Source organism: Saccoglossus kowalevskii, chromosome 7 (genome assembly GCF_978046115.1).
Source record: "Saccoglossus kowalevskii chromosome 7, keSacKowa6.1, whole genome shotgun sequence".
Lineage (NCBI taxonomy): Eukaryota > Metazoa > Hemichordata > Enteropneusta > Harrimaniidae > Saccoglossus > Saccoglossus kowalevskii.
The window spans coordinates 28,807,868-28,879,956 of NC_140647.1; the positions used below are offsets into that span (position 1 = coordinate 28,807,868).

The following is a 72,089-nucleotide window of genomic DNA, read 5'->3' on the forward strand; positions in this document are numbered from 1 at the left end:
TTGTTGGACACTTGCAAACGACTGGTGGCCATTTTCTTTAATGAATGCGGCCCCAGGGCATACCTCTGACATGTTTTGAAATTCGCATATTACAGAACACGTTTTGATAGCTTATATTATGATAAACTCACCATCGTACTAATCACGCAAATTGATTTTGAAAAAAAAAAATTCTTGCAGTTAGATATTGCACATGACAAGTGATAACTCCGTAACGATTGATTTTATTACGATAGTTTAAGTTTAAGTACACTAATTGTATATACTCCATATGTGAATTGTGAACGGATTTATTGTACACCAAAGAAAATAAAACTCCGGAAATTACCGGACAACAATACTACAATGTACAGTGATCTTAAACGAAGTTCATTTTTTTAACGCAAAGTTATGTACGTGTACAAACGCACTGATGCCCCATTCTCCATGTTTAATGATATACATATCAATAGGATTTTAATAAAATACAACAATTCTTACAAATCAAAGAATATGTATATGTATATGTATATACTTTATAATTATTATTATTATTTCAATTATTATAGTATAGAATTAAGTACTATGTACAGGAAAATGCCTAGTAAATATTTTAACTTATAAATTGTATTTTAAAATATACTTTTTTGTGGGAAATTACATTATATTACTCAGTGCGATGGTTACATGTCGGCTTAATAGAAAACGTTTACTGTACAGCACACACGAAATCATATATAATACAGATAACTGGCAAGTCAATTAAGGTTGCAACGGGAAAAATGTATTCTGAAGTAACATATGTCTGTGGTGCTTAGTTAAGGTCAGTTACTAAGCATATGAATGTGTGCACGTGTCAAATAACATGATGAGAAAATAATGGCTAACATATTTACAATTCTTCTGCATTTGTTCAAAAATCGGCAATTCAACAGGAGATCTCTATTCAATTCAAGAGATAGCTAAAATCGCACCCTATTCTAAATATTACTTTTGTGTACGTGTATTCTGTATGTTTTCACGTGTTTCACCCAGATACACTTATTGATTTCTGTGACGATTCATACCTTCTCACGCTGATATATATATATAAAACATATGAGTAATATATTCTGTCATATATATATATATATATATATATATATATATATGACAGAATATATATATACAGAATATATATATATGACAGAATATATTACTCATATGTTTTTTCTGCTGAAACAGGATGGAACTTGACCATGGAATTAACATCAACATTTGTAGACGGGAAAGTAAAATAATTTTGTGAAGTCGTATAATTCAAAAGTGAATCAATCAAATGCATTTACGTGTTTAATAATTGGAGACAGACACAACTATAGCAGTGCATATGTCCATTAAGTCGCGTGCCAGATAGCGACGCAGCGATTCATGAAAATATCGTCGTTCACTGCTTTTGATTTGCAGTTTCTCGTCAATACATATTTTACTATATAAACGACGGATAACTACACATCCGATTAAATCAAGAGACAGTATTTGTAAATATCTCTATTTTCTTATAATAATTATAATTCATAGGAGGTGAATGCAGAAATTACTATATGGTCACATTTCATCATGGATTTAAGTGTGTTCCAACACGTAGACGTGTGCGTGCTGATTTACAAATGCTACGTGCCCAGTGAGGTGTAATAAGTACGTCACAACACATGATATATGTGGCGCCATGCTCACCCAATACAGTAGTTTTTTGGAGTGTCTAATGAATATAATTTAGTTCGTCCCTAAGTGAAAGTGTCGAGGTACTATTAAAATAAAAATATGATCATAAGATAAAATAATCGTTCAAATTTTTTGGGCGTTGGGCGTTCATTATTCCCTTTACTTTTCAATTCAGGCACGTGAAACGTACATGTCCCAAGAATATCTTACAGGTGCAGTGAAATTTGCAATGCTTGATAGAAAAATGATTATGAAACAGGATATCCTCTTCAAACTCATACGGACGGTACATCATTGTTATTTTCTTAGCTGTCACCGAAGACATAATCGTCCCCACATTTTATTGTCAATTGACACTCGTGAATATATCGTGTTAGCGATACGAGATGTTACGAGCTACATGCCGACCCAATGCCGGTAGTCAAATACAAATACTATCAATATTACTGAGACATCTGTCTATTATCGGACATGCTATGCAGACATCTTTATCTTTGTCATCCTGGCCCTCCAAATGCATGTCAAACAGACTTCAAGCACGATTATGCGCGAACTTAAAGTCGTTTGACACACGAAGGGGCTGGCCGCAATCAACTGATGTTCTATTGGAGGCATGGCTACTATCAACACCATTGCGTCCTGTATTCACCTGGAAAAATACACCGTAAAACACACGTGTCAGAGTGTAACAGTACTGTAATCATACGATTATCCCAAAAATACTATAAATATACACATATCGCTACTAGATTCCTATTCTATTAGTCTACTATGTGTGAAAACAAATCATGCATATTGGTATTTATGAGTAAATAGGGTTGACAGAGTTTATCTATGTTTGGAAGATGCATTGACGGTGAGATGAGGTAATGTGATTCGGTTGGGTTGGGATACGGTTGCATGTATGTATGTTACAGAGGTGGCGTTACATGCGCATGTCAAAAGCGGAAAACAAAATATCAATGATCTACTTGAAACAATAAAAAAAATGAACACAATTCACTCAGCGCCAGTGCATCTCCTATGCAACAAAATGAACTGATTAAAAATACATGGTAAAAAAATGTTTTAATCATATTTCAGGCACATTGAGTAGTGTGCATCATAACATGGCGAATAAAGCGATATGTGCAGTGATATTCGAACGTTTAACGTATCCAGGTTAACTGAGAATTTCTCTAAGAATATCACATGACTTTAGAATTTCCAATGGAAGCATTCAACATGATTCATTGTCAAAGGGCACATGGCTCAGGGTGTCCGTTTCTTAAATGGTGGATTGTTTTCATTTCTATATCATTGTTTCTAGAGTGTTTTACTTTGTTCTTGCATCTCGGGGAAGGTGACGGCGTTTTATTCGCTGCCGAGGCAGAGTACGCTCTTCTGCGAAACATTGAAAGAAATACCTCGGTTGATGACGTCATTAGATACGTAGATGTCTTGGAAAATCGTCGCCTGTCTCGTCTGTTCTTTTCACGGCGAAATCGACTGAACTTGCGCCGAATGGTTGAACGGACCTGAGAGACAAAGACATATTACATTGTATTTTTGTTTGAGCTGTTGTTAGTCAGTTTCCTTAAATTGAGGTGTGTCATCATAAAAACACTGATTTAGTCAATGTCTTTTGCGGTACCTTACGGGGTATTTTCATCCTCCATAAGGAAATGCGAATTCCAAATATGGAATGATAACGCGCGTAAGCGTCCTCTGTATTAAAAACAAACATGTGTGCCACCAGAGTTTGACCGGACTCCACACAAAGAAGTTCGCTGATTCTGTTCTAAACATTTTGGATTTCGGCATTCCCATGATGTATCCTTGGAAGAAAACTATGTATGATAATAAGGTTATTACGAGAATACCTCAAAGTATGCATTCAGACAGTACGCCGTCGCATCGACCACCGCTGCGCGTTGATCGATACTCCCGCTGTACTGTCTTCGTGCATACTTTGAGGTATCCTCGTAATGACCTCGTAATCACTGCCCTGGGTTTCATATTTCCGAGTAAACATTTTAAAATGACTCATCATTTTGTCCCGAATGATCAATAAATATATTGGAGCCGTCAGTTCTGCCTTCTTCGTAACACTATGTCTTAGTAGTTGTGCTTGTCACTTATTGACGACATAGAACGGGTGTAGCGCCACCCAGCGTTAATATGTAATCCCAGTATGTGCATAGAGGGCGGTGTGCAAACAATATTTGTTTTTACCAGTTTGTAATACAGTAATTAAGATAACACTGCACCATACTAAACTAGTTCCGAAGATTGCCACTAAAGTAACGTTTTGTCCGAAGTTCGTGTCAGTTGTTTTGTCAGACGTTTTAGTGCTTACATTGTATTTGAAGTAGAAGCATACCCAACATTTTTGTAAAACGCCCTTAACGATATTGAATGTTTGAATTAGTATACAGGTGTTCATTCGTGTATCGGGTAACAGTGAATACAATTGTTTTGTGTGATACAAGTAATGTTTTGTGAAAAAATGGGACAAAAGTTATGAAAAAACATTATGCTACTTTGAGGATAGAACATTATGATTTACAAAAATAATTCAATACATCAATCACGATATACCCCGTATAAGCAAGGTTGTACCATATTGGTATGTCTTTGTCGTTCCAAATTTGAATACCGCATTTCCATAAGTAAATATTTTTACATTCGACACTGTCAGTCAGTGAAGCACATCCGTACAAAAGAGACTTACCTCTTTGTTCAGGAAACAATACAGAATTGCAACCAGAATGCCCTGTGAACGAGGAACGCATGACGCAATATATTATAAAATAGACGTATCCACATGCGAAATTCGTATTTACCAATCATCGAACTAATTATATTGATAGATAACGTGTGGGCCACTGCAAAAATCGATTAGACAGATGTTTATCATATGACGCAGAACATTCATGAATATGTCTCCAGGCATTTTAATCCGGTTTACGAAGCACTAAAACGCCTCTGCTATAAATCACCGACAACCTTCTCATAGCGATGTTGAAGTAACATCTTTCGCGGTTGACAAACAACCATCCAACCTACCTGGGTGGAATTCAAGAGGGCTTGGATGATGCCGTAGATGGCGCCTTTCATCTTCAATCGATCTCCACTGTTTTCAAACATAAATAGAATGTTCGTCACACCCAGCAAAGGCAGCAGCACAGCTGTAGCCTTAGCGGCTTTTCTGAAAATAAATTAATGTTAAATAACCTCATCAATCGACGGCCATCCATCTCAGTGTTACGTGCATGGTCTTTTTTTTACATATCAATAAATGTCGTCAATAAAAGTAGCGTACAATTTAGTTTATAATGGATACCGCCACCAGCCTCTTAGGCATGCGAATGCTTCTTACCTGATTTGAGCCGTTTCCTCCTCATGACTTGCACGAAGTTTTGTCACAAGTATGAACACTATCATGGTAAGAAAAATAAAGTTGGCCTATGATAACAAGAAGAATTATTGTTGGTCAAAGCGAGAATATAATTGTAGTAATCATGACATGTAGCGTGTTAATAATTCTGTAATCTGTAAAATTATTTAATTAGATATTGATTGTTGTCATAGTAACAAACTACATAGTCAAAACTCATTCCCCCAAACGCTCGGGAAGCATGCCTTTAAATGGTTCAATGTACCTAATCTCGAGTCCATTTAACTTCATCAACATTGAGGTAACTTTATTTACTGTAAATAAAACTTATAAAAAAACCCAGATAAATTGAACCAGTCAGCAAAACATCTTATTGTTCCGTGAATTGAATTGAATATGAGTTTTGTACGGAGTGGTATCTTGAAGTAACTTTCCAGTAGGGCTAGTTAATATTGAATCATATATACCCATATTGACAATACATCAATCAGACTAAGGGAGTATATATTGCACTGTTTATCTGACAAGGAGCTAACAAGCAAACATATCTCGAGGTTATTGCATTTTAGCAATAATGGGTATAGCTTTTGTTCATGTATTTGCCGGGCTTCTGTCAGCCCTAAGCAGATCACGTGCATTCGATGTATTAGTGCTTAATAAAACTGCCAGCTTGAATCAAGTTGCGAAATTAACCACAATTATGCAAATTAGTCATTCAGTTGTTTTTTTTGACATTGAACTCAAGTTCATAGAAATAATAAGGAACTTAACTACTAGCTTCATAGCCTTGAAATTGAATCCTATCTTTTTAATATTTTAAACATCACAGATTTTGTAATAAGGAAACACAAATTAACAAACTAACATTTCTAAGTTTGCAATATAACAAGAGTCGCTTCTGCTTATTGACAAATTAGATGTTCAGTTTCACTAGCATATCGGACATAGCTTTGAAATATGCACAGATCAATGAATAAATAAATAATGCTAAAATAAAAATACATTTGAGGTAAATTAAACTGTACTGAACGCATTCTGGATTCCTAAATGACACAGTAATCGCCCACTCACTGGATATTACTCGCAATCATTTATTTAATCAAAGGTAAACTGTCAAGTCTCGAGGGCATGAATGCATATGAACACGTAGTGGGCGAATCTATCAGCATGCAAAGAGCGGATTTGGAAAACATTTTTACAGATACCATACTGATGTAATGTCTGAAAAATATTGACAGTGAGAGATTTTTAATTGGGTGGGGAATCTCAAATTCCAAAATACGTGATTGTTTATGTGCAGCCAGTTGATATGATAACCGCTATTTAATATCGTCGAAATATATGACATACAAACACGCTACATGTAGATTGCATCATCAATACTTGTAGTTTGAATATGTATCATTTCTTCTCATGGACGCATGTATCAACTGGCAATACACGCAGTCAATATTATATTTTGTCCATGTGAATTGGACTACGTTGGAAGTAAATTAATTTTGAGTAAATTGATCACCTACAAAATGTACAAGGTATTGAGCATACACAGTCATACCCTGTGAATGCCGCAAATGTACATACATTGTAATGCATCAAAAACAGTAAATGGCAGTACATTTGCAACATTTGGTTGTTCGAATTTCGCGCCTGCGTACTAAATACAAAACATTTTGAAAGTGGTATGTGGACATCCCCCAACCAAGTAGTTTATTGCACATTGAACTTTTATTCATAGTAATCGCATTATTAACTTACAAATAAGAATGCGCACATCGGTGCGTATAAGATCCAGAAGTATTTCCAATTGCCTTCAGTGTCCCAACACGGGTTGGCATCTTCAAAATGCAACACTGTGGCCCAGACAGCAACAAATGGAATGGGACAAACTATAAACAAAAAGATCATTTTAGACTATTGGTATTCTGTTATGAGCGTATGCGACTAAATTGGATCACTATTTAAAAAAACAAAACATTTCAATAATAAAACATTACGTTACTAATATACACACTATGAGGTGTGCACTTTTATAAGCGAGCGTTTCAACTGAGATCAGGTATCATCAACTCTTACTTACTCCAGCCAATGATGTAAAAGACGATGAAGTTCGGTTCTTTGCTGAACACGCTGACAGTTATCCGTGATAATAAAAATAAACCTTCCAGAAACATCCATGATAAATTGGCGAATAAAGAATAATAATAGAATGATAATACAGGTCGGCAATACTCGGGCTGCATAATTAAAAAAAAAGAGCAAAGTCTTTGAATATACCAGAAACATCGGTTTATGTGTCAAGCTCAATGTATTTTTTTTAAATGAATAAGACCTGTAAATGTTCGAGGTTCATATGTTATCATTCTGTTGTATCTGAATATTATTGTTGTGTTAAAGCGGGGAGTCGTCACCTGCGCATGCGTCAGATCGCCATAGTGTGTCATTGTTTACAAACAAGCGTCTACCTATATGAACTTTTGCGTTTTTAGCGTGTGTTATTATCGTCTCTTGGGACTAAATTCCCGCTCGTGCGCAGGTGACGACCCTCCCTCTTTAACGCAGAGCAATACATATTATGTAATAGCAATTTCAGAATCTGATTCGCTCGCTAAAACTAACAATGTCCCATGGAGGATAGTTAGAAGTTATAATTATTATTATTATTATTATTTATGTTAAATTCTAAAATATATGTTATACGTGATGATTACACGTATATTACTGTCATTCATGTCTTAAGGGTCATAAGATTGCGTAAAGAGTAAGCATTTAATTGGCTTACAAATCAGTGATTATGTTACCAATTTACCAATATTAATGGTTAATAGTATAATCATAGTCTTAAATTTCATGACGGTAAACTGATTGTGTACATGAACGGTGATCACATATGGAATCGAAATCTCTACGCCATCTTGAACATAGAACCACAGATTACGATTCTCGTGTAATTTTTGTTTGTGTTTCAATGTTCGAAAAAGAATAAATCGGATAACATCTGTGTACTGATTATTTCTATAAATATACGCGAATCGTTACCCGGAATAGATAAATTGTTTCCTTGTTCATGCTGTTCTCCAACGGGTTGCTCCACACATATACACCAAAATGAAGATGTAGAATCTGAATAACGGACTTCACAATAAAGGACACGACCAGATTCTTGTGAATGGAAATCCTGGTACTCGCAAGGCACCTACAAAATAAAATAACAATGTTTCAGGTTGGTTATGTTCTGCACACTTTAGTTCATGTATTGACAAAACAGAAAAATACAGATATAATACAATGACCAAATACTTGATAATTGATAATTTTCGTTCATTTGTTTAAGTGGTTTAATAGAGATTGTCGATTATATGTACACTTAACCACAAGAACGATTACAAATCATAAAACTATCACTGTAAGAATATATAGTGTTTGCAGTTCGCGTTGATGCAACCTATTTTGTAAGGTATATGTGTGTAAAATAAACTTACTGTATTCATACCATATGGTGTGAATAATATATTATATGGGGGTTGAATTGAATGACGCATCCAAAAAACCGTGTACAAGCGAGGCTCTCATGAGCTATTTAGTTCAAAATTGCAAGCATGTGAAAATGTTGTCGAATATACCTTTGCACTTACTTTAGGTAGCAGAATATGAAAAGAGCCACTGACAATAGTATAATACCGATGGAATTTCCAATGATATAAATCAGACTGGAAACTGCGTTAATATAGAAAGTAGTCTGAAAAAAACAAAAAAAACAAACAAAACAAAACACAAGTTAACATTAATCATTAGATTAATAATTTTCTGAGGAGAGTGTGTATTGACTTAATGTGTGATGCTTTATATTGAGAAGGTTATATAGAGACTTACCGTGTGCCAGTAAGCAATTTCGTCATTATTATCAACAGCAGTAACGTTGCCATGTGGTTCACATTCACCGAGTGCGATGCACCACTGGCACATTAAAAAATAGAATCCATCTGGTACCCATGTACCATTCGGTCCACACGTTAGCTCGGCATAGTAGTCTGTAAAGCAACATGTTCATAGTTACATAAAGTGTGGCGTGGCGTGGCGTGGCGTGGCGTGTATTGTAGTGTAGTGTAGTGTAGTGTAGTGTAGTGTAGTGTAGTGTAGTGTAGTGTAGTGTAGTGTTTTAGTGTAGTGTGGTGTGTTTTAGTGTAGTGTAGTGTAGTGTAGTGTAGTGTAGTGTAGTGTAGTGTAGTTCAGTTTCAAGTCATATTCAAGATGGCTGCCAGTTGTCTGTGAATGTACAGTGCCGTGGTACGCAGTGTTGTACTGTGTAATGCTGTGTTAGTTGCATATTGTACTGTAGCATGAAATATCATTTTAAATAGTGTGAAACTAAGAACACGCATCGTATATAACACCGCCCTCATATGATCAACACGAAGACGTTCCCGCTAATTCTCTGATAGCAATTCCAGATACTGGGGACATCTTTGTTATTAGCACTCACGTTGTCCGTTGTAGCAAATACGACTAGAATCGTTGAAATTGAAGACGAACAATTTTGTGTCCTATGGCAAAGTGCCAACATTTTTGTATTTCAATGAAACGTATGTACCGCACGTATATATATTCCCGGCCAACTGCAGGGTCCACGTGTTATCGCGACACGATAACGGGCACCTGGGGACAACCTTTCAACTTCGATGGTGTAGTCTACTGTCAATTAATTTAAAACTGTTTCTATTTACATGCCGACATCCAAAATAATGAAAGATAAAATGAGTTTCACACAGGAAATAATTTGCCATAAATACGATCACACTATTTTATCTGCTCAATAAAATGGTATAGATACGATTGATCACAGATGCTGGTAACGACATTAGTCAAGGGAACACTCGCACTATCACGCATTCAATCGCTACTTTTCCGCAACGTGGAGCCTAATTATATAGTTTTATCTCTATTCGCCATCAGTTATGTGTGTTGATGAAACAAGAATTACTGGGAATTTACACGCTATCAAACTGAATAAAATTCCCCCGACTCAGCGCCCGAAGGCTGTATTTGGCTAGTTGGTCATTCCACATGATGTTCAAGTGCGTGCGTGTAATCATCTAGAGATCATGCCCTGCAGGTTGTTCAGCCTACCAGCTTCATTTAGATGGTATAATGAGACCAAACCCAACAAGAGCCCTAACTTAAAGCTCGTAAAATATACTGGGGATGTTAAATTGGCCACATTCAACTCCATGTGCTTCGGCGACACCAGTCAACTGTTTATTGTAATTCCCTGCCAGCACCTTTCTCTAAAAGAGGGGCACATGTGGTACAAAACAACATATGAGGCGGTGTAATTCCTTGCATGATAGGCGAATAAAAGCCAAGCTGCATGCATTTTGCGCGCCGCTTCCCTCTGACAGCTAAACTTTTAATGTGAGCCGTGAGTGGTTGAATTTACCCATGTGATCTAACTTGCGTTTCTTAACATAATCTGTGTAAACATTTGGTACTATAAAAATATAGTTGATACAGCATATTTAGCGAATCCATGTGGGTCTGCAGATGGGGATGAATCGTAGCGGATAGGGCCCTCGTTATTGTATTGAACGAAAGGTTAAATACGAGCAGTGAGGGAAAACACAAGTGGGGACAAGGAGCGACTTTCTTTTTTACTCAGATATTCTCGCAATAGTGATTGAAAACTGGCAAGTGTACTTCGTGGAATCCAATTATGTTTTTTATCGAATAGAAACCTTAGATATACATTGGTGGCGACGGAGCCTGCTCGCACGACTAAATCACTCAACCATACACCGTTCATAATCCCATTTGAGAAAGAAATAAGGCAATAACGTTACAATAATAACGTGTACATGAACAGTACAAATGCACAGGGTGGTGGTGTCACGACTGTTTGACGTCGTACTAGGCATCTTACACATGCGAATGAGAAGTGCGCAGTCGCGACGACCACAGTTAAATCACTGAATCGCCAGCGGGTCTCGCTAAAATGACAGCTTCTTCGCAACGAAGTAAGCAAATTATATTCGGATTTTCTCGAGTCAGGTTGAATTCGTTGACAAGATAGTGATTAAAGGTCGGTGGTCGTCGCGCCGCGTCCTGTTCGATATGGGACTCATAGCGACGTATACAACGCGTGTAAAATATATTGTTTATTTACATGAAATTCGAACACGCGCTGCGCGACGACTACCGCCCTTTAATATTTTGCGAACGTATAATAACTTTGCTAAAGATATCATTACATTGCAGTCAACAAACTCAGGCGAGTTTTTAATTATCCATAAACCTGAATGAAGGGTGATGTCTCTCTAGGAAATCCAGTCTCTTTTGAAAGTGACTGACTTCAAATCAAATCAGTTGGGTTTATAGATATTTATGTATATATTTATAAATATTGCCATTGGTTTGCTGACGTCACTGTAAACAGTAAAATGAAAAGTATCGTCACGTGATGCAGTATCACGTCAGGTTAACCGCACACTTTAACTGCCGCACATTTTTTTTGGAACGCTTCAAAACCTTTTCCAAGAGAAATTTTATAAATCTACGCGTCTTCGAGTAGTGGCCTTAATGTTTACTCGATTTGCCACAGTACGCCTATTTGCGATGAAAGCGTCGCCCTATTCCATTAGAGAGCCACTTCAAGTATAGACTAGTTTCCGTGCGAACCGTGTACGGTCTTAGACAGAGCGCCAGTACTCCACTAACGTCTGGGTATATTATATCCTTTGTCGCTTAGGAGGAATGCAACGAGACTTTCATTACTATTCCAGGGACAATGCTGAATACACGTGTAATATGATTGGGTTACAGGAATTAATGAGTACGATAATGCACTGATATAACGTGTCAATCTACGTATGCTTTCACCTAATGCGATTTGATTTGAAATAAAACAATATTTGCTCTCGTAAAAAATAAATCAAAAGCAAAACTAAAGGTATTTGAGAGTATCGTGTCATGCCTTTCAGGGCATTATTTCGTGTAGGATTTTAACGCTTCAGCAATCGGCAACCCAACTTGACACTCAATATATTATATTTTTATACAAGCATGCATACAAGTGAACTTTGTAATGTTAGCGACTAAAGGCGTAATCTAAAAGTAAATGCACGGCATTTCTTCGAGGTACTTTAGCTGACTGTGTCAGCTTTAATAACTCAACGTCGGGAGCGTCACGTGACTTCATACTTTATATATTTGTTTAGGAAATTTTAATATATTATTAGTCATACTTAGTTATGAGAAGTATATATACACGCATATTGAAAGGAGCGGCGACATTTATTTTACTATGTCCATTTTTAATTAAATATATTTATTGAACATTATGAATGAATTAAATATCCGTAAAACTTGCAACATGTCAATATATACATTTTGTCTTACTTTCAAATTAATCGTTTCAATTGAATTTAATTGTTGTATGTATTATTGGCGATTTCAAGTAAAAACAAAAGTTAATTATATAACTTGTCTTATTCAACTTGAACAATAACATTATGCTTAATTTCTACGGGCTATAATTATCGTCGATGATTATTTTGATCACACTATAGTGTTGATTTCGAACATCATATTTAAATATCCAAATAAATAATTACTATTGTTAGAAATATGTATTGAACACAAATAAACGCGTAGCTGCAAAAATGGAATCCTAAAACTCGGACAAACTCAAACATGTGTTCCCCACCGACTTGTCTTCTTCGAGAATATATAACATCGAGAATATACAGCAAGGAAAACACACATAACTAATTATACGACTTATTTTCAGGATATGTGGTCGCATTACGACGGATTGGTTCTGATTTGGCTTATCTAATCAATCATCTATTTTTTTCACGTTTTTTTTTTCCAAATTAAATATAACCATAACTGCTCATCTGGATTTTGATAGAATGTTTGGAAATTAGATCTTGTGCAATATGTTTGGTAATCATTGTTAGCGGATGATTGATTAGTACGGCCATATACCATAATTTACAGAATAGAGAGATCGTTTTTGTACGTGCGGCGCGGACAGTGGAAATCCTTGTTATTCCCGCACACCAAGGGTCTGTGTTTTTGTGATTTATTCGCTATAGTAATTTCATAGTTTTACATGTATTTGTATGGCAAACTAACACAACGCTGATAGTGTCAGCCATTTGAATTTACTTTACGAACATGAAGGTGAACACATCTCACACTAACATATTTGTAAATTTGTGACACATTTATGCAATGGGCGTTTAGCGCGGTCATTTTGAATATCCTTTCCTGAATCCTCGGGGGGGGGGTGTATAAAAGTCTGTGCGCGTTGTACGCTTTCACTGTTCTTGTCTTCGTAATAAAGGTATTCCGAGTTCGAATATAACCTTATATATTCGAAGCAGTTTACCCTCGGTCATTTGAATCATGTGCGAACTCTATTTCTGTTCTATTTCTAGACCATGTTTGTTTGTTGCCCCTTTTCGAACTGTATATATTAATTAATGAAAAAATGATCATTTTGATTTGTCACCAATCAAACATACAGCCTGACCAACATCTTTACGATACACGCGTTAAGTAGTATAATCAACTCGTGATTGAACTGGTAATGTGAATCTGTTTGAATTAGTTCGTATCAGTTTTTTTATATTTTCTTTAACAAATTGCATATTCAGGTTAGCTTTCTTCTGTTCTAACAAATCATTCTCAAATCTGATTTTGTAAATAATATTTAACTATCCCATTTATGAGTTGTAGGAATTGAGACGTGTTGTTAATGTGGACGTGGTGTTTTAAAGATGAATGAAAAGTATGAAGTCGGATCTTGCTCATATCTTTCAACCCCAATAGATATTCGTACTTTTGTGTTTATAGTAGTTTGCTTTGATAATAATAAAGTGAAAATAAATCTAAATGCAACAAATATAGCATCATCATCGTCATAAAACAGATCAATAAATAACAAAACACAAATAAAACTGGTGTAATACAGTCGTCTTCAAAATTTACAATGCACATGTATTGGACATGCTTTTCTATCGGGAAAAAGGAAAGTAGTTTTTGAAATAACTAGACTGTTGCCATCAATTTTATCGAAATAAGAACGCAGCATGGACATTCCTCTCAGGTGATATTTTGATAAAACATCAAAGTTTTAATCAGTCTCAATTGACCCAATCTATTTCCACGTGTGTGTGGGTGGGGTTGGGGGTGTTGTTGAGGGAGGGGGTTGGCATACATTAATCGGTTTGTTAATAACATTAACTGTTCATATTGGGGTGGGGTTGGAGGTGTTGTTGAGGGAGGGGGTTGGCATACATTAATCGGTTTGTTAATAACATTAACTTTCATATTGAAGGTTAACAATATTGTATCGAATTTTCACTAGCGATTTCCATGACAATAGAGTCAGCTTGTATGTGACTGTACGTCCATATGCCGATATCATTCAACGGATTTCAGTTGAATCCATCATCGCCACGCCCTTGCCGACGAAGACAGCGACAGAGAATGCTCGTTGACAGGGAGGTTCCTACTCACCTGGTCTCGCATTAGGACACGTCAGTCTGACAGTTGTATTAGCTGGGGTAGTCGGCCAACAAAGATCACCATCGAAAAACCAGTGACAGTATGCATTACCTGTAATGAGTAAAGAGATGACGATGTATATTGTTGTTGCAGTTAGTGTCTTGTATACTATTTGATACATCGTTCGTGCACGTGTTTTGAATTTTGCATTACTTACATAACCTATAGAGAAAGGTAAAATCCCACATGTCTTGTAACAAAGAGTGTCGAGTGCTGCCGATATTAAATTATTTTTGGTTATTTTTTTTCCTCGCCATCCCATTAAATGCATGAATGCGGAGAGAGAATAATTTGAATTGGCGAAAATGAAATTCACTGAAGCCGTCTGAAGAAAAATGAATGTCAAGTTCAGCACATAGACTTAAATTACATTACGGTGGAACAGGTGGTAAACCTTTTCAGTTGAAATCACCAAAGCATGAGTGCACATATAACTAACCACCGCGATTTGCCGTGAATGTTCCTACCCCCGATATAACAACAGATCATTACAACGCGTTTCATATTCAAATGCACGCTAACATTTAACACTTTGACATTGACGTACCCTTTAGTAATTGCAGAAATAAGACTAACCCAGCGTGGAATTAATGCCCTGCGTCATTTAGTTTCTAATACCATATGTCAATGTTGAAATGACAATCAGGCTGATTATGAGTGTAACACCGGATCAACGGTGAACGCCAAGCACTGTAGGAGATTCTCACTCCTATGCCGTTTACAGTGCGTGCTACGTAACTATCAGATTATATGCAAACAGACACGACACGTACATATAAACAAAACGCGCTAGCAGCTGAGAGCCTGTTCTGAGTTTATTTGGGTCAAAATACACGTTGAATTTCAAATGAATACACATATTGGGAGAATATATTAACGATCAGCTCGCCGTCAGTAGTTGATTTATGTTCAGTATATTACCTGACTTCCTTGAAATAATACTCTTGAGATCACACCCGAGTCGATCGAAAGCATTTTAGTATAAGATCATGGATCACCCAGAATAAATCACATCCTTATCGCGACAGTTTAATATATATATTCATGACCACGTTAATGCGAACTGAGTTCACGTTCACCGTTACTAAAACCTTGTTCAAATCATTTTAATTTGACAACTCGGTGTGGTAGAACTTACATGACTTATATGTAACAAAGAATGACAAATGTTTGATTGTTCAAATTTGCAAATTGCCGTTGGATCTTTCATTTACCGAATTAACAACACAAAACATTCGGCTTCGATGGCTAGATATTTCTCCCATAATCGAAATGTTGCACACTTTGAAAAAAAATACGAGCATAGTTTTTATTAGCAACAATGTTTACAGTGTGCTCGGCTAGTAATAAGTGATATAATACACCTCGGCATTGGTGGTACACACAATTGGATTTAGAGCGAACAAACTAATTTAATATTTGTATGAGATTTAAAATAACGAGCGTTCAAATTAGACAAAAACTAACGTCACATCTGATTTTCTTGTTTTCTTAACATCAGCAGTGTATCACCCAATATGTGTCACATGACCAAATATTTAATGTCCATCTATCGCCAGTTGGTTATAATTCAGGAGAATTGTGACTATCTAGAATTTATTTTCCGTGAAATGCGATACTTCATGTGGTTCGTTTGATCACCTATGCAAGTTACAGCATTGTAAAACAAGGCATATATTCACCAACCCGCAAGTATTTAATTCAGGGAATTACTTCGCGGCTTTCCCGTCAATCGCTGAATGTGTAATGTGATGGTTAGTCTAACTGTGTTAATTTCAACGTTGATTGTATACAGCGGTGATTACGCCTTTCACACTGCCCGTGTAATAGCATTATAAAATCACATTCATTAAAAATTGAAAAGATTTATAACTGATATTGTTGTCGGTGTTTTTGATTACGTCAGAAATGCCATTACTCAAATTGATATCCGCCTTTTTGCCTACCAATATACGCATGCGTAAATACACCGCTATGACATGCGTAAGAATGTTCTACACACGAACGAGAAATCTTTTCCCACGCCTTTGGTGTGTGGTGTTCCTTTTCCCACGTTATTAAACAGAGAAATCTAGCTTGATGTGTTGCAAGCCGGTTCAAATTAGCGGATGTATTGCCCCGTATCACAAAACTTTTTATCATCCGCTGAATACTGCCAAACAGCCGAGAAATTAGATAATAATGTGGGGTTTAATCTCACTGCATACGTCTGTACAAGTATATATTTACTCGGCTGACAAAAGCAAAGTCACAGACGTTCCATGCACAGACGTGATGATGTCTATGTTATGAATTTCACTGCCGGACGGTTTACGCCTTCTGCAGACAAAATTATGATTCTTCCAAGAGGTTCTACATTCGGCAACAATGTTACTAAGAAGAGTGCGTTCTTCTAAGCATGCCATTGTCATTACTGAAGCTGTGTTTTTATTAACGTAACAGACGGAGCCTATTCACTTTGTAGTTCCAGCTCGTGTACGCATAGCGCCATTAAACAGTAATCTGGGCGTTGCTGCCGATAACCAGAGTGGGGGACCGATTTGCCCGCACAATGATGATCAGACATTTCAAGCGGCCAGAGATGTGGATTTGAGAAAAGCATCATTTAAATTAAATATATGCTCTCTATTTGTAGTATTTCAATATGAAAACAAAAATTCGTCAGAAATTTAGTTTATACGAATTAACGGCTGTAAAACCAGCACGTGTACATATGTACAAAACAAAAAGAGCTCGTATCGTGTTCACCAAGGACGATCGGGAAATTACATAGAATAAATTTCACATCAATAAAATCTTTATATGTTTCCATGGCTATATGGTTTGCATAATAATGAAACAATTTAATATGAGACACATTTTGCAATCATATACTAAATCCAAGCGAGTACCCCCCCTCGGGGTGATCACCTCCTCTCCCGACAAACGTCACGATGTGTAAGAATCTTTTGCCTATGCACTCAGTCTAAACGTTCACCCCCAGATTATATATCTACACAGAAGTAGATGGTCTATAAACAGCGACTTGACGGAAACGTAAAGTGTGTGAACGTAACAGAAGTTGTGAGCAAACTACTAAAACCTCAATATAGGTTGTTATCCTTCATGTTACATGCGTCATTACAGAACAACAATTTCCTGTGCTTGCAATTCACATTTCCGGTGAAGCGAGTGATATATATATATATATACTCCGAGATGAACCTTTAAGTATGATATATTTGATGAATAAGAAACCTATAAACATAAACTGTTATATATTCATGATAGCATTCAGAGTATCTCAATGTAGTCCAAATGAAACGTCCACCACGAGACAACGTTCTCAGTCACTATGGTGTTAAATTGCCTTAAACGATTTGAAACGAACATACTGCACTGTACCTGACTTTACAAGCGAGTGATACTGAGACACCAACAGAAAATACACTTAATCCGCGAAGTATGCTCCTCCAATCAATGAAGTGCACACTTGGCGGTGTTCACATTCAACCGACGGGAAAATCACCACCTGTTTAAAAATGAGCAGAGTACTGTATTTTAAATAATTGTTTCAAGTTGAAGATTGAGTCGCGCGATAACGATATTTACATGTAAATATTGAACAGGTGGACAAAGTACGCCGTACTACGAAAGATCTGCTCCCGTATATGATGTCGTATCTTTATCTTAAATGACGGCACTCACCGTACCTGTGCGACGTAGTGTTGTGTGTGGTGCTGTTCGGCGTCTGATATTTTTTCAAAACATTGTAATACTATAATTGCATCAAATCTATCAAAGTCTTCACAAAGAAATACAATTTTAAAACGAACACAATTACGACTCCCGGGTTCTGACTAACGCGTGTTTGGATTTACGCGGTCGCTCGGTGTTTCTCAAATGCTAAAATGTTAGTTGTCGGTGTTGGCTAACGGTTAAACATAATCTAAAGATGAATATAGTCGGAGGCTGATTTCATACTCACAGGGTACGGACTCCAGAGATTAGACTGCTGTTCCGAACAGTACCGAAAAGGAAGCCATACCAGCGAAGCGTGAAATACGCAATTTCGACGACACTCTAAACTGTAGGCATTCAGTTATCGCGGACCGGAGGTGAACTAAAATTGATACTGCAAATGAACTTATTACCCAGTCGTTGTTGATTCTTAAATTCAGAGCTCCATTGAAGCAGTTGCGCCGAACATGTTTTTTTAAATATGTGTTTTCATTGTGTATATACACGGGGAAGGGGGGGGGGGGTTGTGGCAGCTTTCCCAATACATTCACGATTTCGTGTACAAATGTATTTCATTTTCAAATAAAATAAATAAAAAATGTCAATTCGTCACGAACACAGAAGCAGAAAGCGGGATATTTTCTCACTGTCAAGTAAAATGGCACGTAAAAGATAGATTACTGAAACTAAATTCTAAGTTCATATGTGACGAGGAATTCTATGCTGGTTCCATCGTAATTCTCCGTCGTTTCGAATCGGCTCAAGACTCAGTGAACATCGGCATATGGAAAAATATGGGAAGTTTCACCCATTGCTTATTATAATAACGATGTTAACAATTGGCTGGATTACATTAAATTAACGTATGCGAGTGTATATACTCATCTAGTACCTTTTGATGAACAAACAATTCTCAATTAAATTAATTTTGTTCTTATTGGAAGTACACGACAATCTCAATTAGACGTACGCTTAAAAGTATAATTGAAACACCCATTGCGCTAGCGAGACTAACATCGTAATTTAAATAAGAGAAAGTATCCATTTTGTATTTTCTTTTAATTTTCAGTCTATTTTATTGACTTGGAAGATGAGGATATTCACCTTCTCGTGACAACAACACAGACTATTGACACGTGTAATAATATGATTTATTACTCGACGCTACGAAGTATGTCTTGCTGAGTTACCATGTCGCACTTTTATTTCAGTCAAATTTCAATAGGCATGGCTAAATGACCATCACAAAATACTTATCAGACGAGGAAATGTTCCCGTTACGTTATTTATACGCGTGAATGACTGGTATAATGCCAGTCTGTCGTCTCTACGGAACTATCTTTATCAACCGTGGAACGAAATAATTGGTAGTTCATTTTTGTCACACAATACCAACTCTAAAATTGGAACGGCTGTATGGGTTGGGCAGGACCCCGCTGCTTCAACAACTGTTACAGTCGATTACTAAATCGAAGTGACAATACAAATTGGCGACAACGGGAAAGGGAAAGAGAATCGAATACAATTATACTGGGATGAAATTAAATAAATTGAATGAATATCAAAATATTATAAGGAATATCTATATAGTATGTGTCCAATAACCACGATTGTCATTTGATATCATGAAAATTGGACAATCCCAAACATGTGATCGGGCAATGAACGTTAAAAGAAAAAAAATCCATTAATATGCAGTAAACAGAGCAAAAATCCCCTATTCCAATTACGTTGTAAGAAAAGAAGCAGTAATACTATGTTTAATGTATTAAACGAAGTCATGATTTGATTGCATATACATTATACAAAGTAGACGAGTGATTATATAGTTGTCTGTTTCTATAATGTAATTACAATAAGCGAGTTACGTCACCATCATGCCAAGATTTGCCAGTAATGCATAGTCAATTTGAAAAAAAAGATCTCCACAAGGAATACTGTTCTAAATTGTATTTTGAGGACATTAAAGGCATAGTATGTAACACTACACCGTGGAACATTTAGTTGTACATTTAGTTCGGGATTCCATCATTGGACTTTGTATTATGAATATGAATAATATTAAGAACATATTTAATCAATACATGCAAATTAACGCGCTTTTCATTTTGCATACTTTAGCAATATACCGAATATAGTTAAAAAAACAAACTTACTAATGGCGCAGTGCATGATCCGGTTACCGTATCAGAATTGTAATTGTGCTTAACTTATATATTAGCTTATGTTCGCATACCCTTATTTCCATAGCAACAAATTAACTAAATACAATTAAATGCGGTTCATGTATAATGGTACTCGATCTGTCTCGCTACAAAATGAGCAGCTTAAATAAATACCAAGAGATGCTTAGACAAACGACGTGCTGGATTACATGTCGGCACGCACGTTTCACAAATGGTAATGTACTATACACTGCGACGCGGTATGTACAATGCGATAGAGTTGTTTATAAATTGGCAAATTAAACCAATCGCGGTATATAATATGCAATATAAATATGTGTAATTGTTTTCATACGTTAAACATTTTTACATTTCAAATTGCTGTCGTATCACCCTACAGAGCATTGCTAAAGACTCGCTGGGAACAGCGTTTTGCACACCTTCTGTGTAAATGGTAAACATGGGAACATACAAAAGCTTACACAGGAATCGTGGACAGGATCAGAATTGTCTGCAATTCAAACAGTGTCGAAGATGAATACCACTTCGTATCATTTGTACATCATCATATAATATATACGTATATTTTTTTAATCCTATTATGAGGATTTCTGCCATTATTGCATAATATTAATATCAACACGCTATGTATTTTTTCTTCCAACAAATGTCCTCAAATAGATAATGAAAATATCTGAAATAAATATTGCAATTAATCATGTTGTCGAGAATTGTAATTTTAATCTATAACTTAGCTTTCCCGGTATATTGCAATAAAGTAAATAATAATAATAATTATCATTGACAATTAAAATGATCAAACATAAACAAAGACACATACAAATAGCAATTCCATGTCCACTATTCCGCCTAAATCCTTGTAGATAGCAAGAAAACATAAACTAATTAATTTAACGAAATGACACACGGAGCGACGCCCACTTTGAATAACTTGGCATATTAAATGCGATTTCAGCCACTCGGTATCGTCCAAGGTTGCCGATCAATTAGACCGAAGAATAAATGTTATATACTTTCCCCGAGATGTAACAGATAATCATAATGTCGTAAAAGTGACGAGCCGAAACATGCAATTACTCGTAATAAAGCAACGGGTGGCTCGAGCGTTTATAAACGAGTAGAAAATTAAAGTGTCGTCTTGACGGAGAAAAGTGAGAGAAGTCCCATGATTACATATTAACCCGACAGGTGGTATGGTTTAACCTAGATCATTTTGACAGCCAAATGTCAGATCTCATGAAACCTTTATTTTTAATATCATATAACTGAAAGTCGACGATAAGATACATTACTAGAGTCAATAAATCACTATATACACGTATTAATAATCGGAATCATTTCTACGAAACTAGCTAATGTTACTTTCATTCTATCACACGACAGCATGTGTGATACTTTGACTTGGCAATTTCTAAACGATTGACAAGTACATTTGAAAACATAATAAATAGGGTTAGTGGTGAAAGAACACTTATTCAACCAACATTTTATGTAATTGTCTTCATCTACTTCCCATCGCAAATAACAAAATTGGAATTCATTATATTTTGATGGAAAAATAAACCTTGTTTCCTGTATTCGAGAAGTTTGTTAGCTCATATCAGCTCATATAGAAATGGCACTATGGGAAATTTTTCCAATTCTCTAATTTTGTTTGAAGGACGCCTAGAAACCTTACAAACGAAGCTTCCACGGTGATCAATCTGCTCATTTAAAAAATCTTGTTTTTCAACACGAAACGCGCCGCAAAATCACGAACTCTTGACGTCTATATATTCACGAACACGAACATCTAGATTTGTATGAGGTATTGAGAAGATGTTGTGAGCGAGTATTGATTGTGACACATTGAATTTTGACACACAACGAGGAGTAGAAATGCCATTCGAATTATACAGTACGTATGCGAGACCTACAGTTGAAGAGTTGCTAGGGTCACCCTCGGAGAGATGCTGCAAACATCAATGCAGTGAATGGGCGTAATACGACACCTTTACGTTGTCGAGAAATAACCCCATTACGCTTTTCCGTGATTAGACTGGTATTTACATACTAGAGGACTGTAGCTGTAATTGCACTCATCAGAGTCCCCGGGTGAGATTTAAAAGCACCAGAATAAGTTTACTGACACTGACAAACTTTCTTATAGTAAATTCTACGCAGAGACACCGATTATGATTGGCAGAGCTGTATGCTGCTATACCAGCCTATGAAATATTTATATCTGCATAATAACCGCGAGCTGACAGGCAACAGGATCAAAACGTTTATATCGCAGTGGATTATATCAACTATGAAGCCCTACATAAGATGGTGAAAGCGTAGTAGTAAATTAATCGATGCTTACTGTATTTACTGATTAGATGGTGCATGCGTACTGTTTACTACCTAGGGGGGGGGGGCAATGCGATATTTCAGTTATCTGAACAACAGTTTAAAAATTTCTGTAAATAAAGCTTTCGACAGACCATGTTACTATATTACGATGGAAAACAGTAATGTGATGCGCAACAATTTACATAACCCAATATGGCATACATTAAACCGTTTACTACCGTTTTCTGTTCAGCCCGAGCTGAGAATCAATTAATTACCATGGCAATTTTCATCAAAATTATAATTGTCTTTTAATGCTGTCAGTGATGGAGCTGAAGGAAAAAAAAGCATGTATTCAACGGTAATTTGAACTTGATTGAGAAATGAATGACTAACCACGTTTAAATTGATTGGATTTTGAAGTAAAGATCAAGGTCATACGAAGGGTGTTCATTTGTTGTATTCCCTTTCCAAAGTTAGTACTATACGCTTGTTGCACGTGCGTGTTAGCTGCTGTCCGGTGTAATTTAAACTTACGGAGATATATACGTTAGAAAAGGCTTGAATTATTCGAAGATTTTTTCGAATATGCATCTATTTATTTATTTTCACTTTTGAATAGGCTAGACATACTAACTAGACATACAAATGAACTACTTCCGTAACATCGAAAGTGAAAACGTTTGTATTTATTACGACTGAATCGCGTGTCAAACATTATTAATATTCAACAATCTAAAGGAGTGTTTTTTTGCGAAACGATCTGTCGCTGATTCCCAGTAAAAAACAAAGTGTTCTTATATAGCTTTCCGTAGAGCCAGGCATCAAGTATAAAAACAAAATCAAGTCTATTGTAGCATACAAACATACAGTCATTGCGATACTAACTACACCACAAACAACAGCCTAGTCTAACGCTATTTGTATACACTTCGTGCAAACAGAAGTGAGAAGGTACAAAGTGTACAAAGTGTATGTATTAAGTAGACAGGTGTGAGAGCATTCGCAACCCTAAAATATTATTTTCATTTTTTATGTGCACAGTCTTTGTTTCACACAAAATAGTAATCGATCTGTTTATGTGGGAGTTATGACCACATTAATGTCAATGTCTGTAAAATTTGTACTGGGTTAATTCTCCCAGGAAAGTTCAGATCTTAGGGCTCTGCTTCGTTTCTGTGGAACATTCACATTATGTTGGAGTCCTGTTTATTCTCAAAAGGACGTTTGGGTAGTAGTGCGGTTTGTGCACCTCTAGCTATGCGTCAAAGGGGGTTAGCCACGTAATTAAGACTAAATTATTTAGCACTTTTGGCATCAACACAATAACAAACCTGGATAAAAACCAAAAACAAAACACACACTACATAGAGTAAACATTTTAAATCTATTGGACACGAATTCTCGAAATCATTTAAATTTTAAACCTCTTCACGAGCTTAATAACCAGTCCATTTTAAAACATAAACAATGTATACCATAGAGTTTTGATATTTACAAGCCAGTTTTTAATATCTTCTGCTTCTAGCAGAGTTTAACAATGTTAAAAATGTGTAGTCAACACTGTTTAATTATAAAAAAAAGCATAATTTAAGGACTCCGAATGCTAACATCTTGCGGGTATATTATCCATCAAAGAAAGCATTATTGAGCGTTGTAGTCAAAGTGTAATAATAAACAATACATACGTGCAAATCCGTTTTTCAAACCCATCAACTAGAGGAACTTCTGCAAATATGCTGATCGATTATGTATCCGTATCACGGAGAGGAAACGATCGACGGCGAATTCATTTTGCACGTTTTAGTCACATACAAAAAACAAAACAAAAACAAAAACAGCGATGATTCACGTACCTTTTAGGTCCAGAAAAGCTTCTTCCAGTTGAGTTTGGAGACACACCTCGACATTCGCGACTGACACACTTGAATTGAACGCAGTAAAGTTAGTTGTTGCCATGATCTGCAGAAGAAAACAACACCGTTAACTCGCAGTTTGTTTTTCCGCGCAGAGAAACATTACCACGACTCGCCACCCGAGCAAGTTTCGCCCGAAATCCCCGCAATATTTCACGAACAGAATGATGCTGGTAAGAATGAAAATAACACTTATTCCATTATAACAGATCGTTTCTTATTGGTTCAGGTAACGGAGGCGTGGTGTGAATTGCCACTGGGCGATGATATCCCACACAGATGAGCAGGCTACTTACAATCACTATTATAATAATTCGTACAAGAAAAAATCGAAATGAGTTTCAACAACAAATTAGGTAACTGCGTAGATGACACAAAATACACTATTATTTAATATTTTCAAGTATCGAAAGGAGTAGTTCATATTTGAATAAATGTCCACGACATTCTTTATAATAATAAGGATAAAAACGACCCTTCACTCTCATCCAACCTGAACATTGGCATATTTCTATACACGCGGAACACTCTATAAGTGCCCTCTGATATTTAATCAGACAGGCAAATGAACTGAAAAGCCGCTATATAGTTACTAAGCAACCAATCATTCACACCGAGCGTGGAATAAGGCGGTATAGAAACGGTAACAACACGTTCAATTGCGTGTTGAAAACTGAAAGATGCTAGGAGCCCCCATCAAGTCGTTAGCAAGCAATCTTCTTCATTTTTTTTGCGTCATGCCGTCATTTGAGAGAGCCAGTAAAAAAAGGCTTTTACACGCTTACAGTAAATTATACATTAACAGTAATATTTCCGAAAATAGGTTGTTATATCGCTTCAATGTGAATGTCAATTAGAAAAAAGTCTTGGGTATTAAAAACAAATTGAAAGATTGCACAGGTTTTAACTCTTACGCGCCATTTGAATATCCCACCGACACCGAAAATGTGCGTGCTTGTATAACACTACATAATGCTGAATTCCTAGCTTCAGGTATTTAACTCCTTTTGACAGATTGGCTTTCAAATATAATACATCGACTGTTTTGTTTTTAGAATTGCTAGATAAAGTTGTAATACTGATTATCATCGCGTTATGTTAGACAGGCGGTCGGCACAGTTACACACAGTCTGGGTATCGTATCGCAGCGTTAAAAATGTCAACAATCTGGTAATGGACAATAGCGTTTCGCAATAATTTCTGTCATGTTTCATCTCTAGGCACAAAGCGCGACGATACCGTTCATTTATAAGCAAAACAATTCTTCCTTCGCGTACTATCAGGAAGAAACTTACCGAATCACAATCATTACAACAGTAAAAAAAAATCCATCAACATGCTAAACACTTTACGATAGCAATATGAAAACCTTGTAGTATATTCTAGGCAATCAAATCCCAGACACTGCCGTTCACGTTTCGTTTCGACGCCAACACAGACTTACTCGACGTATTTCTCAAGGCTGTCACTCACCCGGTGTAAACAAATGGTTAACAACGAGCCATTTCACCCCGTTATGTTCACCAGCATTATATATTTGAATCTACATGTTATCTTCAAGAAGGCACCATGCGTGACCATTTTGTTGCGGAAGTTATCTCCGGGATACCAATGTTTATTTCGCAATAAAGTAATAGCAACTATCGTTTTCGAAGAAAGCAATTAAGATCTTGGGTAGCTATGAAACCGTAAATAGCAATGTCACCAGGCATTTACCGTCACCGCCACAATTGACGACTGACACGCTCTTCCTTGATGTTCCCAGACACGAGCAAGCCTCAATGCACAGACGCATAGTTATAGAGTCATTACGCCTTGTTGTTGAAAAATCACAACGTTGATAGGGTTACATAAGTTAAAAACCTTTCGTAGATTAACATTAAACGTTATGGCGACACGTACAATTTTCGCGGTGCTCGTTATAGTAGACACGTTACGTCACAGTTTGATAAATCATACGATTTAATCACGTAATAAATGCCACAATGTCGTTGCCACAGTAACACATCATTCAAACAAGAGCGCAATTAAAACTACAGCTTTGCAACTAGACAGGTTAACAAATAAATTGTAATGTATAAACTTTAAGTTTGATTGTTGACCGAGTTTCAAATTCCGATTATTAGAAATTCGCTGATTGCTGAATGTTGAATTGTGATTATAATTATGGCGTATTAACAAAATTATGAGTTCAGAGGCTTATACACTAAACAATACATTAACAAGATTCCATCCTAATCGGCATCATACGTTCTTATTAAAACAGTAAAGATTTACAATGGGCATGCGTAGAACCACTCTATGTGATGTTAAATTAATTATTTGGCTGTGACATTACGTAGTATGAGTACACACAACGAATAAAACACCGTAGCCTTTATTAAATATCCCGAATATTCGCATAGCTAAATATAGAATAAATGTATATATATATATATATATATATATATATATATATATATATATATATATATATATATATATATATATATATATATATATATATATATATATAAGGAAAGTGTACATCCGATGAGAAATGATTCCTGTGTATTGATTTGTTTATGAAATAGAGGTTCAAGATATCAGGAAAGTGCTATGTTACCATATATTCAGAACGTTGTTTTACGCAGATAACGGTAATTGACAGAATAACGCAAATTCCCCGTTTATTTTCCGATGCCGTTTGGGAGACTACTTCCCATCACCAAACTGCCACACAGTGTACCATTGAGCAAACACAATCACGTGCATGACTTTTATAAAATCTGGAAATGGATACGCACCGGGCCTTTGTTATCATCGTCTCTATGGCAACAATTAACTTCACAAACCGAAACACTGGTAATAATTTACCATTCAAACATCTATATTCGTACCAATAAAACACATTCAAAACATTAAAAGAAAACTCGATTGAATTAGTGTCGAATTTATGCCAATCAACTTCAGCCACATTATGAATGTTTCAATGCACCATTCAAAGTATTAAATACATTCCCTCATCACAGCCTCATTTGAACTTGCAGAAACATGGTATTCATGAATACTTCGTCGCCACAAATTGTTATCAATAACAAGACTATTGCTGTAAAGCAATTGTATTTTTTAGCGACTCTCCGATAGCGTACGTGACGTTAACACTTGATTGTTATTTTGACAATAACCGTTGTAGAAGTGTGCTGTTTGTTTTGTTGTGAGAGCAAAAACCAAACCCTGTCAGTCACGATTACCCTGTGGAATACAAAGCCTGACCGCACTGACGTTCTAATGAAAAAACAAATTCTTGGTGTTTTGATCAACCACAAAGACACACACATGTGCGTGTTTTTGTTTTGTGTATTTACTATCAATCGTCAACAACAAAACCTAGATAATGTACAACCTAGAAATAATACAGATAAACAAGATGACCGGGGTACGATGTGATGTACGTGTCTGTTGTGTTTACGGGACACACACTTGTATTCGCTAGAGGAAACACTAATGCGTGTGTTTAGTGATTGTTTTTGTATGTCTGAAACGTTGCTTGATGTTAAAGAAGGAGCACATTAAGAAAATGTGTAGAAAGATTAGTGCTAATCTTACAGTACATTGGCGCATAAGAAATCGTACCAATTCGTACCAGAATTACATTCCATTTTTTTTATTTTGAACCATCTGTACGTATTGTTGCTCAGTATGGTATTGACTTCAGCTACGCTAAAACTTTATAAGGCACAGAAATGTGCAGATTGTCAGATTCTTGAAGTTTCAGACAGACACCCATCTCTTCATTAGTTTCCAATAAATGATCTTGTCCATTTTCTAGTTTTTACTAGTCATTTAACGATTTATCGCCTCCATACATGAGAAAATGTTTACACTACTAGAGATAAACATCAGTTGCCAACAATATTTATACCACGGCAGGACCTGGGGCAAAAACAGCCTTTTTATTGATGGAGCACTTGTACAATTCAATGCAATCTTAGACAGTACTGCACGTATTACGTGTTCACAAAAACGTCAACTGTACCCTGATTCAAAAAGATGAATAATGAATAACGTGCGTCACAATTTATTCACCACAGTACTCAGAGATCTATGCAAACAAATCGCAAGACACTATCAGCACCAGATCGACCTGTATGAATCAGTATACTAACTGTACAGTATTGTATGATCCATAAGAAATATCAATTCTAATGTTGACAACACAATATCAAGTGTGATGTATTTGCTGAAATCAACGCACAAAAAGTGTTATGAATCTGACCAACGGCCGACTCGAATGTTCTTGTTATTATGATATCGACACTCAGCCAAGTTCCATTGGTTGCTTCGAATCCCGACGGGACAATGTCGCGATTAAATATTTGAGAAATTACATGTCACAAGCCAATGTATATGTCAACAACATTATCTGATAGTCATTCAGAGTAAAATGTGTGCCCAGTCAGAGCAAAACATTCAATGTGAAAACAGACCGCCAACGGCATTATCGACTACGCGCGCGCACGAATACAAATCTCACGGGACCGCTAAATCTCGGAGAATGCAAGTTTGCAAATGTAAAACACATAACTCACCAGTTTATAATAATTGTGTAAGCATTAAGAAAATACTGTTACATGCTCTTGTCGGTTCGTAAAATACAATAATCTTCGAAAGCAGTTGGATCTGTTCACGTTATAGGCTGACAATCCCCAAGCGCTTCAAATTTCTAGATCGCTTGAAGTATTTTAGGTATCTTCCATATATCACCTAAGTGTGAATTTGTTTTAAATTCGTAATTACGCGACTCACTAACACTCAAACTTATGTTTTACCCACTGCCCTCGATGAGTTCTCATATGTTACTGATGTATATGAGACACTATAAATACATTGATTGTTTCAAAATGAAACGGTGTACTATCTAAGTGCAAAACTAGTGTTATCATTGTAATACAACATAATCGTATTATTATTATACATACTGCAGACCTAGAAGACCATAACTGAGGACGACGTCGAAAATTAGAAAAACATTCTCTCCATGAAAGCCGTTTTCAAAAATGTCATCATGCAAAATGTAATCGTTCCTTATTTGGAAATCATATTTCCTAATAAGGAGGTCATATAAACCTAGTGCAATACAACAAAATTACGACACGCTGTAATTTATAGAGTTATGATGACAGATGTATAATAATACATAACATGAAAAAAATGCTGGGATCAGATTAACATTGTTATACTTGTTTAATACATCTAATACTGTAACAGTGTATATTTTTGCTTCCTTTTAAGTATGATGCATATTAACAGTGAAACTGAACATATGTTATTTAATATATTCACCGTAGTCACACATGTCTCTCGGAAAGTATATGCCGTCTTTATGCAAATTCGCGACACACATATACATATATTATAATGAATGTCAACTAATGTTTATGTTGTAAACCAACAAGACAGCGTGTCGGAAGGAGCGTGCATTATCCGCGATAGTGCACACGTAGATATTTGTTAAAACAACAACAAATGGCCGAACCCTACTAACACCATTAAATAATTCAAAATAATTCGCAGCAAAGTAATCGAACAACGAATGCAGTATTCATAAAAATCAGAGCTTGTCTTGAAAATTTTCAAACAGGTGAACGTCCGATAATTTTACTAACAGTAGAGCACTGGGCCATAAATACTCAGTTAACAGCGGTTTTCAAAAGCAAACATAATAAAACGATGGTAATCCTCTTTGATATAGTTTGATTCGGGATAAACAACGTAAGTACACTATAAAGGCAAATGACAATCAGTATAACACTTACTTCGTACTATAATGCATTCGGGCCATACAAGAAACATGAGTGCCTAATTTGACTTCACTTCATCACTATCTGTCTTCATTATTAGTGCTAGACTTGGAAGTCTCTTAAAATGAAAACATCGAAGAGGTTTAAAAAAGGCTATTCTCGAATAAATAGATTAAATCGATGTTTTCGTACATAGAACTTGAACGCCCGATAACATAGAGAATGTAAAAGCGATACAATGTGTTAACTACTATATGTGCAACACTAACAAATATTATTATGCCAAACAAAAGGAATATTGCCTTCTCAAGTTGCAAGTATCAACAGTAGTCTATATATCGTGAAGGAAAAAAAAAACACATCTTGAAACATCTATTAGTGAAGACAATATCGCTCGGGTTTGTTAAAAAACTACTCCGTAGGTCTAATGTCAGAGGATGTCAAGATGGGGGCAGCTAAGACTCGATGATGATTATATTTAATGATCTGCTTTGATGAACCATTACAATACAGTGTAGTAGTCGGGCATGTAACACGTTCGAATCACACAAAAACTAATGCATATTAACACACTCAGAGTTACTGGTACATAGATCCTACATGACAGTTTATTGTGCGCGTGATGATAATAAAAGAAACTTCTGCAAATACTATTAGCCAAATTTTCATTCATCGCGCCCATGTGAGATGACATTTATTCGAGCGCCACAAATGAGGTAAACATGTTTTTAATATATACGGGAGTGATATGCAGAACTGAGCGAGAAGACAGGAAAAAGGGATAGAATTTGTTTGAGTGCTTTCTTAGATATAATTACGCATTACGATGCAAGGCATAATATGTGTTGACTTATTGTGCAGTTTGACCACACGTACGTGCTTTTGCATATTCTCAATAACATGACTCCAAAAAAACAACAACAGCATGGGTTATTTAAGAACGTCACATATATCATTTGCTAGACGGTTAATGCACAGATTAGTCTATACTACTTTTTTAAATGTACTTTAATTCAAGTAAACACAAGATGGGTGCCTAATATTGCTGGATAATTACGCGTCGAACAAAAGTGGAATCACTGTCCAATCTGACTATGAATCTCTGTTTATTATATCAATGCTTATATATTCGACAGATTACGTAACACCCACTGTGGGCTTTCTATCCGCTCCTATATTAGATATAACTGTTCCTTTGCGCAAGGTATTATACTCGAATATGTCAGCATCTTATTTGAATTTTATACGATATACGATCTACCGCTTGAAAACGGCTATTTCTTGGAAACGTGTCAGATTTTGATGGTAGTAACACATATATTTAATATCATAGTACCTGGTTCCTATTCGGTTATGTAATGTTTGGGCTTTAAATACAAAAAAATACCGTTTTTTTTTTTAAATTCAACACTCAATTTTGGCGAACGAGGGTGGACAAAATGGATGATATGATGACGTACACGGGCATAAATAACAGGTGACTCTGAAAACCGCAAGTCTGCATCATACTTTTATCTACCTACATCCAAACGGCGGCGACAGTGGGTAGTGTGCGGCAGGATCGGCGACGGTGTGAGTGTGCGGCAGCAGCAGCGACGACTGTGATGGGAAGTGAAAGTGTTTTCTATGTTTCGAAAATACACGACTCGATTTTCCGACATTAGGTTTATGTAATTTTGCGCCAAGTGTATCATTCTGTTGAGTCATAAATATAACACATTCTTGAGGGAAGTGGTCGCATCGAATCATCGAATTAACTGACATGTTGTATTGTTCGTCTCGTTTGTCTGGGCTCTGAATGTGCAATATAATATGCACTGTTCCGAAACAAAAATTGCTTGAGATTACGGCGGCAATATCAATAACAATTACGTGTATCGAGTAAGCAATTGTGGTTCTAAATTTCCGGAGAAACCGTAGGAGCGCCGAGCAATCAAGTCCACCCTACGTTTCTGAAAATTATCATGTCGAAAAACAGAGTGGCTGCTGGCATACACAAATTATGCTACTATTACTCAATTACAATAAACATCACAAAACGATAATAACACATACAGACTTTCGTGATGGCAATTCCTCCAATTTGCAATTTGCAAAAAGATAATTTCTCCGATGTTAACCACGCCATGAATCTACATTTTAACAGTAATGTGGCGTCACCGTGACGGAAGACGTGGTATTAAAACCTTCCATCAGCTACGCGTACACTGTATTCACTATCGTAACTATCTGTCTATTTTGATATACTGTGATAGACGTATTTATTAAATAAACATAAAACCATACTCATGATTTCTGATCGGTTGATATTTTAGTTAGTACTGTCGTGACATCTAGCATATTTATTCCACCACCAATTACTCGTTAATTCGGGGTTAATGATTAACAGGTTCGACATGATTTAATATCGTCGACATTCTCTGAACAAATGCATACATAATGCATGTTTACAACAATATAAATATGCACATTTCATAAGCTCGTCCGATGAGACCTTTCACCAGACGTGTTCTCCATCGTGAGCTATTATAAGAGCAACAGCCCAAATTACGGAAACTAAATCATGTTTTTCGTGCAACTTACATAGTGCCCGAAAACCCAATCAGTTCTTTCTATCACGCTTGCGATATATATAGAGCAAAACATGCTTGGGGAAAAGGGTTGAATGCGAATATACACTATGGGACATGATTTTATTTGTTGGCGTCTAATTATAGACCATACGTGTTCTAATGTGAAACTAGAATATGCCACTAGTGGATCAATAATCTCATTGGGGATCTGCGTATGAAATATCCCCCGAGAACGGATGCTCAACTGCTGTAAACACGTGTAAAAAGGTCCTGCTGCAATCGCCTTGAGGTACTACGCACATTGCATGTTGTTGATGGTGTTGTTGATAGGAGGCCAATCAGGATTCATCGTCGTAGTTGCGCAGGAAGGAGAAGATAAAATCGGTTTGGTAGTCCCTGATTGGACTGCATCTTTGTCACGTGCGTAGCCGTTCATTGCAATTAAGTGATAACCCCCTGTACTTTTCCCATGTTTGGATTGTAATCTCGGACATATACATGGTGTGAATAAAATATATCGGCTTCGCAAGAGGCTTCTCGTTGAAGATTTTTTTTTTATCAACGAGAAGATGCCTTAGATTTTTGCATCGTGATCGTCACAAAATCTTACCAGATTGGTAACTGTACATTATACGACACAGACTCAGATTTATTTTTATCAAACGTTTTAGTGACTGCTTCAGTATATTCCTATAACGTCTCATAATATATATATATATAAAGACAGATTTTAATGGGAAATAATACCGGCCAAGTTGTAGTAGTTGAACAACTTGTAAAACCAAAGGTACGTTAAAATATCAAAACGAAAACAAACTATGCGATGTTCCGACCCGTATATCACAAGTTATGTTAACGCTCGATTTTATCCACCCAGATTTTGGCAAATAAACTTGAAAAATACCTTTAAAAAATATATTAATTATAAATTATAATCTTTATCACGAGTTCATTCGAACTGTTCGAATTTGTTCGGGTATACGATCAGATGGCAAAAGACACAAGAATAAACAACCATTTAAAAAAAATATTCCGTTTTAAAAATTATTATTATTTCTCATCATGAACAAAAAATATAAATATTAAACTAACGTGAGTACAGAGAAAAATGTACCCAAATCGACAGAATACATTTATTGTTCAAATACAATTTTCTCGATAGCATATGGTGAATGCGAAAGTATCATTAGTACCCAGTACAAACAACTGGCAAGAAAATGTTTACAAAATTAAATAACACAATTTTCCTGTATCATATACTGTGGTTCCATATGCCATCCAATTAGGATCAACATAATGGTACCTCTAACAGTCTATTCAATCACGAAGAAAATAATACCCCTATTTAAATTTCTAATTCAATAGCGTATCTATCGCCTAAAAAACCGCGTTTAAAATAATCTCAAACACGTTTTTTTTTTTCAAGGAGACAGTGCAGATTATATATCGAAATATAAATCGTATAATCACCAACGTGGATTACTTATTTTAACCGATGGTGTTTTTTTCGAATTCTCATTGCGCACGTTTCCTTCGCTAAACATGAATGGCTTGAGGTTCAGCCAGCGAGAGTGTACTGATAACCCTTTTACACAAGGGACCCACGCGGAGTCACACCATCTCATGTATGATTGACATGCGTGTATTTTAAACGCCACTTATGATATATGTCATCTGAAATTTATTTATATCACGGTGTACACACTGCTTCACGGAAGGCAGTCAGACGCACCGCTGTCTGATTCAACTAAACACGGTAATTTAGTATGCATTTAGCACACTTATATTCGCGACATAGTTATTTTTTGTGTCTGGATTACGTATATGATGATGTTCACATTCGATATAGGATCCAAACTAGTTTAAATAAATACGACTCCTCAACCTTAAATGTTGTCCCACGAAAGTGATATTTGTTCTTGTTTTGAACACTATATCTCTAAGAGGTTTTCTCGGCAGGTTTCGTAGACTTATTGTTCTTATTAAATCAGCATACCCAATGTACACCCAGTATGCAATAGCATTCCGGCTTTTAATCAATTAGCTCGTTTTCGCATTGATATTCTTTGAATTGTACCCCTACAGCGGTCAGAGAATTGAGTTTGTCGGTTATGTATACTCAATGGTAATTCAAAACCATTTCTGCCTCGATATCAGCACGTGAGAATTACAGGCTCAGGGGCAGAACGTATACTGACAATTCACTACCTTCTTCTAAACTATAAGAGGCAGTTATGAGATCCGATGCAATCGAAACTGTCGCGACGGCTCTGCTGTAAGTATAGGCTTGCTATACTTATATACAGCTTTATTAAACACCAATTAACGTGTTAACAAGTCGAATGAGTATCGAAAAATGTACCTCTGAAAAGCATCTATCAAAATAACAAAAATAAATAAAACTCAAGTTTTAGAATTGTTTAATTTCAGAAAACAAAAAACAAGCATTTAAAAGTGTATCGCACTGAATCTACCTCATATGAAGCGTTCGTCGACTATATGACGACCGGCAAGGTATTGCCACTTTGATCAAAGAAACACAATGACCTTCGACGAAACACTATTCAAACAGAATCACTTTCGTTGTTGTCAAGGGAATTGGGTTTTTTAACACTTCTCAGACTATAGTGTGATATCACAAACTCGAAAACAAACAAACTCGAGACATTGAACTAACATCCAATTGGAATATTCATAGTTTACACAACTGTATTATTCCCCGTCTTGTAAAATACAGCGATTGCAGTATACAAAACACATAGAGATACGCTGATTTATATATGACATACTACTATACAAGTACTGTAATTCAAAGGATAATACCCAATAAATATGTTTAAACATGTATTTAACATATATATCGGTTTTTGTGTCTGTCATACTGATTTGTTCAGGTTAAATGGACACACTGAAATAAAGCTAAGTTCAATATTAATGTGTCAGGTCAATTGAGTCGTATATGCAATCATTTGATTGATGATACATTCAAATGACAAATAATGCATTGCGACATGTGAATGTTATATATGTGTCAATTCAAATGAGAATCATTGAAAGCTACATCGTTGATATATGTCTATTTCGTTATAACGAGACATAAAATCGGGAGTTGATTTTGCAGACAACACGATATTAACATCTCCCATCACACAGAGTTGAATTGCATGCAAGCACACCACTTAATGATAACTGTTTTAGAGCTGCATTATCGAATAAGTACATATAAATCGTGATTTTTACATCTTTTCACTCGAGTAATTAGGTTGCTTACACACCATAGGTCAACAAACATAACATACCATGTCAGAGCGCTCGTACGGTAGATGTGTTGATTGAGTTTACTTTTTTTAAAAAGTCATATCGTGCGTGAAGGCGTTTATAACACCACGCATTAATCTAACATTGACACGTGTGAGCCCCATATTGAACGACTGGCATGTTCGGTGTGCTGAGATTTGTCCCTGATTCTAACGAGCAATCAGTCATCACCGGTGATTATTGCCGTTCATGCTTCAATAACAATCTGGGTGTCATTAGTATTGCTATTTAGACTGCTATCCATTTTCTTTACATACACTCCATTGCTAAAACAATCACTCAAAACAAAATGAAAAAAGAAGCCCCAGTGTTGTCAATATTACGGAAATGTCATCACAGACCTCATATCACTGAAACAAGATGAATGCTTCATGACGAAACATACACGGTTAACAATCTCGTCTTCTTAGCGTTAATTGTTGTGAACGAATTACTCACATTAACCTCGTGCAAAACACGACGACACAAAAAGTACCTACTCAAGCATTGCTCAACGAATACTGGCATTCGGTTATCCCGGTGAAATGAATATATAATTGGCAAATATTGGATATTACATAAATTAACCAGCTGTGACAATAATGAGCGGACGGCACTTCTTGGTTACGGAAGCAGAGATTTGGACAGGATAAATGCATACTTCTAAAATATACGAAAACATGCAATCATTAAAAAAAGAATGGATTTATTGCACTACTTAAGGCGGTCCGCGCACTATGAACTCTTTTTTTTTTTATAGAAAATAAACATTTCAATCATTAAATCGATTGATGAAACAACAACATGTTTCATCGGGTTTTAATATTCAAAATGACAGTGTTTGTAATCGGGAGCATTTAATGGTTTTCGTTTAACATTCATGATAGATAATCCCCCAATCAAATCAAATAAGCAATCCACGACGTATAATCAGTTATTCAATGATATGTATCTATGAAAAACATTGTAATTTATATGTTGGCTTAAACTGACGCCGTCAAGAATTATACATGCGCATGCGTATTTGTAGTTTCGAAATATAAATCACAATCACATGGGTCGTTGCTGTTATAATCAATGCCCCATTTCAGGGATATTAATGGCCATTTGATGAGTATAACTGTACGACGGATGTTTTTACAATTTCCAGAAACATGTTTCACAAATCACAAGAGATTTCTATCATCACGTATACACATGTGTTTGAAACATCTTGCATTATTTACCAAAAGAAAGGAACCATTTGTATGTGAGAAAGATGTTGCTGGATGTAACGTTAACAGCATACCGAAAGAACAACACAAATTAAAGCAGCTGACACGCACGATACAGTACAACACAACACAAGACAACACAAGACAACACAAGACAACACAACACAACACAATACATGGCAATTCAACACAAAATATAATATACTGATATCAAAGACAAATTAGAAAAGGTGTAAGATATTTCGAAACGAGTGAATACATCCTATGCTATATGTGACACCCCCTCCCCACATATCATGGTGTAGTATTAATAAATCTCTAGAGGATGTAAGGATTAACATTATATAGGGTTAATTAAATGACCTAACCGTGGCAAGGTTCACTCGAAACGATGACAACAACTAGTCAGAATGTTTGTCAATGTTACCAACGAGATGCTCATCGCCTCAAAGATCAATAGCTAGATTTTCAATGGGCGCTGTTACCTTCATTAATTAGAAATAGAACACATGCAAAATTAATGTATCAGAAAAGGCGTATATTTCTCTTTCCAAACAGGGCCTTAAAGTACAGTGTCCACTTGCAATTACCACACCTTCCCAGTAAATAGCAGCACACGCTTCACGTATAGAGAAAGGAATTCAGGTACCCCTTTCAATTGGGATGTGAACTAAAATAAGCGTTTTCATGTGAGTGTTCAGTTCTTGGCAATGAATAACTTGTCGTTGACAATCATTTAACATTATAGTCTCATACACACGCCACTCACACATCGGTGTTGATGAGCAAAAGTTATGACATGGAAATTTTTTCGCATCAGAATTTATTATGTAATCTCTGTCGACCATTATATTAGTACGTTCGGCATTCATAAAAACAATACCATAAACAAGATACCACAACGGGAAACCTATTTGCCTAGATTGACACAAGGTATGTATGAACACACAAACAGAATGCTTATGATACGCACAATTGATCCACACCACATCCAACCACAGAGACAATAGTTTATCATTCACATGTCAAGAGGAAATGAAATTGAGGTGTATATTGTCACTCGAATTCTTCTGTTGAGATATAAAACGTTGACAAATTAACCATGGAACTACAATCAGAAAAATCAATGAATGAGATGAATGGTTAATTCGGGCAGAGGAATTACCTACATATTGTTTTTTTAGTGTATTACGATCTACAGTGGCCATAACCAAAAACAACAGATTTAGCAAAATAAAACTATGACTACGAGGGAATGTAATGCTACGATTGCAAGCGAATGTTAGTGGTATTACCGCGAAAACGGTTCATCCTATTTGAAGTTGTATGGCTTGATAAAAAAGGTGGTGGTGTAAATTACAGATGAGCGAAAAATAGTGTTCAAAGTGCACAAGAACTTACTCGCACGTTTCTATCAAATTACGTGCAACAACACTTTACAAATTACAAAACCACGACTGAAATGCCACTACACGGGTACATCACATAGAAACCGTATGATAAAATTGCCTGCAGGGTACAAACGGCGCATTCATTACCTGGGAAAAGAACATCACAATTCTCTCCATACCCCCTGTTTTGCTGTGATTATTCGGAGATCTGGTGTCAAATTTCACATGTTTTTACTTTTATCTCTGTGTCCTTGTTAAGAATAAAGTACTTTTTATTGATCGCATTCGACTGTATCTAGGATATATTGTTAACAAAAATCCAAATGTTTTTAACAAGCATGCCTGTGGTGAAGCACAATAAAAATCAGCGGAGCAAGATTAACTTGAAGAACGTGTACGATGTTGTTTCCAAAACAAAAAAGTCTGGCACACATTCTCTGAATGATACAGTTGTTACCATTGGCTGTCATATTGGGGCCTAAACGTCCATACATGTGTGTGCAATGATATACAGGTCCGAGAATTTGCGCCTTATATTGACGAAGCTTTTTTATGATTTATGACGTGTCATCGTCCAAATTATTTTAATTTAAGACCGTTCATCAATGCAAACAAATCTGACAGGTAGATACCAATTGTCATTGCCAATGACATAGTGCCCGTTTGTATTATAGACGTGAAATATTGTCTGACTACCAAGGCGATATTTAAAAGGTTGACCAATATCTTTGAGATATAGCGCCTTCATTCAGCCATTTGAACCCAGTCCGAAAAATATAATGAAGTGCATTATAGCCCATTACGTCATCAATTTCCTCCATATATGACTGAGATCGGGTTTCGGAATGGTAAAAATGTATTATTTCATTTTATGTATATAGTTTGAATTAGACAATATAAATAAATCCAGAACAGCATTCTTTAAAACAAAATGGCCACCAGTTTGTCATTTTTTATACATACAAAATATTGCATTCAATGAATGTACCAAGTTTAAACATAATTTTTTCACACACGACTGAGATCCGGTTGCGGAATTGTGAAAATGTGTGCCATGATAGCTCTTCTTGTGTCGGTCGGTCAGTTTTTGTGATGGTATTTAAAAATTTCTGGTACATTCTGTGTCATTATATTTGTTATTTTTAGTTTTTTAGAAATGTTATCGTCACAGAAGAGCTATGATTTCTCCTATATACTTGCATATCGACTTTTATTTGCGATGCCATTTCTCAGTTATAATGTTTAATGAGATATGGCTAGATACGGATAGACACACAAACAAGTAAGAATACGCCGTTCACTATTTTTCAATCCTTCACGAATTCTTATGCCTAACCACCAGTGCATCGGCAACACTATATGTATCCCGCAGACCAAACCGGAATTAAATTATTAGCACAAATGTGAAAATATCAGCCGATTGCCATCGAACTTGACATAATACCTCTATACAACAATCTTTTCACTCTGACGTCACACAAATACGCTACTCCAAAATGATTGGTTGAGGTTATTGTGTCAAAGCAGGTCAAGTCCCTCGCCTTTTGTTTGAGAGGGTCTGTCGATACATTTATTTTTCAGATATCATGTATCATCAACGCGTGCACATGACAAGGCACTGATAACAAGATTGCACTTCATATTTCAGAGCAAGTTCATAATAGAAGCTATGTAAACTTCTAGATGCCGGAGGGGAGGTGTGTTTTAACGACACTGCACGCACCAACTCGTTCCCATGAGGACATGGAATATAATACATCCCGAGTATAAATTCAATAATGGTCTTCTTAATTAAATAATTCTTAAAATATCCATGTTTTTTATTCAGTATATATTTGCTGATTCAGTGAACTTGACACCACCTCACAGCGCAGCATTTTTTTTTTACTGACGGCGTATTTGGACTTGTAAACGAGTCTATTTATACACCGAGGTTTCACATTTAGAGCATTTGAGCGTCCGTTCAACGTCTCAATTTACCGATAATTGTAGCGTGACGTTTATGCTTTCTGTCAATCAACCGCTCCTGATACATGGCATATTTCGCAATCTCGTAATTTCACGCGTGAGTTCGTGTTCGACAAAAGAAAAAAAATATTGGATTTCCTAATACAATTCAACTATTAAAAAAGTCTGTCGTAATGCAGTGACAATCATAATTGACTGACTGATTGGTTTGAATTTTTGTTTCAACAATGAGGACGAATATCAACTGACAAAAGCAGATGTACGCTTTCATTTTCGTTATCTCCATAGAGGTGTTAAGTAGTTATTTTTCTCAAAGGAATTAAATGAGATGAAAAGGTTCGTAACGTGACCTAGATGACTGTCTGCCAATCAAAGCTATTACTGGCTCACTTTGTCCTGAACTTTGACGCGTTTGCTTATTTTTGTAAAGTAGTAATCTGATAAAATATTTAACAATCACACCCATCACGAGATATCGAATCGAATTGAAATTCTCCGTCTGATGAGTTCGTTACTTAATTATGTAAGGTATATTGTGAGAAAACACATACCAAACTTATTCGGAAACTCACCGAAATGAATTATACAATGTATAAAACTTACAATTTTGAGTGCAAATACAAAAAAAAACATGACAAAAATTCAATTGTTAAAGAAAATGTTTTCCCCGGTGAAACCACATTTCATTTTCTTCATTGGATGACCAGTATAACCCATAGAATACTCTTCATAATTTATGCTATCGTAATATCATTACAGCATGCAAGCACCAGTAGCATTTATCCATACAAGAGAGCAAAATAACGCATTCATAACGAGCTATATTATTGGTCACTGATACACGATAAATATGCAAGCATTACTGTAATTGGCCATTTGGATATTATACATCAATTTTTCTAAAACATATTAACGAATTTTAATATCTCCCGCAATTCCATTCTAATATGCATATTGTATGATTTACACATATATAAACAACTGTATTCATTTTTATATCACTCATTTCACGCTCTATCCTGGGACAAATTAATAGATTAGTCACATCACAAATGAATTAAACTATTTTTATATTCGTGTCTACATTAACGAACACGTTTTTTCAGCGTATCTTTAGTGTTATCACCAGGGTGACGTAATTGCGCACTACCCAGTTTCAGGAATTCATATATGCTTCGCGTTCCTGTTAGATTACTTAGCCGATAAAATAAATGTCCCATCTGCTAATGTAAGCTTTTTCCAATAGTGCTTAATCAATCAATCAATCAATCAAGCAATCAAGGTACATATTAGTAGTCATTAAAAATGACGTCATAATTCAAATCTGAAGAGCTAACATTTGTTATACGATGTTATACATCCATGTTTATGGGACTGTTAACTACTAAACTGTGCCCTAGAAATAGCTTAGCAACACGATAAACAGACAAATGGTAACTCGCTTGTATTTCGTTTTTATACGTTGTATATGCTGCTGTCGGTTTTTATGTGCGTAATGCACGCTGCGTAATGTCATGACACAGAACAGCGAAATCTCTGTTATTAAAAGACAATGTTACTCTTCTCTAACAGCTGTTTGACGTGTGTGTGTGACAATGCGTGCAGTTTTAATCGGAAGACCGTATAGCCGGACATATTACAAACTCTACAATTTCCGACCCCATCATGATGCAAAAAAACACTGTGACGGTCTCAGTAAGATGCAACGGGTGCAGATTCTGCAATGATGCACGCTCGGATACATTTTGTTTCACTTCTGCTCATAAGGTTACCCGCTGTATAACTCGCTGCATTGTAATTAAACGACCATACCCCCCCCACATCAGAACATAACACTTAGGAAACATAAAACAATTAATGATGAAGATTTCTCTGACATTCACCATGAAAACAAATGAGTAATATAAAGCCACATAGCGGTAGTTATTCGTACCTTAATAGACGTGTGTTGTTACAGTTTCACTCTTTATAGCACAGAACCAAATTAAATCCATTTAAACATTGTTACTTTCGCCTTCTAATTTAAATGTAAATTCGTTCGCTTTTCGCTTAGTATCTCAATTCACCTGCATATCACGCTAAGATTTGTAGACATTTAGGGTCAGCACGAGCTTTTGTTTTATTCAGATATTACGCTTTAGAAAATCGTACGCAGATGCATATCCCACGCTTGTTCAGTGTACGTGTATGCACTGTGCGTCCGTACATGGGCTTGCAACGCTTTATATATGAATGTAACGTAAACATAACGCCGTTAACTGCTTTTTCGTTCGGCGAATAATCAGTGTCATCGTGTCATCACTATTAAACATGTTATATTTCTAGGCATGCCCATAACACGTGGACTCACGCAATGCATATGAAGTGCAAATGAACTGTTATACGCTTTTACTGGTTGATTTGACCAGCTAATAAGGACACAGAATCTGAACTATGACACCTAAAGCGAAAGTCAAGTAAGTCGGAAAATTGAGATAATTCGAGAGATCCTTTCAACATACATGATTTCATACATAAGGTCATATAGCTAAATTGAATACACAGTTGATATGTAATGATATATTGTTGGTGTTTCATTGCGCAGTGTGACGTTTACACGCATCAAAAGTATATCCAGCACTACCAAGAGACCATACTAATATATGCAATCCTACTATATGCGATAAAATATAAACAACCCAATTATAGCCAATCTCTCACTTTTTAAGTTATTGTCTCGTTTTTCTTTGAATAATATGGCACATAAGCAAAATACTAAACACAATCCAAATATAAGATTTCGAAATCTAATTGAGAGATTTAATGTGTCAAAGTTAAATGAACGAAGTAATACAACATCATTTTAATTATAAGCGGCCATTTTGTTTTCATTCAGAACGATTGGACTGTAATTGATTTTGTGAAATAAACAAAATTACGTAATGTGTATTTACGATATTTTTATGGATTACTGGTTCATGTATCAGGAAGTACCACACCCAGTCTTCAAAACAAGTGAACAAATGAACAATTTTCATAAAAAGACAATGAAAATAGTTTTGTAGTGAATGTTGGCTAATACCATCCTGTCTGGGCTATATTTACAGCAGCGATATGAGTTTTCCCAATCCTAATTCTGATTTTTCTGCTAACTGATTTGTTCCCTGTTGCTTCAAGGTAGAAAAGGTTAATTTGTATTTTGTGCTGTGAAATATAAACAGCTGCGACAAAGTTTAATAGCACATGCATTATTGGCGATATTATGTGAATATCACCTACATGCATAACTGATGGTTTAGTTTAAAAATAACACTTTCATATAATTACTGAAACGTTAAAATATATGGAAAGTATATATGTTTCCTTTAATTTTCTGAGGTTTTTAACGTAATGACAACCTGAGGAAGTCGAAGAAGTAATACTCACCAAAGCCGTCAATATGTAAATGACCTTCCACTCGCTCCTCTTTACATCTTTGTGATCGTCAACGTCTCTCTGTCTTATTAACCTCGTCTCAATCCCTCCACACAAGGGAGTACTTATGAATGCACCCGCAATCACCGTCAGATGAGACGATAACGAGATGGAACTGAGGTTTTTTGTAATGTTTCCGCCGTGCTACTTCTCACTACTCACCGAAGATATTAGCTCCCGGGGGACATCGGATAGTGAGATATATGCGAATGTTCAAGTGAAGATATGTGATTTTAACTGTAATAAGAGGGTTAGGGAAGAGGGGCTTCCTCTTAATATCTTTCGCTTTAATGTTAGGGCGTTCCAGGTAGGACCCCTGCGCGAACAGATTGACTGTTTTTGGTATATTTGTATTTCCCGTAATCCGACATTTGAAAGAACTTTGCGATATGTGTAACTTATCAATATTCCTAATGGTAAACCCTAAAGATGCTTAGGAGCAAATACACCGTTTTACCTATAGTTGAATGACGCGTCATGACAATATGCGCCTTCGGTTCCACATATCCATCTTTTGCTGATTTGTCAAGTATTGTTGCGTACTTTTTGGTTGCTTACACATTTTTTGAATGTTCCGTTCGGGATATGTAAATTCGTTGATTCGTGGTAAATATGGATATACCTTACGTGCTACTTTCGTCGAAAGGTCCACCATGATTGGAGAAGTCAGTAGGACGATAAATCCACCATGCCACTTTTCACACACATAAAGTGACACATAAATATTACGCTTTTAATATTTACGTGTCCTTATGCTGACTTGAGGCGACAACAGAGATTACATTTCAGTTGGGAATGTTTTTACTGTTTTAATTTTCTTACGCCGCATCATTTCAGGTCGCCATGCCGGGAGAACTGCACGTACTAAATCATTTCCTGGAAACCGCTGAGAATGTCAATTGAGCATCATAAAACCGACTCCTCATTTTCACTGCAGAAGAACACCGCCATCGCCCACAATACAACAAACCTAGCTAAACTGAGAAATGTTTGTAAAACTAAGATTTAGCACCAACAAGGAGCAAGCCATTTACGTAGACAAATATCAACATGAGAAGCATTAATGAGACACACCACACATATATGTATATATCATATTTCAAAACTTCGCTACACTTTCGCTCTTTCACTACGACTAGACAAGACAGCGAATAAAACAGAACAATTATCATTACGTTAAAGTACAATTATGTGTATGTATTAGCCTTGTCATTATGTAACATCAATTGTAGAAATCTGCTTTCCAAATTTCCAAACAATTAAAAAAAGTAAATATCCAACTTTTGTTACATATTGAAACAAAATGACCATCCCATAACACTAGTACGTTTTTAGCTAAAATTAGAAATTTAAAAACATGTTCAACTCAGTGATGTCATTTTATCATATGTATCATAGTGACATAAAGCCATGTAATGTTTAGATATTATAAACAGCAAGTGGTGGTATTTAGTAGCGGTATTTCTCTTTGGAAGAAATTAACATGTTCGGCGGAAGATAATAACCGAGCGTAGGTGAAGTTGTTTATCTGCCCCAAATATGCTAATTTTATTCAGAGAGGTTTGATATCCGCCATCAAATAACCGAGCGTAACGTTTTTAACCTCCTTACATAATTTAACATGTTCGAATAAAAACTACGCCACAAATAGTTATTATTATTTTACGTTGTTATGTGTAAGTTCCAAATTTTTCTGACGTCTTTTTCTTGGACTAAACCACTATCCCAAAGGGGCGACGAAGAGTGACGAAGAGTCTCAGGATTTTAAAAACACCTGATAGTGTACAATTCTGATAATATATTGCGATACGTAACGATTTCCAGTAATCGGAATTTACCTGCCGTGTAGTACGCGCGTTCTAGATTTCGTATTCAGATTCCAGGGCTGAACGCGCTTTTCATAGAACTTACACATAGATGGATGGGACACGTGATAATATTGACACCACTTCTAGTATATTTCAAGTAACTTGGGGGTAATACGACCATACGACACTGTTGACACAAATAATATGAAATAAAAAAATGTTATTGTTTGCATGAACGCATATATGTTTATAATTTATCAAACCTTTCAGTGGAAATGCACTGGGTTCGTTTTCTCCATTGTCCTGCTTGTCGAGTTACTCTAAAGACGCGCGCGGACCGCCCATCGCAATTTAGTTAAAATACATTGATGGTTTCAAAAATAGTTTTATTAGAGGTGAGCTCGACGATTGCTGATTTATGAACATCTAGACAAATCATCGTATATTTTTGTTCTACTTTGCCGAACTTTCCATTAAATACAGAATTTGGTATGAAGATCAAATGATTACCGGGTGGAACACAATCGTGTTTAATTGGCCTCTGTGAACGCGCGTGAACCGGGTACCAATCAGTGCGCACGTGAAGCGCGTACCTACGTTAACCCCTCAAGGGCTCTTCATTGGCTTTTCATTTCGCAGTTCATTTCATTTACAATATTCCCTCAAATTTAATAGGACTTAGCACACAAAATCACTTGGGGCGATATTTACTCTCCTTAAGATGCTATGCTTTGATGCCACTCAGAATGCAAAGGTGGGAATTTTCAAACCACGAATCAGGTTGTTTTATTCGTTCGAATGCGTAATGCGTCTATAAATACACACTTATGTTCATTTCTTATTTCACGCAATGGGTGGGGGTGGGGGGTTACGAACACTAGGTAACAGTCTATGTGTTCATACTTTGTCTATGAAACACATTGAAAAGATGCACTGCGGGTGATTAACGGAACCGGCTACTCCGTCCAATTCTGTTCTTTGCGGCTTCTTTTAATAACCCATATTAAGTGACATGCGAAGTTCAATGTTCCGAACACACTCCTTCAAGTCTGTATATTATATTGATGCCCACTTGCAATGTGCCTGAAGACTACATCTTACAAAATATAATTACAATCAATCTGAAAATAAGACTCGAGTTAGACATTCACAAACTAGTAAGTGATTGCGGCTGCCACTGATGACGAACGGGCGGCTATCTTTATTTCGACGTAAATTATTACAACCAGACCCCTGTTAGAACGAGCAATTGCAACTTTACTAATTCTTAAAGCAGGCATTTATAAATTAAAGCAGAGATTAATTCACCTTAGCGTATATATTACTTCAACTAACATTCTTCGAATAATGTGAACACAAAAATATCATAATTAATATTTCCCTCTTAATTGATTAATTTATTTGAGACTATATTGTGTTGTTATAATAATTTCACATTTGTTTTTCCATGTTTGTATGTGCACGAAGAAATGGTCCGACCATGTCACCACATTAAAAACTGAGACAGTCTCCAAGAATAGGAAGTACGTACTTAAGATCTAATGAGTTTTCATCCACTACTGTCGAATAAGCAGGTATGATTATATAATACAAATACACGTTTGGTGTGGCGATCGATAGAACAGCTGAGAATGATGGGTCTACTGAAAACACGCGATCTGTTTTACAACATGAAATGTGTTTGCAATTGTGACCCATGCGGCGAAAGTATAAATAAGTCAGACAACAGTTAATGACATCTTACCTCGAAAGGTGAACGTGACGGTACACAGCAAAGACGGAATTACCGACGTGAAGAGATAAAAGACTATCTTGATAAAACCTCATTTCTCCAATTTGGGGGAGAAAAAGGCATGCTGGGGGGAATTTTAACGAAGTTACACTACTGAGTCTTTTTTCTGCGTGGTATGTCTTTGTATGAATGTAATGAAAAGAGTCTACTCGAAGTGAAGATAGCGATAGTGTGCTTCGAAACACGAGCGTCAGTAGCCAGTTTCAACCAGGCGTAAAACTCCTAATACATGCCAGATTGAATTAAATTAAAATCTAGTTTGAAATAAGCAGGCCTAGTCGTCGTTTCTAGGCCAGGTGTTTTGAACGAATGAGTACCGTAATTACCGTATGTGTTTGTAAACAGCTGATGAAATTTGACACATACCCGCTGAACACCGATGAAATACAAAAAGACGACGGTGCAGAATATAGAATTAAAAAGAAATGTCCCCTTACCTGTTTAGTAGTGATGGTGGCTAAAATCACTGCAGTAAGAATCAACGCAGACTTGAAACCCATGAATAAAAACACAGCATGTATACACGAAGGTCAATTCCAGAGTGTTTTCGGTGTCTCATTCGCAGTCTTCCACGAGCTATGTATTGTTGTGTATATCAATGTTCCCGTATCTTTCAAGCAATGCAGTACGTCAACACATAACGCACAATGAATGTATATCTGCAATGAGATAGAAAGATGAATAAATCTTATTTATTTTAATAAGCATCCGAGCGCGGAATTAGACTTAGTATATCAATCCCTCAAAACGCCGTCTAAAACGATACCAATTTAGGGTATTACCGTGGCGGGGTTTGAACGATCACATTACATGAATCACAGCGTTTCTCAACTAATAAATAAAATAACTTATATAACAAAAAATGAAAATAAAATAGGCGGCACTTGATGAAAAGATGAATAGCACGATGCTACTTTGACGACGAGTGGAATCGGAGATTTAGTTTGAAATTCATAGCTTGTTTGCCATCACTCTCACAAAACCATAAAGCATTTATGGTGTTGATAGAGAACATATGCTTACCCTGAAACAGGTTGTGACGACAACTGCGAAGAGGGACTTGTGTAACCACGATGTTTGCCTCTTAATGAATGCATTTTAATAGTTGCTTGGTCAGTGTCGTGATGGGCATGACGTCACACAGTCTCGTTTGACTGGTTGCCTAGCTCACAATGATTATCATATTCTGCATTTTATGATAGGCCCACTTATAGGATGAGTACGTATGTATTCGTTATTTGCAGTATCAACTGTTAATGATTGACAGACAAAAATCACTGTTTTATTTTCACTTAAATCAAATCAACTGCCTCTTTTTTAATGCAAATATATCATGGCAAAAAGCTGCAGGCAATAAACTGAAAGCTGCCCGAGCATTTTGTTTCTTAACCTTACATCGTTTAAGCAGCCATTAGTAATCAATATGTATTTATGCATACACAATATACATACACATATCACGTATTGCTCCGTATACATGCAATGGGCTTCAACATGTAAGCTAGGTATGCCGAGATTTAACTGGATGATTTTTGATATATTTACAAAAACAAGAACGAAAAACTGATTTATATCGCGTATATGCATACCGGAAGTAGAATAATAGCAAGTAGTATGGTTTTCAATACGTTGTATTATTTAATAATCGGTGAGAATATGTGAGACATTTAAATGCAGTGCTCGGTAGATGACTAATCAATTACACAATTTATCACTGAGTAATTTAATATATTCACAATGAACTATTTGCTCATTTTAATAATGATATTTTAGTAAATTTAATTTAAATTCATAGTATACTGTTATGCCATGCCTTGGCACATTAAATGAACTTACTGTCACACTATACTGCGACCAACGTGTTTATTATACAATAATTATAACTCATCGTTAGGTAGGTTAATTGGTCTCAAGGTAGCTAGAGAAATATTTTATAACCAGCGGGAAACAAGCTGTCTACTACAGCCCATCAATACAGTCGTACTGATTTCATGAATTATTATTACTGCTGATTTCCCAGTTCGAATTCAGTTTTATAATAATTATCAATGGTAATATTATTATAACCATTTATCTAGCATCTTGCGACATTACATATGTGTTCTATTTCAGAATTACGTTTGCTTGTAAATTTCCCATCGGACCGCCCATATTATAATTGTTTTAACTTGATTGCGTTACATGTTTTACACTAAAATTACAAAGCGGACATTCGTAAATATAAATATGAGGTGATTTTATTTCTTTCCATCCACCCACATAGGTGGCGCTATCACAATAAGTACACATCTGTCCAAACAAAATTCACCTTTTTTTCAATGTAGGTTTTGTAATATTCAATGTATTTTTGTGTATAATACATTCATTATTTCGTCAGACAGTATTGTTTATGGGAGTGTATATATGTACGAAGGTTATAACCTCGCCATGTGTTCATTTGGCTACGACTCTTAATGGAGACAACCTTAATATTAAAGGAACTAAAGACAACCACCTGACTTGAATCAATAATTGTTAGTCATGATTCCCATCATCTGTTTTTATGTTTCGATATTGAACAATTACATGTCGCGTAATTTAAATATCTTGTATTTGTACACAGCCACATTTACGGTTACGGCTACGTTCATTTTAATTTGTCATTATTTTTATACACAACAGCTAATGTATTTCTACTTTGTCCATTATTCTACTTTGTCATTATAACCATGTTCCCACAGACTGATTGTATATGCCTATATGACCCATCCTTATTTATATAATCATAGGATAGGCTGAGCCTCAGGTCTTGAAATTGAATTTAGTTTTTCTTTGATAACTGTTTGTAACCAGTATGTTGGATAAGCAAATGTAATGTTAGATGACATTGCGTCATAGGGTAAACATATCACATGAATTCATAGGTTACCTAACAACATTGTGGTGCAAACGACAGCTACACAGAATTTATAGCTAAATTAATCAGAACTAGTTTGACATAATTGTGCTGTAGCTACACATATTTTGATTTCGCTGTTCAATTCATCGTGCGCATCCGTCTGGCAGTGATTGAAGTTGTTTGTTTCATCTGTCACTCCCCTGTGACAATGACACGTAATCCCGTCACAGATCAATAATGTCTGCTTTCGCTAATACATGTATGTGTGCAATAGTTAAGCAGTCGGGTTGTCGTCATCGTTTTATCTTTGGAAATATTTTGTTGTTTTTTATTCAAATTGAAACTTTTATGCTTTATGTCTGTTCGCTTTGCAAAATTCAAATTCCATTTATATACCATATATTTTATATTGACGTATACATAAAAGGTGAACGACCTTACCGCGACAAGTTCATGCAAAGAACAGGCATAACCTGTTTGTTGTTAACATTGTATTTCCTGTTCAGCACAAAGGATCATCACATTTTTTGGTCTGAAGGAGGTATGATAATTAGTGGAATGCAGCCCATTGCCAAGGAATATTTTTTGGATTGTACTTTTAGACATTGCATTAACAGAAGTATGAAAACAAGTTGTTTTGGCTTTCACATAATCGTGAGCATGATACAAAACATGGCATGCGTCATGACAAGTGAGTGAACTTGCTTTTTGTTACTCTTGTAATGACGCATCGCACACAAATTCGCAGCTACAGATGAATGTTTAACTCACGTTTCTGACGTCGTCATTGTCGTAGTCGTTATTTTATACCCCGGAAACATGCACTTAATAAAGACGTTACTTGTTAATTTGTACGTATTTAGTTCGACGCAGTAAATTTACTGAGATGTATTGTAAATGCCTGGAATTACCGGAAAGCAGGAGAAAGTAGAGACGTTTAATCGTTGATGTGGTTCGGAGAATAAATGGCAAGACTCAGTCGTCATATTGTCAACCATAAAATAGAAGCTGGGGTATAATCCTAACATTATCACCCATATTAAGTGGACTTATGCAAATACAAACACCATTTAGATATCATCAAATCGTTGTCACCTATTAAGTTTAGGCAGATTAGGTTTCTGAATAGCTGCTCGTGCATCGCCCATTAATTTACAAAATACGTTTCTTGAATATCGATTCTAACGTTTAACATATCATTTATTTAAAGACAACGAACTCGGTTTAAAAAAATAAATGTTTGGACTAATTTATTTATTTAAGCAAAATTAATGACTTTTTTTCGCTGCTGTTTATTTTCATAAATAATTGATATCTCTGTGTAACTACCTAACCACTCATCAGTATAATTAATAACGTTCATATTAATATTGTGAATGCGTTCCACCACTACTGCTATCATTGGTCGGCGTCTAATAGTCTTCCATATGCGCCCATCACTCTACTCGATATGAAATCATTCAACTAATTAGATTGCTTTACAAGTAAACTATTATTGCAAAGCAGGTAATTATAATGTTCTGAATTTATTTTAAAGTTACATTCCGATACTATTCATATTGCCTTACGCACCTAAGGTATTTTTTTATTTGTTTGTTAACGTCATTTTAATAATGTTTCAATAAATGTGGAGGTACGCATGCTTGCCTATTTTCAGTCACGGTAATTTGAAACAAAGCACACTCCTGAATATTCTAAATATATGGAAATACTAATACAGAGACCTATACTAAAAACTAACTGCCTCTAAATTAGCATATTAAGTCACATAACAACAAATCAAAGAATGCGTACAGGGGAAACTGTCAATGTGATACCAAACATCCAATTGTCAGTGCATTTTGATCTTGTTGTCTTCACTGGTAGTATGTCAGAATGACATGATTACATGCATAAACGAGTAGTTTTACAGACGTGTTTCTTTGCCAAGAATAACCAAAAATATTCTTTAGTGTTATATTCCAATTTGCTATGTACTTTTTATTTCTTAGTGCATGGGTTTTCACGCTTATTCCTCTCACGAGTGAACGCTCCAGGGAATGTAAAATAGTGGTTCTTAGATTGAAATTTAAACTCTTCATTGGAAACATGTGTACATGATGTATATTACACCTTATTTATTTATTAACAAAGCCTAAAAGGTATATTTATCATATTACGAGCATCAACATGCACTTTCGGTGTCTTATTACGCTGTACTATTTATGATAGTGTCTAGGAATCACGTCAGTGTTTACGAACGTTAACTCACTCAGATATTAACAAACACTGCCAGGACCGAGTTTATTCCGAGACACATGTATTCGTTTGTGGGAGTTTATTGATGGGAATCGCCAGTGGGCAGAATCGTGGGGTGTCGTCGTCGCAGGGGTTCAATGTACGATAAAGACATTCGAAAGTCGTGTATGCGCCTGAGTACGTTTCAATCACTTAACGCTGTATGCGGATGAATAACACCCGGTGCATTGAATGTTATTTTACAATACCACTGTAGATGTATTTCAGAAATTTAGTGCATGATTCATCTGATACAGTTATCCGTCAATATTTCCCGAGGATCATTTAACCAAACGAGGAAATACAAAAGACAAATAATGGTGTCGTAAACCATGTTTAGTTAGTGCATATGTATATATGCATGTGTTTGATTACATAACATATGGTATAGCCACAGTGTATTTATTTTTCAGAAAAATGATGTGAATGAACGCAAAAAAAAAATCTCAAATTGTTCGTACATTCATTTTAACATCATGCAATCAGTATTTTGTACCGACATGAACGTCGAACTATTTGAGTAATTTGACAAATTACGTGTCGCATGTGAGACAAGATGTTAATCACTAAATATGAGACAGATTTCATTTAAGTGATGACATGTATGTTACAGGGGAGATGAATTGTCCCCGACTGGAGATTAAACACCTATCTCGGAAGGAAAATGATGACTGCTCGTAAACGAAGCGAGCTCATTATCCGCGAAACGCGGTAGTTTGTCACAATATATACTGTAACACTATATAGTGTGGTTTACAAAGTAACCGCCAAACATTTATATATTCTCATTAGACTCGATTATCTGAAGCTCTGTACGACGTCTACATTGGGAATTAGACGTACGAATAATGCATTATTCAGAAAACAGGATATTATTTCGAAAAGTGGGGTCTTACTTTTAAATCAGAATACTTTACACCATAGACGCGTGTGTTTTAAAACTAGCATTATCATTTGTGCTGTTGTTAAATCGGTGCATGCCTTGCCGTTGTCGCGACAGTCACCGGTGAACACCGAGTATATTGGAGTCAATATGCACCCACGTGATAGATGTATCTATGGCTATTACCACACAAGGGTCAGGCTGGCCGCGATTTAAAAAAAAATCAATAGAAGAATGCAATAATGAGATTGCGTCACTAACTTCATAGTTACTACAGTAACACATTCAATATTTGGAGATGAATGCAGAACCTAGGCATGACCAATAGTTGTACACATCGCCGCTTCGGTGGTTCATGTACCTTAAAGTTCTCCTTCCAAATAACAAATCACTTTCTAGCTAGTGAAATTTTTTAAACCGTCTCGTATAGAAACATTGGAATCTTCAAATATTAAACCTACACTGAGAGTAATATAACACCAGTGCGCTAATCGGAAGGATATCAATGGCAAAGTACAAACAAAAGATCAATTTCCCGAGTTAACAATTGTTGACAGTATTACATCATTGTGTGTATTGCATTCCTACAGTGTGTAAATGTACATATCATAACTATAAGTTTCTGATTATCTCTCTTCACATATACATGTGTGATCCTGAATATATAAGTATAAACTTTCTATATGTTATTATAATATTCAAATCAAGATGAAGAACTCGACGAAAGTGTATGGGTGCTGTGCACAACCGTTTTGATTTAATGACAAATTGCCACTTTGTTTAATATATTCGTTAAAAAGTTTCATTTGAGCCTAAACTGAAAACAAACTTAACTTCTAAAGGCGTAGCATTGCACTGTAACGCACCGGTCACGCGTCACTCATGTAAACCATTTGAAAATCAGTTTGATTTCCAGTCAAGTATTCTACTTGACCACATTCACAAATTCCACTTGATGTAAATGACGGAAAACCAAGACATAAGTGTGCTACTCATAGTCTGAAATTAATGTACCACTTGTGCCTCCTGAACTGATTTTGAACTCTTATTGAAACGGAAATGCAGATTTCACAGGAGGTGAGCAAATTCAGCGCGACCTTATTGAGGCGCTATCCACTCAAGAAATGTTACATTCAGACAGTGTAGAAAAGGAGAGAGTGGGCGAGCGTGAACTTGGGTGATTTATAAATTTAACCAGTAATATTTGCGAAATTGCAGAAAGAAGTCTTTCGTTCCCAATTTTGCATTTTCTTTTACAGACTTAGAATATCATCACGCACGTATATAACCTTTTTATTACTTAATACTAGATGACGCAAATGGCAATATCGGAGATTGAACAGAACTCTTTGAAGGACGATAATACATCTCACATATGTACTAATAATTGCTTCAGATTTACATAAATCGGTTAACTCTAATAACGTAATAATCGTCGTTGCGTACTTCATTTTCTGCGTTTGCACGGTTCCATTTCTTAGTGACTGTGTGGAGATGACCCCCCACAATGACGGGAATGTGACCCCCGTGCGATCAACAAGGAGTTGTATCCGGGTACTTTTGTGCCGAACAGATCGTATGAACCTATATATTCTGAAATTGTTGACATACGAGTTTACGAAACTGCTGTCAATTTATTCCATTTATTCTGTCAAATTCCTCCGTCAGTTGAAACACGCTACGCATAAATATGTATATAAATATAAAATAAATATATATATATTTGACAAAACATGTGCGCATATTTTAGCCCATATACCAGTGACATTATTTTGTGTCAAAATCTGTCAGCAATTCATTATCATGTTATTATTATTTAACAGGGAGTAAATTTGTCTTTTTTAATACATCGGACATCAGAATAGTTTTTGTAAAACACTTTCTATATATATATATTTTGAACATATGTAATAGACCTATAATTTGAGATATTGAGATGCATTCTTGCCATAGAAAGCAATAGTTATATTCGCTAATACAGACGAAACATAATATTTTCCCTGTACCTTTTGATCAAGTTATATTTTCTTTTCTTCATCACCATTTTTATAAGGTGATATATCATTTGTAAAAATAATGAAAATGACAATTCACGTAATCGTAATTTCCTTTACGATCGTCTTCTTATTTGAGATATATCCTTAGTGAAATGCGTCAACAGCATTTTGGTGGCGACCTACTTTTGAAACCGTAAACTTAGCGTGTCGACAAAAGGCCGCCACGTCAATGCCTCTAAGTAAACATTTAGTGCGCATGCGCATAACAGTAGCACCCGCAGTAGTGGTTTATGTCATCGAATGTCGAAAACCATTGTCACCTGCTTCATGAAAAGAAAGTAAGAAATGAAGAAATAAAAAAATAAAACAGTAAAAAAGAAGAAACAATGAATTTGGAAAAACAAAACAAATATCTAAAGTTAAATTACAAAGATTAACAACATATACTATTTATTACGCCTCGATACATATTTTTGTTTGTTTGCCATTTGTATTTCATTGCAAAAATTGTAATTCATGAGTGAACTATTGAGTGTTTTTCCAGATATTGAATGCGTCGGAGATGAAATGCACGTAATGTTCTCTTAAAGGCGAGTGACTATGCGTATGCATGCTTTACCAGTCAATAGTCGCCCCATACTATTCGTCAATTAATTAAGCAAATTACTCATGTGTATTACTACTCAATATCATTGTGATGCCCCAACGACGACAAGGTGACCCACGTGACTGGAATCACAGCTTGCGGCTTTGGTTAGTATCTTGTATGAAACGATGAACACATATTTTTGCATATTTATCATTTTTTGGATGCTTTAACATGCTTAATGCAAATTAGGTATATCGACGTCAGTATATATCATGAATTATGCTCCTTAATAAACGTTTGGTATTACGTTTTATTTAATAGTGATAAGTAATTTAACAACCTGAATCGTAATTTCTCTAACAATCGCCCTCTTCTTTGAGAGATACTGAGTGAAATTGATCAACATCAGGATTAAATTATATGCATACTTAGAAGAAAGATCTGCCATAATATGCTGTTGTTTTGTATGTGTGTTCAAAGCAGTTGCCCAACGGCACGATGCTTTAAGAAATATATGAACATTGTCATTCAAGATCACGAGATGAAAGAGGATGAACGACATCCCGATGGTGATCAGCAAATTATAGAGACCCAATGGGGGTATACATTTACATGAACTGACATACATGACTACGTGTTTAAACATTGGAGTCAAAAAATGACTATGTACACTATGATTAAACTATATTTTAGTCCAGAAGGAAATTGCCTCTCCAAAAACGCATAATGATATCAACACTATTAACCTCGTCTGCATTAATGTATATATACACTATATAAGTATATATATATATATGGGACATGTTCATTTGTGTAAGAACGTATAATGAAGGATAAATCCTTCGTAAATTCCATTCAATTCCCAAGATCTAGCGACCTTCCCACATGGGATATGGGGTATATATACATATACTTATCCAGCGTCCGGAAGCGGGGGGGGGGGGTGTATAAAAAATATGTCTTAGAAATATTTTGACAGCGTTCATATGTAGGTATTAGGAGATGTGGTACATATAGATATGTCTGCAGCGTTCACATGGTGGTGTATCATCCATATGTAGGTATCCATATGTAGAGATGTGGTACACATGAAATATTTCTTTCGCGTTTATATGGGGGTGTTAAGACATGTGATACACATAGAAATATCTCTTTAGCGTTCACATGGGAATGTTATGAGATGTGGTATACATAGAAATATTTTTTCAGCGTTCACATGGGAGTGTTAAGAGATGTAGTATACATAAAACAATTATCACAGCATCTATATGTAGGTATTTAGAGATGTGGTATATATAAAAATAAATCTGCAGTGTTCACATATAGGTATTATGAAATGTGGTGCATATACAAATACTTCTACAGTATCCGTTTATAAGTATTTAGAGACCTGGCATATAGAGAAATACTTTTGCTATTGCAGTGTTCATATGGTGTATACAAAGCGTGTTATACAAAAATAATTCTGCAGGTATGACAGTGTCTGTTGAGATGTGGTGTATGGGGGAATAATTTTGCACAGTCGCAGATACAGTTGAAGTATTAAGATATGTGGAATAGACATAGAAATACTGTAATTGATGAATACATATTATACTCAAAAGAGGCGACACTCCACCACTTGTGACGATGAGAACTGATTTACATTGTTATTCTATGCGGCTATCTTTATTGTTCAATTAAATATATAAACATTATATAAACGACCATTTGAAATGAGAAGAGGTGTTGTCATAATCCCCATTTTTAAATAACACGCTACATTATTCATGTTCCCTGGAACAGTACAATTCGATAAGATAAGTGCTGGTTAAGTGAGTTCAGAAAACGTGCATTGCAATATCAGAAACTCAGGATAGAGACGTATATATAACATCGTATACATACATGTACATTGCGTGGAACGTGAAGTCCTTTTGCATGTCAATATGTACCTGAGGTGTTTGCCTAACAGGCTGCCACTCAAAGTTGAACTGGTTTATCGATCACATCAGTTCTAAACAACTCATTTTACAAGGAATCCTCCTATTAGCGACCACGACGTATCGTCGTTTGTGTTCGTCTATGCTACGTTTTCTGCTCATTTTTTATTTCAATGAACTCAGCAAAGTGTTTCCAATCAACCATCGCTCTTTATTATTATGTAAATTCAAGCTAACACTGACAATAGCCACAGTGAACACCGTTTTAAATATCAGAACACCTGCATTCACTAATGATCTACTCAACATTCCAAATGCAGAGATTTCATTTTGTTGTGTTGCTAATAATATTCATATTCAAATGAGCAAGAGACCAAATTAATACTCAGAAACAATATAAATAAAATGCTCCTCTCTGAATGGCAAAGCATAACATCACTCGGCATTCAATCAAAACCTTCAACTCTCGTAGAAGTAAAAGAGTTGACAGTTGTAAATTGCAAGGTCAGAAAAAAAAACATTTTCAAATTTGCTGCTAGAACGTACATTATATACTGGACAACCCATCAAACATTTCTGACTATATTGTCGTACTTGCAATAGCTCGTCACGGATACCATTCTACTGGTGATCCTAAATAAAGTTATTTCTCCAGGATATCTCCATAGTCGATTCCCGCTTGTGGAAAGGGGAAGGGATTGCCTTCATATATAATCCCAACCTAAAGCAATCACCTGAACATCACTACGCAATTTTACTACCTTTGAGGTTATTGGAATTACACTGGGCCTCATAGACCGCCTAAAGCACATTTTTTAAGATGAATTCAGTTCTCCCCTGGCAACATTCTAGACCTACTTTAGCAGTGAGATTATTACTGGAGATTTCAAACTCTATTGAACAACAACAACATCATCACCTAACCCCGATTTATGTAGATTTAAAAAAAATAACCGTTCACGAATATCGAATCAGCGATCGGTTGATTCATTGTTGATATTATCTATGTCTCAAACCATAATTTGTACAAAAAGAAAGAACTTACTGTCGCATTTGAACTACAGTTGCAGAATAAGTTGCCAAAAAAAATTGAATCAGTACACAGCAAGTATCTGCGACAGATGTAAAGCAATTTCTCAACTAAATTAGGCAAACTATTTTCTTAAGCTCGAACATAGAGCATATTAAAGGATATTGAGGCCCTCAAGTATTTAAAAAGCAATTTGTTATTATAACACTTGCCTCAGGATACCTTAGTTTGAAATTTATCCCAAAGAATGAAACATATGATCTCTGTTCGTCCAAATAACAACTGGTACACTCCATAATTATTGGCAGCTAAACAACTTCGTTGCTCGCTTGAGAATAAGTGTCGTTCAACTAATAAAACAAAACAAAATAACTTGAACAACAAAACGTCTTGATTAGAGTTGTTATCAATTTTTTTTACAAGTCAGCAGTACTGTTGTACACATCTAAAATACCACCAACTTGATTCAGAACTACTCAAGAACTATACATCCATACAAATGTTCAAACAAAAACTCACTTGTTGAACCACCACAATCGGCATAAAATAAGCATCAAATCTCGTCTTAATTTCTTTTGATTCAGTACACTATGTTATTCTTGTTGTGACTTATCTACTGGAGGCATTTGGTACAATCGACCACCGTGTATCACTGGAATAACTGGCGTACCTGGGTAGACGAGATCTTGCCTGGAAATGGCTGTTATCATACATAATAAACAGGCATCAGTCTATTGTGCGTAACAACCACTCATCACAACAAGGTAATCTTAATTATGGAGTTCCCCGATTTTCGGAACTTTATCCTCTATTATTTTCCCTGTATATTTCACCACTTGGCCAAATTATTCGTCATCATCAACTTAATAGTTATGTTCTTTATGTTTTATTCAGATTCATTGTACACTGCAATGTCCTAGTAAGTACTAACTAACTTACAGCTATACTGATTGTAGGCACAACTACTCGAGTGCCTAAAGATAATTATCCATTTAAATTCTACTTATTATCCTTCACAGTATTTGGTCCACATAGACGTGTATTTTGTTTCATAATCTAATTATATGGTGGGGAAATCTTATATCTATTATACCAGCATTTTTATTATCTGAAGTTTGTGGGTTTTTTTAAATATACAAATTGTGGGTAAATATACAATATATCATGTTTTTGGTGTTTAGAATTAGGCACCAAAAATGAGAACCACATAGCAGTGGTAAACCCTGTTGTCAACTAAAAATAACCGTAATATGTTTTTTCGTTACGAACATAGAACGTAATATAGAAAATTGCAATAAAAGATAATTTGAGCGTTTTGTTTCAGTATGTTTCACTTGTGATAGAGCTCCCAGTCTTGAAAACTGTTATGCTTGATCGTTTCGTGGCTACCATGGAACAATTGGGCATTCTGGTGCTTACACATCCCCGATACATCTACGAAGAGTTCACATTCTATTTGATTTATTCAAATTGCATACAACCATGAAACGTTATTTCCCGGATTTGTTTAACAGGGAACTCTATGCAATTAGTGTCAGAACGTATACGTGTTTAACCGAGTAGCGTTCGAACACTAACGTGACAAAGTGAGATGACACAGTAAACAAATCAATCATCAATATTCAGACGACAAATGCATGCCTCACGCCACTGTTCATTTTTGTGTGCGTGGGATTACATAACGCATATTTCTTTGATATTTGCAAGCAACTAGTTAGGCTAGAATTAATCACCAGCTCCGATGTATGTTAATGTTATATGTAATCAATTGTTCACACTGTTTGTCTGTTATTTAGTATATACGACAAACGTTGTAACAATTTACGAGAATATATGATACACCATTATATGTTTGTATAATATCATTATAATATATGCTAAATGTACACCATTATGCGATTGTGTGACATCATTATAATATACGATAGACCAATATATGATTGTATGATGTCATTATAATATATAATACACCATTATATGTTTGTATAATATCATTATAATATATGCTACACCATTATATGATTGTATGACGTCATTATAATATACGATAGACCATTATATGATTGTATGATGTCATTATACTATATGATACACCATTGTATGATTGTATGATGGCATTATAATGTATGCTACACCATTATATGATTTATGATGTCATTATAATATATGATACACCATTATATGATTGTATGATGTCATTATAATATATGATACACCATTATATGATTGTATGATATCACTATAATATATGCCACACCATTATGTGATTGTATGATGTCATTGTAATATATGTTTCACCATTATATGATTGTATGATATCACTATAATATATGCTACACCATTATGTGATTGTATGATATCATTATAATATATGCTACACCATTATGTGATTGTATGATATCATTATAATATATGCTACACCATTATATGATTGTATGATATCATTGTAATATATGTTTCACCATTATATGATTGTATGATGTCATTATAATATATGTTACACCATTATGTGATTGTATGATATCATTATAATATATGCTACACCATTATGTGATTGTATGATGTCATTGTAATATATGTTTCACCATTATATGATTGTATGATGTCATTATAATATATGTTACACCATTATGTGATTGTATGATGTCATTGTAATATGTTTCACCATTATATGATTGTATGATATCATTATAATATATGATACACCATTATATGATTGTATGATATCACTATAATATATGCCACACCATTATGTGATTGTATGATGTCATTGTAATATATGTTTCACCATTATGTGATTGTATGATATCATTATAATATATGTTACACCATTATATGATTGTATGATATCATTATAATATATGCTACACCATTATATGATTGTATGAAGTCATTATAATATATGCTACACCATTATGTGATTGTATGATGGCATTATAATATATGCTACACCATTATATGATTGTATGATGTCATTATAATATATGCTACTCCATTATGTGATTTATGATGGCATTATAATATATGCTACACCATTATGTGATTGTATGATGTCATTATAATATATGTTACAGCATTATGTGATTGTATGATATCATTATATTATATGCTACACCATTATGTGATTGTATGATGTCATTATAATATATGTTACACTATTATATGATTGTATGATATCATTATAATATGTGTTACACCTATTATGTGATTTATGATGGCATTATAATATATGCTACACAATTATGTGATTGTATGATGTCATTGTAATATATGATACACCATTATATGATTGTGTGATGTCATTATATTATATGTTAAACCTATTATGTGGTTGTATGATGTCATTATAATATATGATACACCATTATATGATTATATGATGTCATAATATATGTTAAACCTATTATGTGATTGTATGATATCATTATAATATATGTTACACCTATTATGTGATTTATGATGGCATTATAATATATGCTACACAATTATATGATTGTATGAAGTCATTATAATATATGCTACACAATTATGTGATTGTATGATGTCATTATAATATATGATACACCATTATATGATTATATGGTATCACTATAATATATGATACACCATTATATGATTGTCTTATATCACTATAATATATGATACACCATTATATGATTGTGTGATGTCATTATAATATATGTTAAACCTATTATGTGATTGTATGATATCATTATAATATATGCTAAACCATTATATGATTGTATGATATCACTATAATATATGATACACCATTATATGATTATATGATATCATTATAATATAAGATACACCATTATATGATTGTATGATATCATTATAATATATGATACACCATTATACGATTGTGTGATGTCATTATATTATATGTTAAACCTATTATGTGGTTGTATGATGTCATTATAATATATGTTACACCATTATATGATTGTGTGATGTTATTATTTTATATGTTAAACCTGTTATGTGGTTGTATGATGTCATTATAATATATGATACACCATTATATGATTATATGATGTCATTATAATATATGTTAAACCTATTATGTGATTTTATGATATCATTATAATATATGCTACACCATTATATGATTGTATGATAACATTATAATATATGATACACCATTATATGATTGTATGATGTCATTATAATATATGATACACCATTATATGATTATATGGTATCACTATAATATATGATACACCATTATATGATTGTCTGATATCACTATAATATATGATACACCATTATATGATTGTGTGATGTCATTATAATATATGTTAAACCTATTATGTGATTGTATGATATCATTATAATATATGCTAAACCATTATATGATTGTATGATATCACTATAATATATGATACACCATTATATGATTATATGATATCATTATAATATAAGATACACCATTATATGATTGTATGATATCATTATAATATATGATACACCATTATACGATTGTGTGATGTCATTATATTATATGTTAAACCTATTATGTGGTTGTATGATGTCATTATAATATATGTTACACCATTATATGATTGTGTGATGTTATTATTTTATATGTTAAACCTGTTATGTGGTTGTATGATGTCATTATATTATATGATACACCATTATATGATTATATGATGTCATTATAATATATGTTAAACCTATTATGTGATTTTATGATATCATTATAATATATGCTACACCATTATATGATTGTGTGATGTCATTATAATATATGTTAAACCTATTATGTGATTGTATGATATCATTATAATATATGCTAAACCATTATATGATTGTATGATATCACTATAATATATGATTCACCATTATATGATTGTGTGATGTCATTATAATATATGTTAAATCTATTATGTGATTGTATGATATCATTATAATATATGCTAAACCATTATATGATTGTATGATATCACTATAATATATGATACACCATTATATGATTATATGATATCATTATAATATAAGATACACCATTATATGATTGTATGATATCATTATAATATATGATACACCATTATACGATTGTGTGATGTCATTATATTATATGTTAAACCTATTATGTGGTTGTATGATGTCATTATAATATATGTTACACCATTATATGATTGTGTGATGTTATTATTTTATATGTTAAACCTGTTATGTGGTTGTATGATGTCATTATATTATATGATACACCATTATATGATTATATGATGTCATTATAATATATGTTAAACCTATTATGTGATTTTATGATATCATTATAATATATGCTACACCATTATATGATTGTGTGATGTCATTATAATATATGTTAAACCTATTATGTGATTGTATGATATCATTATAATATATGCTAAACCATTATATGATTGTATGATATCACTATAATATATGATACACCATTATATGATTATATGATATAATTATAATATAAGATACACCATTATATGATTGTATGATATCATTATAATATATGATACACCATTATACGATTGTGTGATGTCATTATATTATATGTTAAACCTATTATGTGGTTGTATGATGTCATTATAATATATGTTACACCATTATATGATTGTGTGATGTTATTATTTTATATGTTAAACCTGTTATGTGGTTGTATGATGTCATTATAATATATGATACACCATTATATGATTGAATATATGATGTCATTATAATATATGTTAAACCTATTATGTGATTTTATGATATCATTATAATATATGCTACACCATTATATGATTGTATGATAACATTATAATATATGATACACCATTATATGATTGTGTGATGTCATTATATTATATGTTAAACCTATTATGTGGTTGTATGATGTCATTATAATATATGTTACACCATTATATGATTGTGTGATGTCATTATATTATATGTTAAACCTATAATGTGGTTGTATGATGTCGTTATAATATATGATACACCATTATATGATGTCATTATAATATATGTTAAACCTATTATGTGATTGTATGATATCATTATAATATATGATACACCATTATATGATTGTATGATATCACTATAATACATGCTACACCATTATGTGATTGTATGTTGTCATTGTAATATATGCTACACCATTATATGATTGTGTGATGTCATTATATTAATAGGCAACACCATTATGTGATTGTATGATGTCATTATAATATATGTTACACCATTATGTGATTGTATGATATATTATAATATATGATACACCATTATGTGATTGTATGATATCATTATAATATATGATACACCATTATATGATTGTATGATATCATTATAATATATGCTACACCATTATATGATTGTATGATATCATTATAATATATGCTACACCATTATGTGATTGTATGATATCATTATAATATATAATACACCATTATATGATTGTATGATATCATTATAATATATGCTACACCATTATATGATTGTGTGATGTCATTATATTAATAGGCAACACCATTACATGTTTGTGTAACATCGTGTATGTTTTGCTTCATTCTGAACTAATTATATTATATGACAACATGATTATATGTTTGTAGAACGTGATCGTATCATATATACAAATGGCATCACCGGTGGCACGTACGTTTTTGCCGCAGTTATTACGGCAGTTAGGCCACAGTATATATTGCAGAATCTTGTAAATAAACGCATAGACATAGTGTTTTTTTAGCGTTAATGAGTTGACAGTTGATTCGCATTTGAGTAAGCACTATTGGATATCGGCCGAGACTGTGTGACAAATGTTAAATGTAGAAAAAGTGACTGCAGTAGATGAGGTCACAGACAGTGTCAGCGATGCTCCTGATGGCTTGATATGGAAAGACGGAATTTGAGAAGAGATATTTACGTGAACGTAGAACATACCATTCCGATTGAATTCGGGGAGAGACGTGAGGTGTGAAAGTAAGGCGATATACAACCATACAGGAATAGTTTTGAAATGATCAAATTCAGTGTTGATGATTACCTGGAGGTTTAGAAATGATGGATTCTCAAGTAGATAGTCGTCAATTGACTACTGTCGACTGTTCATTGGCTCTCAGGGGGAGCAATACATCCGTCCCATCCGGAACATTCTCTCATGACACGGATAATGGCGAATTGCAAAGAGTGTAAAAAAGAGATGAATGATCGTTAACTGGGAACTCATCTGTATGATTGTTCTGTGGGGTTGGTCGGCAGCTGAAGACCAACTGGCGCTCAACCTCATATAATAGAAAAGGTGTATAATGTATAAAGGTGCACCACCATCACTATTTAATGTATGTAATACAATGAGGTTATCATATAGCATAATGAAGTAAGCATATAGTATGATGTAAGCATATTGTATACTGATGTAGCCATATACTATAATGGCGTTACAAACAATATAATAAAGTTACATCACAATATAATTTTCATACTAGTAATATAAAGTTAGACAGCAATATGAGGCAGCATTGGCGTTTTATATCAGAGAGTTCGAATCGTGTGTGTGTTTATATATCCGTAATTTGACTGTACTTATATGATTTCCACTCAGATATTTCTCAATGCTGCTGGATATGTAAATTGTCCCGAAGGGAAAACTTAATTTATACTGGCCATGAATACCAGGCTATATATGTATATGTCATTCGGCTGACATATTTAGTCTCTGCAAGGGCACGTTCATTAGAAACTGTTTGGAGCTGATTTTTTGGAGGGGGTAGGTCACTGGGAGTAGTGTGGTGCGCGTCTATTTTCAGCAATGCGTTTTGGCGTGATCATGATAAAATATCATGTTTTGCATGAGTGTTTTAAATTTCCTTGTATTTATATTGAACGTATACCTATATTAAACTCATATTGATATTTACTGGTTTATCGCTAACTTATCTACTAATATCTCAAATGACTGGATGTCGAGTACTACATATGGTAATCCCGACTCATCATTCACGACATACATCATGCTCTAGTCTGCCCTATATTAAACTTAGTCCCATCTGGGATCATTCGTGACACTGATTTCTAAAGCAATAGACGCAGATGAATCTTGCGTCCCTGCATTTTCCATTAAGAGCTGAGTTGAGGAATGCCAATGGAGAGATGTCATTAATTTACCTGAGGACAATTCAAAAGATGTTGCTTCTTTAATGATTCCCCCGTCACTTTATTTGATGAACATAAGCTAAGTTAAAAACATGATTTATCTGATAGACCTGGCATTGAAAACATCCATTAAATCACGTTAGCACGAGAAACACTGCATAGCTATAAGTCCGCTTTAATGTTAAAAAGTGTTTTTTTCTTGGTAACAAGTGACGTAATATTGTGTGACCTGATGCGGTCATTTATTTAGTTATTTTTTTGTGTGTGTTGCGCATTTTCTAAAAAAATAACGTCAGAAAGTAATATTATACGACTATCTTAAAAGATTTGTTATCACTTATTATTGACATGATGAGTTTTCATGAGCGGAATAGTGAAACGCTTGATAGACTAGACAGTATTTATCAAGCGATATTACATTTACTATTCAAATATTTCATTCACTTTTCTGGCATACAATTTGAAGACCCACCAATGTACCTCCACAGTATTCCATCTTTGCATAATATCGAACGGTTACAGCTGGCACAAACGAATTGTTGATTCACTGGAAGTTTGTTTATCACAAAGTATCTTACCAAGTACTGGATAATGACTGTGATACTTGTTGGTCATAGACACTGTGGATAATACACGTGCATGAAACTTTAGACCAGTCTTGATGCTGTTGATACTATAATTATATAATATTTCAGATGTGATATGCTTTCTATTTGTTGGCGTATGAGACAAATAGGGTCACACTAATTAGTAAAATGATAAAACAATGTAATGTTAAAAACAATCAATAAAGATTTACATAAACGGGTATAGCGCCATGGAGATTTCAAATAAATGAATTGTCATCTAAAACCGTCCAGCCCTGCCATCGTTATTCTGCATGTTTTGTCTCACGTATTTACGTTCTGTAATTAACAATGAGTTTATAATTTTATTGAAAAAGTGATTAGAATATAAGCCAACATAAAAAATGAATATTAATTTAGTTTCATCCCAGTGTCAACATTTTTTTTAGATATATGACAGAAAAAGTCTATACTCGAGATGAATTTAGTCATGGTGTGGTCGTTGTGGTTGGCCTTAGTATTCCACAGCTCTATGTAATAATGACGTCATTTGTAACTATGGAACATTTAATATTTTGAAGTAAAGAGTCAAAGTCAAATTATTTAGCGTATATATTGCTATATTTGTTATGAAATTGTATCAATATTTTATTCTGCATTTTGTTTACTTCTGCACTCTCATATATTATATTTTTATATCACAAATGACAGAATAGAAATTTACTATTTACCACATATCTGATTATAACTTGAAAAGTTGTTTATTTGACAATCGCATTGTTCACAGTTTGGACTCAATTATAAATGTAAACATACATTTATTAAATATCAATTATGTCGCTCATGATATAAAAAGATATATGTGCAAGTACAGTAGAATAGAAAAATAAATATGATATACTAAATACAATTTTGATTCATTTTCACAACGATATTCAAATTATAGGCAAATCAGAAACATTACATAGCGATTAATTTGACACTTTATCTGACGTTTTTTGCATTTACGGAGATTAGTTTTTTTCATATTAATAATCAATAATTCAGAATAATAAACTCATTAACATATTGGGCAGTAAAATACTGAACATTTCAGGGCAGTAGACGTTATTAAACATGCAAATTACAAATGGGGGAGTATTTATTTCATACGGAACTCGTTAAGGAATCCATGTCCCATAATGGGGGAAATGTCGACATACTTAGAACGTATCAATGCGACAGACAGTCAAAGCCGATAAATTAAAGTGGGATTATTTCAAAGGTACACAATAAATATATAATCTCATGATACAAGTCTCTTAACGTCACGCAAACTGAATTAATCCGAGATTATAGGGTAATCCATGAGTCATATTGGAAATAATTGTATTTATCTAAACACAAATCCACAAGGGTTTCAATAGCATGCTGCAGGGCTGATGAACTACTTCAGAACATCCATGTGGGAGCATTTGTCTAGTTAGATAACAATGTTGCAATTGCAAGATTAAATTGGCGTGGCTTCTTCTACTTCGTATATGAAGTCTAACTATAACGATTTCAGCTTGCCTTGTATAGCGTTGCCATGGTTGAAGAAATGTCAAACACTTTTCAAATCAACTACAATTAATGAGCAAATACGTGCTCGCACACTATTTCTTTTTTTGTCTCGCATTTTCTCCTAAAAATAACACCAGAAGGAAATATCATATTGTACAATTTTCTGAAAACTGTCGGTTTGTTTGTTCACCTATTACTGGTATATTGCGTTTTGATGAACCGGAAAAGCCGTGTGAGCGATTTGAGTAAAAACAATTAAAACATCAACAAAACACATTGCGATACAGTACGATATCAAAGATATTGCGATATGGCTGCCTAGAATTGGGGGACTCTTGAACCAGAGACACGCTGTTTTTTATTTGCTTTCAAACATGCGAATCGGAATGTGAATGCAATTGAGCCTGTGGTCTTCATGGTTTTATTCAATTCTAACCCGGAAGTTATTTAATGTGAACTATTTTCTAGTAAGCAACGCCTGATAGAATAGCGATATTACATATATGATAGAAGATTTGACATTTTCAATAATTTGTATGCTGTTTTTATGAATTGCACAAGTGGTCTTTTCAACACAAAAGACTCCAACACAATACCTTTGAAGTTCTTTTCTGATGTTTAATAATTCATTTTAACACCCAGCGCAAACAATTTGATTACCCAACAATGAATCGTCGTAGTGTCCCATATTTGCAGATTATTAAGCGGTAACAGGTGGCAGGAACAAATTAGAATTCTTAGGGATTTCGGAGATTTGTTTCTACCCGATTTTTTGAAGCAGTTAAAAAAGCATTGCCAACATGTGAAATGTATACGTGATGTGACCGAAAATTGGGAAACATGGGTCTGATTTCTAAAAATCTGAAAAATAGGTAGATTTAGAACAAACATTTAAAAATAATTTGGGAAATGACACCAGAAAACAGACTTTTTCGACTAAAAAGTACATGTTTTTTAAAAAAAAAAAATCATTTTTGGCCCTCAAGAATAATTTGTGTCGTCCCTTTTTTTCCAGACCAACATCTCTCTAGAACGAGGTCGATGTCTTGAGTTTGAGCGGCCGACGCCTGTGAATTTAACCCCCCCCCCAGGGCAGGCAATACTCAATAATAGTTAACAGGCCAATATAGGGAACGACAATATAGTCGATTTAATATAAATAGGAACGATAACGGCGACTCGTTTGTGTGGATCATGTATATACATGGGTACATCAGTCCGTCTGTGCGTGATATGCACGTAACTATGTATCCATGGCAGCAAAGAGCTCAATGGTTCATGTACTTATTACTGAACCGTATGAAATATTATATGGCGAGAGGTTAACACGTGTCCCGCGATCATGCATTTGTACGACACGATACCTATCACAACCTCGCAAAATACTTGTGTAAACAATTTTGTGGACGTTTTCACTACATTACCGTGCACTAATACAGTCAGTCAGTTGTGATTGCCAGAAAAACATTCCGACATAATAAAGGTACTGTATAACGTGTCCCATTTGCGTGCAATCGCAGACACGTATATTTCACGTCGTTTGATCTAACTGAGCATACGATCAATGAGAATACTCTACTAAAATCAGTGTATAATATCTGATTTCCTACCTTTACGGATTTGATGATAGTTCTCCGGGAGTGATGGACGTCGCAGTCAGCAGTTCAACCTGAGATTTGTCACTATAACTCGAGCCTACGCATATATCTGCTAATTATAATAATGAGCATACTGGCATACGCGCCTCACAAACATGGGCGTTGATCGGCACTCACATCACACAGCATATTAGAGACGACATAAAAACTAATTACATGAAGTATACACTCCGGCAACCGCCTGTTGTATTTTAACCAGCGTATACAGAGCGGCCGATTAGCACTGCGAGATTCCGAATGAGCGTCTCTGTGATGAAAGAACTTATTTCGTCCAACCACTGAAAATGGAACAACCTTACACAACCAGTCGTTAATCTCGTTTAGTTTGTGTAAAATTGTGTTACATTGCCATATGCTGTTCGTTCAATGTTATACATTTAATAATATGTACTTCTGAAATTAATTAATTCTCACATTAATCAGTCAGTTAACCATGCAGTATTATATTTGAGTCTCTTCTAACGTCGACACACACAGTGCTCCATATGACATTAAAACATAATAAATTTTTTTTATTAATAATAAATAAGAGTGTACAATGAGGTAATTATTCAATGTCAAATTATACAAGTTGTACGTACAA

General features: G+C 34.9%; 1 protein-coding gene across 1 annotated transcript; it reads right to left on the reverse strand.

The window, feature by feature from the left end:
- Positions 1–2,734: 2,734 nt before the first annotated feature.
- LOC144348134 (corticotropin-releasing hormone receptor 2-like) lies at positions 2,735–48,710 on the reverse strand. Its single transcript, XM_078007633.2, has 12 exons — positions 48,484–48,710; positions 24,708–24,813; positions 14,582–14,680; positions 8,933–9,090; positions 8,695–8,798; positions 8,099–8,255; positions 7,140–7,296; positions 6,818–6,948; positions 5,045–5,130; positions 4,732–4,873; positions 4,397–4,438; positions 2,735–3,200 (listed from the first exon to the last, which is right to left on the reverse strand). The coding sequence occupies exons 1-12, from the start codon at positions 48,544–48,546 to the stop codon at positions 2,919–2,921; spliced, it is 1,527 nt and encodes a 508-aa protein (XP_077863759.2). The 5' UTR covers positions 48,547–48,710; the 3' UTR covers positions 2,735–2,918.
- Positions 48,711–72,089: the final 23,379 nt, after the last annotated feature.

What these genes read in the sequence shown, in the direction of transcription:
- LOC144348134 (XM_078007633.2), bottom strand. Translation starts at nt 48,546, where the DNA reads ATGGGTTTCAAGTCTGCGTTGATTCTTACTGCAGTGATTTTAGCCACC. An exon ending in TTCATATTCTGCTACCTAAA is followed by an intron (nt 8,256 to 8,694) that starts GTAAGTGCAAAG and finishes TTTATTTTGTAG; the next exon opens with GTGCCTTGCGAGTACCAGGA. An exon ending in CCCTCTTGAATTCCACCCAG is followed by an intron (nt 4,439 to 4,731) that starts GTAGGTTGGATG and finishes CCTCGTTCACAG; the next exon opens with GGCATTCTGGTTGCAATTCT.